This window comes from Saccopteryx bilineata, chromosome 4 (genome assembly GCF_036850765.1).
Source record: "Saccopteryx bilineata isolate mSacBil1 chromosome 4, mSacBil1_pri_phased_curated, whole genome shotgun sequence".
NCBI classification, from domain to species: Eukaryota; Metazoa; Chordata; class Mammalia; order Chiroptera; family Emballonuridae; genus Saccopteryx; species Saccopteryx bilineata.
The window spans coordinates 157,554,900-157,626,466 of record NC_089493.1 but is presented as its reverse complement, the minus strand read 5'-3'; the positions used below and the strand labels follow the sequence as shown (position 1 = coordinate 157,626,466).

Sequence of the window (71,567 nt, the reverse complement as noted above, 5' to 3'; positions counted from 1 at the left end):
AATGTAGTTCACCCACTCCTCTTAATGACTGAAATTAAAACAGATCAATATAAATGTATGTCTTCATGAAAAGAGACGGTTTGTAATGAAATTCATATTAATCAACAGAGACCAAGTTCAAAAATACAGGCAGAAAAGCACCAACACATATAAAACTAGCAGTAAAATAAATGCTGCCAATATGGCTTGCGTCCCTTCAAAATTCCCATGATAAAATTCTAACCTCCAGAGATGAGGGCATTAAGAGGGAAGCCTTTGGGAGGTGCTTAGAACATAAGGGTTGAGCCCTCATGAATGGGATGAGTGTTCTTATAAAAGAGCCCCCACAGAGATCCCTTGGTGCTTTGATCTTGGGCTTCCCAATCTCCAGAACTGTGAGAAATAAATTTCTGTTTATAAGCACCAAATCTGTGGTATTTTCTTATAGTGGCCTGAATGGACTCAGCCACTAAAACATAATGAAGAGAATGTAATAAAGTATCATTATCCTTATAAACAATACTGAAGATGCATTCTAATATGTTATTTCTGAGGCTGAGTGTTGCCCAAGGAATTTAAGATTATGATCTATATCCTGCTTTTTCCTTAGGCACTGGACCAGTCCTAGGGACTCAAAGATGGAAAGGACAAGGTCCTGCCATCAAGGAGCTTGCTGAGTAGGTGAGTCTGGCAGAAAAATAACTAACACATGATGAAAATGGCCGAGGCATACACAAGGCACACATGACGAAGGAGGTGGAAAGGACGGAACTGCTTTGAAGGGCTAGGAAGAGCTTCAGGAAGAGTATTTCCAGCAGAGGGAAGAGCTGGAGTGAAGGGAGTGTTCACCCTCAGGACATATGCGGCAGAGGGCGAGGACACAAAGGACAGATGGGCAACACAAGGGCTGTACCAGCGTCTGCCCATCACACTACGGAGTCCACACTCAATCTATGAGTAGTTTTCGGCAAAGAAGTAGCAAACTCAGATATGCACTTTGGATGATCACTTACTCCATTAAATCAGGAACTGGTAAACTTTTCTATAAAGGACTATATAGAAAATATTGTAGATTTTGTGGGCTACATTTAATTCTGTAATTTTTTAATCTGCTTTTTAGTATCCCTTTAAAAATGTAAAAACCATTCTTAGCTTGCAGACCATACAAAAGCAGACCACAGGTCCAGCAGTTTGCCAACCTGTTAGATTATATCAAGGGATAAGTTAATTTAGGAATGGTGTGAAGGCATTTTGGCTATGTTAAAAGTATCCTTTTTTTTTTTTTGAGATTGAAATATGCTAGGGTAAAATGGCATGATGTCTACAATTTTCTTTAAAATATTTCAACAAATCAGGCCCTGGCCGGTTGGCTCAGTGGTAGAGCATTGGCCTGGTGTGCAGGAGTCCAGGGTTTGATTCCCGGCCAGAGCACACAGGAGAAGAGCCCATCTGCTTCTCCACCCCTACCCCTCCTCCTTCCTCTCTGTCTCTCTCTTCCCCTCCCGCTGCTGAGGCTCCATTGGAGCAAAGTTGGCCCAGGTGCTGAGGATGGCTCCATGGCCTCTGCCTCAGGCGCTAGAATGGCTCTGGTTGCAACAGAGCAATGTCCCAGATGGGCAGAGCATTGCCCCTTGGTGGGCATGCTGGGTGGATCCCGGTCGGGCGCATGAGGCAGTCTGACTGCCTCCCCTTTTCCAACTTCAGAAAAATACAAAAAATACAAAAAAAAAAAATTCAACAAATCAAAAATAAAAAGGGAAAGATGAAACAAATGTAGTATGTAGATCCTGAAACTGTTGAAGCTGAGCTATGGGTATATGTGGTTCACTGCACTATTCTACTTTTCTGTATGTTTCAATTTTTTTCATGATAAATTTTTTTTTTAAAAGAAAGATTACTTATACTAGTTGCAGTGGGTGAATGAAGTGAGGGGACAGAGAACAGAGTCTTAGAGCCTGGGAGATTATAATCCAAACAAGACAACTGATGTGGTGGCTGTGTCATGTGTTCCCCATGACACAAGAAAAGAATCACTCCAAAAGCACAAGTCCTGCATACAAAGGGCCATACAAAGTTAATTTCTTACCAGTACTAAAGGCTAGACTGGAAATTCCTCTCTAGCCAGTTCTCAACAGGAAGCATGACCTAATAGCCTGGCTATATAAGTCAAAAGTGTCAGCTACAGAAAGCTGTCTTTACCTTCCAAACGACATATGACCCACAACCTCTGGGCACCTCTGCACTTGTTCATGTTCTTCTACCAATGCCTAGAAAAGCTTGCACAAACAGTATGAACCTGCCCTTAATTCTTGCTATCCCTGCCCCCATAGTCAGGAGCCGCTTCTTAAGAGGCTGGATAACTCACCACCTCTGGCATAAATTGCTGCCTATTAACTTTCTGCAGCAAGCAACAGGTGCAACATGCAAGCCAGCAGCTAATGGATTTCTAGAGTACCAACCATATTCCACAAAACAATCTACCCTCAAGTGTCACACATGGATTCTGTATCTTAAGTTCTTGGATATTGTATTTGACTTGGAGATAACCAAGCCATCTCTTCCTTCTTCAGAGAGAAAAGAGAGAACAAGAGGAGATGTGAGCATAAAATGCTTACCAATGCAGAATAATACTTAATAAGAGGGATCAATGAACACTGGGACTAAGGAGTGATACACGAGATAGGGAGACAGGAAGAGAGAAATATGATTTGTGCTTTAGTTATTACTGAATTTATAGTTTATGAATATCAGAATAGTAAATGGTTCACATTGCTTAAAAGTGGAAATAAGGATTCAAGGTGATTTTTCCTCAAAACATGAATGAGAACATTCTCATCATACCTAGTAGCAGAGAAATTTCTAATCATTCTTGGGAATACATTAAGCAAAGGAGACTCTGAAAGGGACGCTGAGAGATTCTCTGAAGCTAAAGGAGCAAAGACTGACTTGAAGAGAGTCAATAACAGAATTAATTAGGCTGGTGTAAGGCTAAACACCATAAACACAAGTCTCAGGAGAGAAACCTACTCGGTTTTACTTGTTTTTTTAAAACACTACATGAGTTATAGTAAAAAGTATATTTAACAATCAACCAATAACTGGCTTAACTGATGTTAAACAAAAATTTTGATTGTTTAAGCACTTCTTTAAAAACCCTTGCTCATAAATACCCTAGTATATCAATGAATAAGGTAACAAAAATTGGAAAGAACCCAAATGTTCCTGACTAGACCTAAAAAATTATGGAACTTTATCTAAAACATCGAAAGATGGCTAATCCAATACCACAGCGCTGTTATTATTTTTAAAAGCCTTCTGTGTTCTCATAATCTCTAAGTGAAAGAAGCAAGGGGCAAAACCTGGAAGAATGACTTACCACTTGTGTGGGAAAATGGGGAACTAACTACATTCACATTTGCCGGTATTTGCATAAAGAAACTCTGGAAGGATATACTAATAAAATTAAATGTGATTATCTAATGAGATTGGGCCTAAAGATAGCTGCACGGGAGGAAACTTTCGGCTGACAACTTTTTATATTTTAAATATCTAAACCGTATGAATATATTTACATCTTTTACTATAAATAAACAAACACTTGTGCTTTCAAAGAGAAACACGCTTAGTGGGCAACTAGTGCAGACGTTAGAGCAGCACATCCAGCCTGGCAGCATTCACCTTCCCACCACCTGGGCTCCCGCAGACGGTCCCGGGTCGAGCAGCCTCCTGAGCCTTCTCTCCGGTCAACTCCTACTTTCCGGAGCCCGCAGTAGGCCTCCTCCTCTGGGAGCACCCCTGTTTGCATACGGTGAGCTTCCCCAAGAAAAGGGCCTCACCGGGGTTCGACCCGCACCTGAACCAGGACTCTCAATATCATCCTTCCACCAAATTAAAAAAAAAAAAAAAAAAAAAAAAAAAAAAAAAAAAAAGGAGGTGGGAGTTAGGTGGAGGGAAACGAATCAGATCACCCCTAGGGGTCTCTCCAAGTCTCCTAATGTACTCTTGTGTCCAAGGGCCAAGCTCAGCTGGAACCGGGACGCCACAGAGGGGAGGGCGTTTTAAAGAGCTCATTTTCACGACTCTCCTCCACCCGAGACAGCATAAAAGAGTTGAGAAACACGAGAACTGGGCATTGCTCTGGACATAAGGCAGCCCCAACCTAACCCTGGCCGCTCGGCCGGCCGGAAGTGGCGCCCTCAGCGAGTCCCGGCTGCTCCAGGGGCGCCCCCACACCCATCGGCCAGCCTGTTGTCTTCCTTTCCTCCCACTCTCCCCGATGCGCCGGCCGAGGGGCATGGAGAGGGGCAGCTTCATCCCAGATCCCGCCCGCGACCCTCGGGGAATCCAGAATCAGGCCAAGTGGGAAAGGCGTGGCAGGCGAAGGCCAGGGGCGGGAGCGCGGGCAGCCGCGTACTCACGTACTGGCTGAGGCAGCGCCGCAGGAGTCCGGCCGCCGGCGGGACAAAAGAGCAGTCCTCCCGGCCGGAAGGACCCGCGCTGGCGCCGGGGCACTTCCGAGTCCTCTCTGGGAAGCTGGAGAACTAACTCGATGGTAATCTCTCTATTGGGGCACGTGACCCGTGGTGCGTTAGGAGCGGGTTATTCACTTACTATTTATTAAGTGCTGGGGTGCGTCCGGAGACATATAGGCGAAGTTTCTCGTTTTTTGTGGATTTTACATTTTACTTAGGGCTGACAATAAAGCAAATAAGTGAGTAGGTAGCCTAAACACCTAACGCCCCGTGTACCTAAACACAGAACTCTTACAAAGTAAGGCGTGGCGCTACTCGCCTTCGAGATCCCGGCGGAGGGGGGGCACTGATCTCGAGGTTGGCTCCCAAATCCTTGGCCTAAAATGACTTAGAAAACAATCCTTTCTTTTATAGTTAACATCTAAAAAAAAATTTGTTTTTGCATACTGTTAATATGGACATTTAAAAAACAACTGCTTATCACTTGTTCAAGTGCATCTAATGATCTAAGTGCACAATGGTTTATCAACCACTTTTAAAAATTAAGATCATGCTGGTTTCAGCTGTAAAACGTGTTTAATATTTGTATATATTGTGAAGTGATCACCACCATAAGTCTAGTTACCACCCATCACCACACATACACATACTTTTTCCTTGTGATGAGAGCTTTTAAGATTTATTTTCATAGCAACTTGCAAATATATAATATAGTGTTATTATTTTTTAAATGTTTATTCTATTTATTTTAGAGGGAGCGTAAAGGAGAGAGAGAGAGAGAGAGAGAGAGAGCAAGAGACACTGATCCATTCCTGCATGTGCCCTGAGTGGAGATCCAACTGGCAACCTCTGTGCTTTGGGATGATGCTCTAGCTAACAGAGCTCTGCAACCAGGGCACAGAATAGTATTATTAACTTTAGTTGGTGTGCTGTATGTTCTATCCCCAGGACTCCTGGCAACCACCAACCACAAATCTGGTCTCTGTATCTGAGGGTTTTTTTTCTTTTTTTAATTTTATTTTATGATTCTACCTATAAGTGAGATCATAGGGTATTTGTCTTTCTCTGACTTATTTCACTTAGTATTTCCTTGTTTTATATAGCTGAGTAATATTTCTATTGATATCTATCTATCATCTATTTATGTATCTATCTCACTGTGGGGAAACAGCTGTGTTAGGCTTGCTCCCTGTTTTACCGCTGTAAGCTCTTTGCTTGATTAGTGTGTGAGCATGTGGCAGTGCGATGTGTGGATAGTCTATGTAAGGCTATGGGTGCTTGCGCTCAGGGAGGGTTGTGGCAGATTGTGGATGGTCTGCCTGCCACTGTGAGGCATCTTTGCTGTTCATTCACTTGCTATCGTGAGAAGAGGTTTTCCCCTGCCTGTTGCTCCTCCATGTTATGAGAATCTGTTAAATAGTAATGGCCCAATGCTTTCTGGCTCTGCAGATTTTCTACCATCTTCCTGAATCCAATGTGGACCTGCCTGGCCTCAGCCACTGCCATGACATCTGGCATAGTGTGCAGGATTCAGAGCAGATTGGAATGGAGCCACCAACACCCTTGAAGGGTAGGTTAGAGGAGAGGTCATTGTTCTCCAATATGTTTCGTGGCTGTCATTTTGGGGGCTGGGTGCTAGGTGTTTTTAACAGCCCTGTGAGAAGAGACTGAATGCCAATGACAGTGTGAACTGGAATGAGCTCTGGAGGAAAGGCCAACCAGGTTTGAGGGCTGCAGTGTGAGATGCAGGCTGAGCACCAGTGGCGCCTGAAATGGTCTCTGGAGAAGGAATTACAGGTTTGCGAGCTGCCATATGCCCTGGAAGCTGAAGGTTAGCAGCAACAGTTGTTGGAGGAACAACTGCGGGTTCAAGAGCTCGAGTCTCAGCTTCAAGCTGAGAGGCAGTAGCCATAGGAGTTGAAATGGTTGCCGAAGAAGGAGGAGCAGCATCTGTGCTGGCGGAGTAGCTCTGAGTCATCAGGAGCAGGTATTTCTAACTCCTCCTCTTCTGAGAAGGAGGTTTAGGCTGAAGTTGCCTTCTGTGGACTCAGAACCTGACTGGTGGTTGCCCAGAAGGTAAAAACCCCACAGCCAAAAGTGCCTGAGGAGCAGGCACAATCTCCTCCACAGGTAGTGGAGCATTCTGTGGTCTGGGCCTACACCCAGGCAGAGCTGATGAAGTTGGGGGCACAATTCAGGCAGAAACCCACTGAGCCCCTGGCAGCCTGGTTGCTACAGTTGTGGGATAAAGGGGGTGGATAGCATCATGCTCTCTGGAACAGAAAATGGAGAAATTGGCTGCCATTACCATGCACTCCTCCCTGAGGCAGCATCTTCAGAACTGCCATGACAACCCAGGAAACCATACCCTATTGAATGGTTGATGGCTGCCATTCATATGGTTCAGCAGAATGCTAGGGACTTGCCAGGGGCAGTGAGTCAGTAGCAGACATATACAGAATTGCCCCAGATCCTTTGGAAACTAAGTATGAAGAATGCTGCTTTTCCCTGGCCGGTTGGCTCAGTGGTAGAGCGTCAGCCTGGCATGCAGGAGTCCCAGGTTCGATTCCTGGCCAGGGCACACAGGAGAAGCACCCATCTGCTTCTCCACCCCTACCCCTTTCCTTCCTCTCTGTCTCTCTCTTCCCCTCCCACAGCCGAGGCTCCATTGGAGCAAAGTTGGCCTGGGCACTGAGGATGGCTCCATGGCCTCTGCCTCAGGCACTAGAATGGCTCTGGTCACAACAGAGCGATGCCCCAGATGGGCAGAGCATCGCTCCCTGGTGGGCATGCCAGGTGGATCCTGGTCGGGCGCATGCGGGAGTCTGTCTGACTGCCTCCCCATTTCCAACTTCAGAATACAAAAAAAAAAAAAAAGAGAGAATGCTGCTTTTAACCTGAGGTCTTGTGGGCCAGATGAGGAAGTGTTTATGGCAGAGATGAGGAACCTTATTCCCTATAGTGCCCTGTCTACCCTTTTGGGGTCATTAGTAGCTATATTGAGCCCCTATGCTATTTTGAGCCCGGGGCAGCTCATCAACATGGTTACACAGATGGTAGCGGATTTCAGGGAGCTGGAGATAGCATGGGACCATAAGGCTGTGAGGGCTGCTGCCTGTGCTGCTACCCCACCCCATTAACAAGAGAAACGGGTCTGTAAAGGCTGTCCAAATATAGATGTGGGTAGATTTGATTGAGATAAGGCAGATAGAAATTGGATGGCAGGTCTAATGAAAATCCTGTTAGCACGTTGGCAGCAGCTTGAGCTGGAACAGAGGTTCCAGCTGCTGAAAAAGTGGGGGAAGTGGTCAGTTCCAGCAGCTGCCAAGAAAATGGCTGGTGTCCGGGTTGTACAGTTGCAAAATTCCTTGTTGGAGACAGCCGTGGAAGAGGAGGATCCCCAAACCTGTTATCCCAGTTTGAATAGGGAGAAGGCTGAGGGACCCATCCAACAATCTGAGCACTCAGTCCATGCAGTTTGGCCTGTGTGGCACCAAGGCACACTTGATCTGTGACCTGCACCCGTAACACTCATGAAATTCAGGGTGCCAGGGCACTTTTGTGCCACTGGCTCACAGCACACAACCCCTGCCCTGCCCTGCCCATGGTCCACACTTTGAGTGAGTGGTATCAGAGAGAGGACCAGGGTGCCCTTCCCAGCCTCCCAGGTCCCACATTGCTCCCTTCACTGTGTGAAGAGTGGTGGTGGCGAATCCCTCACAGCTGACTCTCCAGGGTCCTTCTCTCTTGTGAGAGGTGGAAGTGCCTGGCGTTCAATTCCCTGCTCTATTGGAACATAGGGGGAGGCAACTGGAGACCCGAGACTGCCATTGTTAAAGCCAAAAAAATTTAAAAGCCCTAACAACAAGCTACCACCACCAACACGACTGTGGACCTGCCTACATCACTACTATAGCAATGCCTATGCGGGACTCCGCCCCAGAATCTCAGATGCAAAACTTGTAGTACAGCACCACCTGTAGGAAAAAGGAAAAAGTAACCTCTCAAAGCAAAAAAATACTTGTTTTTGCTTTTTCTCAATTTTTTCTTCTTTTTCTTTCTCTTTTTCTTGTTTGAACTTCATTATCCTTACTTATTATATTTTTTATTTTTTATGAGACTTTTAGTTCTGATCCTTTCTCTTTTACTCCTTTTTTCTCCCTTCTCTTTTCTTCTTCTTCCTCTTTTTTCTTTTTCCCTCTCATATGATCATTTTTCTTCAAATTTTTATATTTTTATTAAGACTTTTTGTTTACTTTTGATTTCATTTTTCCTCTTTTTCCATTTTCACTCAGATCTTGTTCCTTGTTCTCTGTAGTTTTTGTTCTACTTATCATTATTAATAGAATTTCCTTTTTTTCACTGTATTATTTCAATTTTTATTTAGTTATCTCTTGTTAGTATTATTAACAATACCACTCTCAAATGCCATCAAGAAAGAAGAAATCAAATATGGATACACAAGACAGAGATGTACCTCAGATAAATCTCCAGAAAGAAATCTCCATTACACGAAAAACTTGAAGCTAAATGACAGAGAATTCAAAATTGAAGTTCTAAAATTACCCAATGAGATACAAGAAAACACTGACAGGCAATTTAATGAGCACAAAAAAATTATTAATGAACAAAAGGAACTGAAGAAACTGAAACTATAAAAAAAGAACCGAAGAAACTGAAACTATAAAAAAGAACTGAACAGAGAAGAAGAACTCAGTATATGAACTGAAAAATGAGATACTACAGAGAGAAGAAGAGAGAGACTCATGAATTTTAAAAAAAATGAGAAAGCCCTACAAGAATTGTCTGACTCCATCAGAAAGAGCAATATAAGCAATATAAGGATAATGGGTATATCAGAAGAAGAGAGGGAAAGGGGAATGGAGAACATGTTCAAACAAATAATTGATGAAAACTTCCCAAGCCTGTGGAAAGAGTTAGAGCTTTGAGTCCAAGAAGCAAACAGAATACTGAGTTACCTCACCCCAAACAGAACTACTCCAAGACACATCATAATGAAATGATCACAAATAAATGACAAAGAAAAAATACTCAAGGCACCTTGGGAAAAAAAGAATATAACATATAAAGGAAGGCCCATTATATTATCATCAGATTTCTCAGCAGAAACCTACAAGCCAAGAGAGTGGACCCAAACAAACATTTAAAGTACTAAAAGAGAGGACCTACCAGCCAAGGGTGCTATATCCATCAAAGCTATCCTCCAAATATGAAGAAGAAATAAAAAAAAAGAAGAAATAAAAACATTTACAGACATAGAGAAGCTGAGGGAACTTATCACCAGAAAACCCCACTGCAGGAAATACTAAAGAGAGTGATCCAACCAGATACAAAGAACAAAACAAAACAAAAGTACAAGTAAAAGCTCCAACAAGATCACAATAAAAACAAGGATAATCTGTGACAATAATAACATAAAAGGGGAGAAGACAAAGATCAGCAGTAGCAAAGTAGGATGGAGTACAGAAGCACTCATGAGATAATGGACTCTTATAAATATGAGAATTTTTCTTTCAATAACCTAAAGGTAACCACCCCTGAAAAATGCCACTACTGAAACATATAGCTTAAAAAAAGAAAAAAACAGAGGAAAAAAGTATGGAATACCACCAAACAAAAACAGATGACAGAAAAACAAAAGAGAAGAACCAACCAGGACATAGAGCTATCAGAAAGCAATATATAAAATGGCTCTAGGAAATTCTTAAGTGACAATAATTACACTAAATCTAAATGGATTGAACTCACCAATGAAAGAGAAACAGAGTAGCTGATTGGATCAAAAAGCAAAACCCAATTGTATGCTGCATTCAAGAGACACATCTAAGCTGTAAGGACAAAAGTTGATTCAAAGTGAAAGGTTGGAAAATGATTCTCCCAGCAAATAATATCCAAAGAAAAGCAGGTGTGGCCATACTCATATCTGATAATGCTGACTACAAGACAACAAAGGTAACCAGAGACAAGGATGGTCATTTCATAATGATAAAAGGGATATTGTATCAAGAAGACATAACATGCCTGACCAGGCTGTGATGCAGTGGGTAGAGTATTAGACTGGGATGCAGAGGACTCAAGTTTGAAACCTCAAGGTCATTGGCTTGAGCACAGGCTCATTCAGATTGAGTGTGGGCTCACCAAGTTGAGCACCGGGTCACTGGCTTGAGTGTGGGATCATAGACATGACCCCATGGTTGCTGGCTTGAGCCCAAAGTTGCTGGCTTGAGCAAGGGGTCACTTGCTCTGTTGTAGCTTCCTTGTCAAGGCACATATGAAAAAGCAATCAATGAACAACTAAGGAGACTAAGGAGCCACAATGAAGAACTGATGCTTCTAATCTCTCTCCCTTCCTGTTTGTCTGTCCCTATCTTCCCCTCTATCTGTCTCTGTAACAAACTAAGAAAAAAAAAGAAGACATAACACTTCTTAATATATATGCACCAAACCAAGGAGCACCAAAATATATACAATATCTACTAACATCTAAAAATAGCAGACAAAAAACACAATCATACTTGGAGATCTCAATACACCATTGATGATTCTAGGTCATTCATCCAAACAGAAAATCAATAAAGAAATATTGGCCTTAAATGAAACACTAGAACAAATGGACATAATAGACATCTACAGGTCATTTCATGCCAGAATGTTAGAGTATATATTTTTCTCCAGTGTACATGAAACATTCTCAAGAATAGACCATGTGTTAGACCACAAAACTAACATCAACAAATTCAGAAAGATTGATATTATACCAAGCATATTCTCTGACCATAAGTCTTTGAAATTAGAATTCAACTGCAAAAATGAAGTAAATGAATCCACAAAAATGTGGAAATTAAACAACATACTCCTAAAATATGACTGAGTCAGAGAAGAAATGAAAGCAGAGAGATCAAAAGATATATACAGACAAACAAAAATGACAACACAACATATCAGAATCTCTGGGATGCAGCAAAAGCAGCAATAAGAGGAAAGTTTATAACGTTACAGACATATCAAAAAACAGGACAAATCCCAAGTAAACAATTTAACATCACATTATAAGAAACTAGAAAAAGAAGAGCAAAGGCAACCCAAAACCAGCAGAAGAAAGAAAATAATAAAAATTAAAGCAAAGGCTCTGCCTGGTTGGCTCAGCAGTAGAGCGACGGCCTGATGTGTGAAAGTCCCAGGTTCAATTCCCAGTAAGGGCACACAGGAGAAGCACTCATCTGCTTCTCCACCCTTCCCCCTCTCCTTCCTCTGTATCTCTCTTCCCCTCCTGCAGCCAAGGCTCCATTGGAGCAAAGTTGGCCCAGCTGCTGAGGATGGCTCCATGGCCTCTGCCCGAGGTGCTAGAATGGCTCCAGCCTCAGTGGAGCAACACCCCAGATGGGCAAAGCATCGCCCCCTGGTGGGCATGCTGGATGGATCCCGGTTGGGCTCATGCAGGAGTCTGTCTGACTGCTTCCCTGCTTCTAACTTTGGAAAAATATAATAATAATAATAATAATAATAATAATGCAGAAATAAATGAAAAAGAAAACAGAAAAGCTATAGAAAAAATTAATACAACAAAGAGCTAGCTCTTTAAAAAGATTAATAAAATCAACAAACTCCTGGCAAGACTCACTAAGGAAAAAAAAGAAAGGATCCATATAAACAAAATCCAAAATGAAAGAGGAGAAATTACCACAAATATCATAGATATATAAAGCATCATTGTAGAATACTATGAAAAAGTATATGCCACCAAATTCAACAATCTAGAAGAAATGGATAAATTCCTAGAACTATATAATCTTCCTAGACTGAGTCACAAAGACGTAGAAAGCCTAAATAGACCCCTAAGCAGGGAGGAAATAGAAACAACTATCAAAAATCTCCCTCAAATAAAAGTCCAGGACCAGATAGCTACACTAGTGAATTCTACAAATATTCATAGAAGTATTGCTATCCTTCTCAAAGTCTTCCAAAAGATTGAAGAAGAAGCAATACTCCTTAACACATTTTAACATAACCCTCATACCAAAACCTGGCAAGGACATTACAAAAAAAGAAAACTACAGACCAATATCTCTAATGAATACAGATGTAAAAATCCTAAACAATACTAGCAATTGAATACAACACATTACAAAAATAATACATCACAATCAAGTGGGATTCATTCCAGGAGTACAAGGATAGTTCAACAAACATAAAATGATTAATGTAATATAACATATCAACAAAATAAAGAACAAAAATCATATGACCCGCCTGACCAGGTGGTGGTGCAGTGGATAGAGCTTCGGACTGGGATGCGGAGGACCGAGGTTCAAAACCCTGAGGTCGCCAGCTTGAGTGCGGGCTCATCAGGTTTGAGCAAAGCTCACCAGCTTGGACCCAAGGTTGCTGGCTTGAGCAAGGGGTTACTTGGTCTGCTGTAGCCCCATGGTCAAGGCACATATGAGAAAGCAATCAATGAACACTAAGGTGTTGCAACGAAAAACTGATGATTGATGCTTCTCATCTCTCTCCATTCCTGTCTGTCTGTCCCTTTCTATCCCTCTCTCTGACTCTCTCTCTATCTCTGGGGGGAAAAAATCATATGACCCTATCAACAGATGCAGAGAAGGCATTTGATAAGATACAACATCCCTCTATGTTTAAAACACTCAATAAATTCGGTATAGAAGGAAAGTAGCTCAACATAATAAAGACCATATATGACAAATCATCAACTAATATCATACCAAATGGTGAAAAACTGAAAGCTTTTTCTCTAAAATCAGGAAAAAGACAAGGCTGCTCACTCTCTGCATTCCTATTCAATATAGTACTGAAAGTTTTAGCCAGAGCAATCAGGCAAGAGAAAGAAATAAAAAGCATTCAGATTGGAAAAGAAGAAGTTAAGGTTTCACTTTTTGCAGATGGCATGATCCTGTATACAGAATGCCCCAAAGACTCCACAGAAAGACTAACAGAAAAAATAAACCAATACAGTAAGGTCACAGATACAAAATTAATATACAGAAATCTATTACTTTTATCTACATCAACAATGAAACTTCTGAAAATGAACTAAAAAAATCTTTTTTACAGTTGCAACAACAACAAAAATACCTAGGAATAAACATAACAAAGACTGTAAAGCAGTGGTCCCCAACCTTTTTTGGGCCACGGACCAGTTTAATGTCAGAAAATATTTTCACAGACCGGCCTTTAGGGTGGGATGGATAAATGTATCATGTGACCGAGACAAGTGTCAAGAGTGAGTCTTGGCCTGACCTGTGGTGGCGCAGTGGATAAAGCGTCGACCTGGAAATGCTGAGGTCGCCGGTTTGAAACCCTGGGCTTGCCTGGTCAAGGCACATATGGGAGTTGATGCTTCCAGCTCCTCCCCCCTTCTCTCTCTCTGTCTCTCCTCTCTCTCTCTCTCTCTCTCTCTCTGTCTCTCCCTCTCCTCTCTAAAATGAATAAATAAATTAAAAAAAAAACAAATTGCATTTATAAAAAAAAAAAAAAGAGTGAGTCTTGCCTGACCTGTGGTGGCGCAGTGGATCAAGCTTCGATCTGGAATGCTGAGGTCGCCGGTTCAAAACCATGGGCTCGCCTGGTCAAGGCACATATGGGAGTTGATGCTTCCTGCTCCTCTCCCCTTCTCTCTCTCTCTCTCTCTCTCTCTCTGTCTCCTTTAAAATGAATAAATAAATAAAAATAATTTTAAAAAAAGAGTGAGTCTTAGACGGATGTAACAGAGGGAATCTGGTCATTTTTTAAAAGTAAAACATCGTTCAGACTTAAATATAAATAAAACAGAAATAATGTAAGTTATTTATTCTTTCTCTGCGAACCAGTACCAAATGGCCCACGGACTGGTACCGGTCCGTGGCCTGGGGGTTGGGGACCACTGCTGTAAAGGACCTATATACTGAAAACTACAAAGTATTATTAAAGGAAGTTGAAAAAGACAAAATGAAATAGAAAAATATCCCATGTCCTTGGGTAGAAAGAATAAATATAGTTACAATGGTCATATTACCCAAAGCAATATACAAATTTAATGCAATTCCCTTCAAAATTCCAATATCATTTTTTAAAGAAATAGAATAAAAAATCACCAGGTTTTTATGGAACCATAAAACCCCCCAATTCAAATAGCCAAAGCAGTCCTGAAGAAAAAGAAAAAAGCAAACAAACAAACAAAAAACAAAGCTGGAAGCATTACAATGCCTGACTTCAAATTATACTACAGAGCCACAATAATCAAAACAATGCGGTATTGGCAGAAAAATAGACACACAGGCCAATGGAACAGAATTGAAAGCCCAGAAATAAAACCACATATATATGGATAAGTCATTTTTGACAAAAGAGCCAAAAACACCCAACAGAAAAAAGAAAGCCTCTTCAATAAATGGTGCTGGGAAAATTGGAAAGCCACGTGCACAAGAATGACTTGACTACAGTTTGTCCCCTGCACAAAAGTCAATTCAAAATGGGTCAAAGACCTAAATGCAAGATCTGAAACAATAAATTACATAGAAGAAAATATAAGCACTAAATTCATATACGTTGGCCATAGAGAACAATTTATGAATTTGACTCAAAGGCAAGGAAAGTAAAGGCAAAAATAAATAGATGGGACTATATCAAACTAAAAAGCTTCTGCACAGCAAAAGAAACTGACAACAAAAACAGATAGCCAACCAAACGGGAGATGATATTTGCAAAGAACAGCTCAAATAGGGGGTTAATATCCAAAATATATAAAGAACTCACAAAACTCAGCCACAAACAAGCAAATAATCCAATTAAAAATGGAGAGACGACATGAACAGACACTTCTCCCAAGAAGAAATAGAAATGGCCAGCAGATATATGAAAAAATGCTCATCTTCACTTAGCTATTCAAGAAATACAAATCAAAACTACAATCAGATACCACCTCACACCTGTTATATTGACTATAATCAACAAGACAGTTAATAACAAGTGTTGGAGAGGCTGTGGAGAAAAAGGAACACTCATTCACTGCTGGTGGGAATGTAAATTAATAGAATGATTATGGAAGAAAATGTGGTAGTTCCGAAAAAAATTAAGAATAGAACTACCATGTGACCTAGCAATCCCTCTACTGGGTATATACCCCCAAAACTCAAAAAGACTGGTATGTAAAGACACATGCAGTGAAGAATAAAAACACCCTTTTGCAGTTTTATTGAGAAAAGATTGTACGTAAGTTTAAGGCAGAGCATATTGATATGTTTTACATACATTGTGAAGTGTTTAGAACATTTATTTAAAATCCCATTTATAATGGCCATACAATCTGTGAGATAAACTCAGGGGGTGGGGCTTAAAAATTAATTACCTGAAGGAGAAAACTAAAAACAGTATTGAAGGATAAAAGTCAACTATATTCTCAAATAGGAGACTACCATAAAAACGTCAGTCACTTCAATCCAAATCCCAGGATATTTATTTTGAAAAATAGAGATGATTATGAAGTTCAGACAGAAGAGCAAATATGTAAATAAAGGCTTGCAACAACAGGTACATGTTCTGAGAAATTCATCATTAAGCAAGTTCATCATTGTGAGAACATCATACAGTACACATCATGAGTACAGTACTCAAACTCAGATAGTATATATAGCCTGTCATTCACCGAGGCTATGTGGGATAGACTGTTGCTTCTAGGGTACAAGCCTGTACAACATGTTACCATACAAAACAACACGGGATTGGGCTTGACCTGTGGTGGCGCAGTGGATAAAGCGTCGACTTGGAAATGCTGAGGTCACCGGTTCGAAACCCTGTGCTTGCCTGGTTAAGGCACATATGGGAGCTGATGCTTCCAGCTCCTCCCCACCTTCTCTCTCTGTCTCTCTCTCCTCTCTCTCTCTCTCCCTTCTCTCTCCTCTCTAAAATGAATAAATAAAATTAAAAAAACAAAACAACACGGGATTAAATAAAGCACAAGAGAACATGATGCAATCAGGAGAAATGATTAATTAGAGATACACGAGGCTGCTGCCAGTGTAACAGTGTACTGTATTACAGCAAACAGTTTTTTTTAAAATTTTTTTAAAGACTTTATTCAATTTTCAGAGAGGAGAGAGAGGGAAAGAGGGAGAGAGAGAGAGAGAGAGAAGGAAGCATCCACTCCCATATGTGCCTTGACCAGGTAAGCCTGGGGTTTCAAACCGGCGACCTCAGTGTTCCAAATCTATGCTTTATCCCACTGCGCCACCACAGGTCAGGCCCAGCAAACAGTTTTTTATAAGTAGAAAGAGTACACTCTATATCAATAAAAAGTGTAGTAAGTACATAAACCAATGTGTATTTATTATCATTATCAAGTATTATATCCTGAACATAATTGCATGTGTTATATTTTTATACAACTGGCGGAGCTGTAGGTTTCTTTATGCCAGCATCATCACAAACACATGAATAATGTGTTTTGCTACAACAATGCAGTGGGCTACTAAGTCATAGGCAATAGGAATTGTCAGCCTCATTAAAATCTTACGAGACCACCGTGGTATTTGTGGTTCCTTGTTTTTTTGTTTGTTTGCTTTTTTGGTGACAGAGACAGTCAGAGAGAGGGACAGGTGGGGACAGATAGGAAGGGAGAGAGATGAGAAGCATCAATTCTTTGTTGCTGCACCTTAGCTTTTCATTGATTGCTTTCTCATATGTGCCTTGACTGGGGGGCTACAACAGACTGAATGACCCCTTGTTCGAGCCAGTGACCTTGGGTTCAAGCTGGTGAGCCTTGCTCAAAGCAGATGAGCCTGCACTCAAGCTGGCAACCTTGGGGTCTCAAACCTGGGTCCTCTGTGTCCCAGTTCGACACTCTATCCACTGTGCCACCGTCTGGTCAGTCTGTGGTTCCTTGTTAATGAAAACATTGTTGAGTGGCACATGACTGTATAGCTAAGACACTTTAGAAAAGGAAGCATAATCAGAAGTGAGATGCCCTTCAGATATCAAAATGTTACTAGGACAGTGTGTTGCTGATGTGGGTCAATAGGGTATAATAGAGGCAGGCATTCCCATAGTTTATGGAAATGTAGTAAGTAATAAAACTGCAACTTCAAATGGGGAAAACTGGTGTTTTTTTCCAAAAAGGGATATGACATTTGCTTTCCATTGGAAACTATATTTCTCTAACACACACACACACACACACACACACACACACCTCTGATTAATATAAATAAAATAAAACCTATAGAATTATTAGAAGAAAATACTAGAAATATTTGTATAATATGCTTACCATTTAAATAATATTTTTATGCTAAACATAAAACACCCAGAAGCTATTAAATAAATTATTAACATATTTATCTACATGAAAATTTTACATCTCTCTAAGATGAAAGAGACCATTAATAAAGTTAAAACACAAACAGTGGGTTAAATATCTGCCTTAATTACTAGAGACTATAATTCTAGTCAGTATCCAAGATATTTTTAAAATGCCCACAACTTGATAAGAAAAATAAACAATCCAATATAAATATAAGCATGAGATAGAATAGGCAACTCACAGACCTGAAATACAAATAGATTATCAACATGATAAGATGCTCAAATTCACTAAGGATAGGAAAAGGCAAACTAAAATAAATTTAGGAAAATGCAGAAGATACAACATCAATATTTAATATGTGTACAGAGATGGGTACCATTAAACTCTGCTGCTAGAAACACTAATTGGCACAATATTTTTGGAGGGTAGTCATCAAAACCTCATATGCATGCCCCCTGTTATCCAGCAATCCCCATATGTTCCAAGGAAATAAATACACAAATGCACAGAACATGTTTACTGCAGCAATTTTTATAACAATGAATCTCTGCATATCAGGCATCAAGATGACAGAAATAGTACACAGGGCAACAGGAATGGAGCAGTATGGAATGACCTTTGCAGGCTTCAGAGCCAAGTCTGAACAGGGACACTGGGCAGGCCTTCCTGCCCCTCCTGGAGCAGGTTCTCAGAAATGAACCCACACATATGGTGTGCACCTTTCTAGGTGTGTGGTCACCTGGAAGCTCTGCCTCCCTATTGTGCCTGTGAACTCACACTCATTCACCTTTGGTTCTGGATTGTGCAATGAAGGGCTTGGTCTCCTTGTCTCCTACATTCTGTGGAGGAGTTCACCTCTCTTTCTAGCCTCTTCCTCCCACTTCCATTTTCCCTCCTGTGGTCTACTCAAGATTTGGTGTGTTGTTCCAGATGTGGGTGTTGAGGACAGTAGTTCATGAGCAGAGGAAAGCCCTGGCTTGCTACCTACATCTGCTGCAGGCTTCCCCACATTTCCAGTGGCCCCTCATCACCCCCCTACCCCGATAGTGGGCAAATATTTTAGTCATTCCCAGACAAAGTCAACTCTGAATCATGTTCCCCTTTTGTTTTTCTCCTGAGACAGTTACTCAAAATAGCTTGATCCTTAGTCTCAAACTTGGGAAGGGGCTACCATTTGCCCTCTTGGGCCTTGTGAAGGGAACATACCTGCTCAATTTTAGCAGAGAATTTGCATACTTACCAGGCCCCAGGCCTAGTGATTTAAGTGCAGAGTTGGGTGACCAACTCAGGCTATGAATCCTTTTAAAAAAGTTTTTATAGTGACACTGTCAATCTTACTTAGACTGTAGAAAGCTAATCCTGGAAGACAGAAGGGTCCCCTACAAAGGACCTCTAGTGAAAGAAGGTCCTTTGGGGAGAAAAATGAAGTCCATTAAAAAAATCGTTTTTTTGAAGCCCAGTTTTTCTGCCAACATTTTCCTGGTGAGCCCGTTTTATCCTGGCTCCCTTGGAGAGGATTGGAGCCAAGGCAGGAATGAGTGCGCGCTGCTGATGAGGCGTCCTGACTAGTCCTGTCAGGTCCTATAGGGCCAGGGTCAGGGCCCTGTCAAGAAAAGCTATGTCTAGGCTAATGATTTGTCAAAGTATAATTTTTAAAAGATTACAACAAGTCATTGAAATATAAAATAAAATGTGTCAAAGATTTTATTCAACCAATTAATTTATAATGGAACCAATAATATGGTAAAACTGGCTCAAAAATCACTTGAAGGATTGGATTTTAGAGGTTACAATACAGAAATGTTGAGAGGAGATACTGGCTTGAATATGGAAATGGTTAATGTTAGGGTTAAATTAGCCCCTGTAAAACTCATATTCTCCTCACCCAAACATTTTGTAAAGATAGAGTTAATTTGCTTGCTATTCTCTCTCCTAACAGCTGCCTGACCTTCACTTTGAAATATCTAAAACGTTTGCATCGGGGAAAAAACCTGACTGTTAGGGGAACTTTGAATCACAATAGTTGATTGTGAAAGCAGGCTCACAGACTCAGGCCCCCAGCTATTACTAGGAGACTGACCTCTTGGCTGTCTTCAGGATTTACCCAGGACACTAAGTCTGTGCTTCATCAAAAAACTTGTGTCTCTGCAACAGAATTCCTCTCGCTAAGTTGTTACCAAAGCCACAAAACCTCCCCAATATGCTAATCTAAGCTTTCAGGTGTGTGTCAGCAAATCCCCTATATCTAATGCACCCTCCCGCAGTTCAGTTCGGGGCTGACACTTGTTGGTCTCTGTCTGCTTGCATGCTTGCATCCAGGAGTTTTTAAAATAAATTTTCCTTTTGGAATACACCAGCCTTGTATTTTCAGTTCAGCTCTCCCTGGTGCCCAGCCATAAACCTGGGGAGGGGTTTAGCCTGTCAGCTATCTCATATGGGATAAGGCAGTCCGCTGGGGTTCTCTCCAGGTCTGACCTAGTTGGGGTTTATACTGACCTGCCAGTTGCCAAGAGAAGCTGTAAGGAGGCCTTTCCCCTTCCCCAGTGAATGTGCCACCCACAGCTTCAACCTAACATTTTGGTGCAGAAACCCAGGAGGTGATTGTGCCAGAGAAAAGTTGAGGGTCAAACCCCAACTCCAGGAGAGGTGAGGTTTTGCCACCCTGGAAGCGGTGAGAGGAGGCAGCTCGTCTCAGGCTAACCCCAGGATCCTGCCTCCCTTGCCTGTGGAGTTGCAGGACTAGTTCCCTGACCCTCTGGCTGCACCTCTTGAACCCACCAAGAAGGGAAACTCCTTTTTCCTGCGTGGAGACAAAAGAAAACCAGACATCGGGATAAACACTGCCCTCCCATTTTGCCTAGCCACATCCACACTGGGCAATCATCATACGGGTGAGTGAACCTAGCAGTTCTATAAGTGGGAGTTTCCATCCCCTCCTGCATCTCTCATTCCACCGCCTAGGACAGTTCCAAAACTTCAGCATTGGTCAGGAGGGTTTGCAGGCACTGTCAGGCACTTGCCTTGGCTGGACTCCATTTACATTGGGCCTAAGACAGTGGAGACGCCTGCTTTGTCCAAACGCTCATCCCACCATCCAAGATGGTCCGTTCCCTCCTTGTAGATGGTTAGATGCTCACCCACCACATCATGGGGAATTCTTAATCCACCATCCCCAAGACAACCACTTTCGATTCCCTCAAAAAATATTCTCCAAATGCTGAGTCTTACACAAGATCTCAGGCTGTCAGCAAAATGAGAGATGGTCCGAAATTCCTTATGTCCAGGCCTTTTTGCACTCAGATCACAACCCATTCTCTGATTCTTGCTCTCCCTCTCAGATATTCCTTCTCCACTTAAAACTGAAGGAGCCCCCTGCTCTGAAGGACTCCTCTAATGTTTCCTTCTGCTATCCCACCGACTAAGGACCTCTTTCTCCTCCTCTTCCTTCTGCTCCTTCTGCTCCTCAACTTCCTGATTCCCAGGAGTCATCCCCATCACAACCAGAGCTGCCTCCCTATTCAGTGCCGCCACCACAGACCCTTTCTTCTCCAGCACACACCCACTCTGGGATGGTCTTAGGCCCTGCTCCCTCCCTTACCTCGGCCTGTCTTAGGGTGCCCTTTACGCAAGGTAGCTGGGGTCGAGGGCCTTGTCCAAGTCCATCCCTCTTCCCTTAGCCAACCTATCGCAGAGATATACCACCAGAGACCCCTCTAGCACAGAAGGGCAACTAGTCCTTCACATGAATGTCATTTCCCAATCAGCACCTGACAGCAGGCACAAGCTACAAAAGCTGGAAAGCAGTCCTCAAGCTCCCCAATGGGACCTTTTAAATCTGGCTTTCAAGGTCTTTAACAATAGGGACAAAGAATCCCCAATGCAATAACTAGCTCACTTTCAAAGGCTAGCCTCTGCCACCAAGGGCCCGCAAAAGCTCAAAAGAGACTTTAGGCCAAGGGCCAAGATAGCAGTAATGCTGTGCCCAGTGCTTGCTTCAAGTGTGGCAATGATGGTCACTGGGCCAGCAAGTGCCCTAATCCAGGCCAGCCCCCAAAACCTTGTCCCCTTTGCTGTGGCCCTACTGAAGTCGGACTGTGACCACAGGTCTCTAGGTAAGACCCCGTCCCTGCTCCAGCTGGCTGGCTCCTCCTTTCCAGAATTGATAGGCCTGGCTGCTGAAGACTGAAGGTGCCTGAGGACTGACGCCCACCTTCTGAGCCTCAGGGGAGAAAAACTTGGTGGTGACAGGTAGGCTAATTATTTCCTTATAAACACCAAGACAGTTTATTCTGCTTACTGAAATATGAAGGTCCTCTCCAACAGCCTGTGGTCTCTGTTGTGGAGACTGGTGGCCAAATTTCCCAACGCATGCCGACCACACTCCTAGAGCGCACACTAGGGTCCCTCACTTTCACGTACATTTTTTTACTTATCTCGTTACTGGAGCTGAGATGTTCTTTTAACATTAAATACCACCCTTACTTTCTTTAACCTGTGCTCCTGTTTCGGCTCAGGCTTCCCTCCTACTTCTCCTACAAAGCTCAGAGGAAAAATTCTCACTCCCCCTTTCCAGACAGTAAAAAGTCAGTGTAAAGAAAAAAAGAAGAAGAAGCACCTTTAAAATCAAGCAGCAGCTACTGATCAGCCTCTCCCCTCTGCAGTCATCCAGGAAGGCTACGAAGGACAAATTCTAAATTTACAAGGCCATTGGGCAGGACTCATCTGAGCCTGTCGGGTGTAAGGTTTGGGTTCAGAGCAGCTTTTTAAAACCAGTGCCCCCTTTAAAACTAAAATTCCCCTCACCCAATTTCTTACCCAGGCTCAAAGCAGCACATTTTCCTCCTTCATTGTGAGGTTGTAGTTAATTGGCTTGCTATTCTCCTTCTTAGTGGCTTCCTGGCCTTCACTTTGAAATGCAGCAAAAAAATTATCTTTAGTCAGGGAAAGGGACCTGACAATTAGAGGAGTTTAAGTCACAATAAGTGTTTATAATAGTCTAGCTATAGGCCCCACATTGGGCACTGTCTTCTAATAAGGGAGCAGCCCCACCCCCCCTCCAAGGGCAGTTCAAACCAATGTGAGGAGGGGGGACTGGCTTGCCTGAAGCCTCGGCCTGCCTGGCGGCCGGGGACCTTTTGAACTAGCATGGGCTTCCTTTAGAAAGTTGAGCAGGGAGATGAATGATTTGGAGAAACTGTGATGCCCCTCTAATCCACATGTGAAAAAAATATTACTTTGTACCTATAGAGGCAATGATGTCAGCCATTTTTTCCAAGACTCCTGACTAAACTATAAATACCTACTCCAACCCTACCTGGGGCCAACGCAGCATTTGGGTCCATCTCGGCATGCTTCCACCCAAGCGTTTTACATAAATAATCCTTTTGGAATACACCAGCCTCCCTCTTTTTCCAGACTTATGTCAATAGTTTAAAAAATATTCATTCTTAACTCTCCCCCTATAAAAGACCCTATTGATTTACACACACCCCTACTAAATCAAGCCCCCATGCTTCTCCAGAACTTCAGGAAACACTTTAGTGGGCCATCTGCCAAAAACAGCATGGAACTTTACTACTCTGCAACTTCCAACCACACATTGGTCTCAATGGATAGACTATCAGGTCTCTCCTGAGGCAAACAACCACTTCCTCTAGCCAGTCTGGTTTTCCTCCTTTCCTACATTACAAACCTTTCTTTTTAATTACTTTTATCTATCCATCTCCCTTTCCCCCTGGATCACCTTTCCCCCTGGTGTCACCTCTCATTTTTACTGCACCTGACAAGGTACCACACATCACTCTGGGACAGCAGAACCCCCACCCCCCAAAAAACATACCTCCCTATCCTCTTTCTCACCTCTTCTCAATTCATATCTCTCCCTGTCTAACACAACAGGGAATATTTTTCTTTACAATGAGAATACCTACCTTTTGCCTTCCAACTAACTGGACAGGAATCTGTACTTTAACAAATCTCTCTCCCAATGGTAATATAACCAGCAACAATCTCACACTCGAATTTTCAGACTATGTCTTGTGCATCTCCTTTCTGCTTTCCTCCAGGACTGCCTAAGGGCATTTACAAACCAGTCCATCGAAGAGATTGTGCTGCTTCAAGCTGCCACCCATACCAGACTCTAAAATCTGGCTATCAACAATCAGCTGATTCCCAAGCATCCTTCTCCCCATAAATACTTCACTGGCCCTAACCAGCAGGAAGAAACTACAAAAGACAGAGACCTCCAGGCCCTTTTCCATAAACAACAAAAGGCTGGAATGTTAGGGTTAAATTAGCCCCTGTAAAACTCATATTCCCCTCACCCAAACATTTTGTAAAGATAGAGTTAATTTGCTTGCTATTCTCTCTCCTAACAGCTGCCTGGTCTTCACTTTGAAATGTCTGAAAAGTCTGCATTGGGGAGGAACCTGACAGTTAGGGGAGCTTTGAATCACAATAGTTGATTGTGAAAGCAGGCTCACAGACTCAGGCCCCCGGCTATTACCGAGAGACTGACCTCTTGGCTGTCTTCAGGAGTTACCCAGGACACTAAGTCTGTACTATATAAAAAAAAACTTGTGTCTGCAGCAGAATTCCCCTCTTTAAGTCAGTAACCAGGACACAAAACCCCCGAGATATTAATTTAAGCTTGCCCAGGTGCAAAGACCCCATGCCACAAATTCCCTATATCTAATGCACCCTCCCGCAGTTCATTTCAGGGCTGACACTTGTTGGTTTCAGCCCGCTTGCATGCTTGCATCCAGGCGTTTTTTAAATAAATTTTTCTTTTGGAATACACCAGCCTTATGTTTCAGTTCAGCTCTCCCTGGTGCCCACCCATAAACCTGGGAAGGGGTTTAGCCTGTCAGCTATCTCATATGGGATAAGGCAGTCCGCTAGGGTTCTCTCCAGGTCTGACCTAGTTGGGGGTTTATACTGACCTGCCAGTCGCCCAGAGAAGCTGTAAGGAGGCCTTTCTCTTCCCCTGTGAACTTGCCACCCGCAGCTTCAACCTAACAGTTGATGTCCCACAGGACAATACGTTTGGGGAATTCTTTCCTATTAGACAGAAATTATTTGAAATTCTACTGGACAAAAATCTACAAGTTAGGTATGCAAGTACACTAAACCTGGGATCTTCAGTAATAGTAAACAATGGTCAAAAAGTCCATTCCAATAAGTACATAAGCCTTGGCTGTGCCAGTGCCCCCACAGTACATTGAAAGCACACAGCACATTGAAAGCACACATTGCCCACCTTTTTGCCTCATTTGGAAATTTTAAGTAATTTTTCTTACAATGCTTTTCTCCTAACAGAACAAACAGGTGCTTGTGTTTGTTGAAGGCGCCAGGAGAGGGTGCTGCTGATACAGTGCTGCCCTCCCCTGGCTGGGGAAGGGTTGTTGCCCTTGGATGTGAAGCGCCCACGTTAAGAAATGATCTAATCATTTTTTCCTATTACAACTTTTTTATGTAACTCAGTCTCTGGCAAACTTTGAGTTTGGGCTGGCTCTTTGAAAAAGCATCATCAAGCCAGTCCACTGTCCCCTCCAAATGGACAGGACTTTTGTGAGCACTGTTCTCAAAGGGCCTGCATTCAGCTGATGGTGCCTTATTCTACGTGCTGTCAGGTGTGGAGCCCAAGGTCCCTGTTCCAGCCTCTTGGGCAAGTTCAGAGAGGATGCTGGTTCTTTAATTCATAGCAATTCCTCTGAGGTGTGGAATGCCTGTTGACCTTGGAGAGTTCATGCTGGTTGGGCAGTGGAAGGGTGTGTGCAGCTTTTCCCACCCCTCACATCCCTCAGGACCCAGCTGGCGATGAGCGCCTACAGCTCAGGGAAGTGTCAGTGGGCTTCTCCCTCTCTCTCCACGCATGTGTGCACTTTACCACTTGCGTGACAAAAGCACAAGGGTGGGTGCCATGCCAACTGATAGGCACAGGACTTTCCGTCTGACTTCCTTGGAGAACAACACAAGAATGTATGTAACGATGAAGGTTCAGCAGTCCATGCTTTGGGCTGGTGAGAGGAGAAATTGAGAAATTAGTAAATCCATTCTTTCTGCCCATGAACAGTGCAGAAAACACCCATCTTCTTTAACAATGGTCTCCTCTTTTATGTGTCAACCCACATAGCTGGCTAGCATTCTTATAAGGAAGAATCTCTGTTGGTACCCATGAAAGTGCACCAAGGGCCAAGCAGGCTTGGTCCCTGAATGCCAGGAGCCAGAATTGTAGATGAAAAACAACAACAATACAGTCACATAAAGACATTTGCAGATGTGTCCCATGAGACATTTATGTAAGTTATAACTTTATCAGGCACTTGAAGAGAAGGAAGAGGTGTCTACACAGAGGGGTGGAGTTCACCCATGAAGACACTGGAAGAAGGAGTTTTGAGTAGGCTCTTGGAGAAAGAGAGCATGGATTGGAAGAGAGAAGAAGTGGGCAGGATGCATGTGCAAAAACATGGGGGTGAAAGCTGCATGTGTGTGGCTGGTGAAGGTTAGGAGCCAAGAATAAAAAGTGAGAAGGCAGGAAACCTAGGATGAGCACTGAGAGGTGGAGATAGAGCTGACACAAATTCCTGGATGGGTCTGAAGATGAGGGAAGACATTTTATTTTCAAACTCAGGACAGTAGATTACTCTCCACTGTTCCAAGCCCACCTCTGCTCACAAATTTCTCTTAAACTGCTCTAACATTCCATTTCTTTTCCCATCATTTCCTTGCAGAAGAGAAAGATTAAGTCATCTTCTTGTGAGTTTGCTGTTACTTTTTCCCATCTCCTCTAGTGTCCCACGCTATGTGTGAAAATGGCCTTCGTGCTACCCCCGCCCCCATCCCTCAAACAACCTCATGATAAGGCTGATGGACACCAAGGAGAATCTACTTAAATGGCCCAATGAAGATGTAATGGCTGTGTTCTTCACTGTCCAAGGGCAGATGAGGGTCCTTCCCTTCCCACTTAGAGCCCTCTGGGAGTCCAGCCTTTGTTCTTGTTGGATGCTGGGCCTTTATGCATTTCCTGGGGCTTTGGGATGGAGTACCTTAATGTGCACACACTGGCAGATGGGTCTTTCCCACATCCCAGCAGGACTGTGTCCTGGGCCACAGAAGCGGACTCTGCCTGCTGCCTTTGGGTTCCTGCTGTGATGGTCTCACCTCTCCCCAGGTGGCATGGAGGACCCCAGAGGAAGGGCAATGAAAAGGATTAACATTTCCAAATAGCTCCTCCACACAGTTGCCATATTTTTTCTTTAGCCTGACTTACTTCAGGTCCTTCAAACTTCCAAAGGGCTCTTGGTTGCTGGTAGAACAATGCTCCTCCTTGTGTGGCATGAAGAGACCTTTGCAGTTTGGTTCCACCTATTCTTATTCAGCCTTCCCTTCCACTGGTGATTTTCATACCTTCTCCTACAAGCCCAGAGCCTTGTCCTACCCCACACATGCTAACCACTCCCTTCCCTCAGAATGGCTGTCCTCCTCCCTGCACCTTATCACTTCTCTGATTCTCCTCTTTGGTCCATTGTAAGTTTAATCTGTCTCTGAGCCCACCTGGGCCTCCCAGTCTGGAAATCTGCACCCACCACTTGAGCTCACCACTCAGTCCCTTGTGTTGTCTCAGAACATTTTTAATTTTTCTGAAGTGAGAAGCAGGGAGGCAGAGAGACAGACTCCCGCATGGGCCCTACCAGGATCCACTTGGCATGCCCACCAGGGGGCGATGCTCTGCCCATCTGGGGCATTACTCCTTTGCAACCAGAGCCATTCTAGTGCCTGAAGCAGAGGCCATGGAGCCATCCTCAGTGCCTGGGCCAACTTTGCTCCAATGGAGCCTTGGCTGCGGGACAGGAAGAGACAGAGAGAAAGGAGACGGGGAGGGGTGGAGAAGCAGATGGGCGCTTCTCCTGTGTGCCCTGGGCCGGAAATCGAACCTGGGACTTCCACACACCGGGCCGACACTCTACCACTGAGCCAACTGGCCAGGGCATCCCAGGATATCTTTATGCATGCATAAACCTAGGATGCATGCACAGCTGCCTGGACATGAAGGGCCACCTACTCTACCTGCTCACCCAAAGTCTAGCACCTGCACAGGCCCCTCCCCAAATAGTGAGCATTTCTGGGAATCTCTAGGACTGTGTCCTACAGGTGCTAGACTACCATATGCCACTGCTCTGACCCACCCCTTAGGGAGGATGTCAGTGTGGGGTGCAGCCAGGTGGCTGGCACTGTGACACATTGTGCCTCTCTCATTAATTCCAAAGTTGTACAGTACAGTGGCTTACGGCGCAATGGGATAGAGTGGGGTATTGACTACTGCTTCTTTTTTGAGCTCCACTCCATTAGAGAAATCCCAAAACAGTGCCCCACTTAATTTCCAAGTTGTATGTGCCCAGCAATTGCAGTTTTACTTATGGCAATAACCGCAGTCTATCATATGCCCTTGCCCGGTGAAGAAGGGTAGAGCTGGCTAAGTGCTGGACTCCAGATCTTTCCTAACCTGTAGTAGTGATATTTCAGTCCAGTTGGTATCTTCTGCTGTGATAGTGAAGAACGAGGGGCTACCTAGGGATGGCTATCATGCCTTCCTGGAGCCCCAAACCTTAGGCAGCCAGCTGAGCATCCTCTCAACCCTTGCCACTCTTGAGTAGCTGCAGTTTGTAATCTCTACAAAACTCAGATACCTTTCCCCTCTTTTTAAGACCTTGGAGGGACACTTTCCATAGAAATTTAATTCATGATTTGCCTCACAGAGACAGGATGTGACAGGGACTTCCTCCTTTTGTCTATCTTTCTTGTTTTTTTTATAGCAAAGGGTAGAGCAAGCAGCGTGTGTTTTAAGGTGGAAGGTAGGTGAGTAATCCTGTCACACATGAGCTGGCCCCCTAACTGGGACCAAGACTTCTCACAACAATCCTCTCCCTTGCAGCAGAGTTCAGATCGCCAGGACTCATCTGCCATTTTGGACCCTTTGGTGCAACCTGCCAGGTTTGTGGCTCATTCTCAGTGTCTGTCTAAACCTTCACTTTTCAGAAATGGGAAGCAGAAAATAATGACTTTTGGAGAGAGCACAGTTGGGCTGGCCCCATCTTATCAGTGGAGCCTGGCTTCAGGATGGGGTGTTCGGGATGTGGTCACAGGGAGATGCCCAGAATCTGACAGCGAGGCAGGAATCTGACATTTTCCTTCCAGCCTCACTGAGGGTTCCTTCTTGGAGAGGTTCATGTCCCTTAGAGACTAGGAACTCTCTTGTGGGCTCACTGAAATCAAACCAGAGCAAGCCAGTGGGCATCACTAGATAGCCTACAGAAGGCCCAGGTGCAAGAGTGCAAAAGCCCTACCCCTGGGGCTTACTGCTTGGGACCCTGGGGTGAGAGAAGGGCGAGACACACTGCTGAGACACAGCCACACCCATGAAACTAGCTAAAGCAAAATGTAGCCTCTGAAGAGATACTCCAGAACTGACTGACTGGCGCTCAAGAGACCATCTAATGTTTTTCAGGAACTGGAGGTGCAGGAGGAGAAAATTGGAATGGGGTCGAGTAAAGCCAGGGGGAAAATGAGAAGGAAAGGAATAAGGGGGGACATGGCTTCCCCTGGGTGTAAGGTAGTAGCATTTCTTTGGCACCAGTGTGCACAACCCTTACTCCTCCCTGTGTCTTTGTGAGGGAACATGCAGAGGCTCCCTGGAGAATGGAGAGAATGTACCCATCAGCAAAGCTTAGCTCAAGCCTGAGACCCCTTTAATGGCTGCCGACTCCCTCACTGGCTCCTCCATCTTCCCCAAATATTCAACACATCCAGACTGTTGGTCAAATAAGTTTGTAAATATGATATATATGTTTGCTCGCTTATAGTTTGCATTGGGTATGGGGACAGGCTGTAAGCAGGCAGGGTGGTTATAGCCTAAAGCTTAGTTTGTTTGTTTTTTCTTTTGTATTCTAAAACAGAGACACACAGAGAGAGTCAGAAAGGGATAGATAGCAATGAAGAGAGATGAGAAGCATCAATCATTAGTTTTTTGTTGTGACACGTTAGTTATTCATTGATTGCTTTCTCATATGTGCCTTGACCGCAACCTTCAGCAGACCAAGTAACCCCTTGCTCAAGCCAGCAACATTGGGTCCAAGCTGGTGAGCTTTGCTCAAACCAGATGAGCCTGCGCTCAAGCTGGCAAACTTGGGGTCTCGAACCTGGGTCCAGTTCGATGCTCTATCCACTGCACCACCGCCTGGTCAGGCCTAAGGCTTAGTTTTTAAGACTAAGCTTTTCCCCACACCCTTGACTGATTGCATGATGTGGGGTGGTGCACTCTCATGAGGAATCCCATTATGCCTCAGATAAGTGACTTTGTATCAGAGACTTTCTTGCTTGTATATTGTATTAAAAGTTTTGATTTCTACACTATAAAGTGGGGCAGACCAGGAGCTTGCTCTCTCGGTTCCTGAGATTAGCATTAGAGAGGAGAGCAGAAAAAGGCCGTGTGGAGGAGAAAAGAAGCAGCCAAGATGGCGGAGTGCTGAAGGAGAAGCCAGTTTGTGCAGAGTTTGTGTAGAGAGAAGGAGATGGGGAACAGTGGTGAATAAGGCTAGTGAGGTAGAAACCTATGATTCTAGGAAACTCAGATAAGTCAGTGGCTTTGGGAGCCCTAAATGGAAAGGGAAGTGTTTTCCCACTGTGTGTATTTCTTGTCTGCCAGGTACAAGCTAGGATTAAAGCTAATGGCCCACCAGTTCTTGGCTTCGTTGTTTCATTACCGTCTGTCCGAATCTAATGTGAACCTGCATGGGCCAGGTGGCTGTGACGGTGGTTGTGGCTACTGGCCTTACCCTGACCCTCACCTTTTCCCCAGCAAAACCTCCTCACTGGAACCAGGATCTGAAATCCATTTACACTGTGGTGTGAATAGCTGAGGTGACAAAGTGTTTCCCCTCACAGTGTTGCAGGAGTGACTCTGACAGAGGATAAGACACTTTGACAACTTAATTAATGGAGGGAGAAGAATTTATTAGTAACTGGCAGAGCATGTGGGATTAGTAGCTCCACAATACGAGCTCCCTGAATTAGATTTTCTCACAGGTTATACACCTTTACAGTATCTAAGCAATGGGCGCGTGATTTCTTCGTTAAGGTTTCCCAGGACTCAAGGAGAAAGGAGGAGGAGTTTCAGCGGGGTCAGCAATGGGGAGGAGTTTCCAGCTCGCTGGTCATAGCTACATACAGATCCTGCTTTTTTTGCTTTGTGTTGCAAGTGGTTCTAAGCAAATGCAGAGAACTATGGGATGTAGTTAATTTATAACTGGCTGAGTCAGTTATCCCTGCTAACTCCTTTCCATGTATTCTCTGGTTTCTCCCCTCACAAAGTAGAAGGGAACCTTTGATCCTTCCTCAGCAGGGTACTTGCTCTCCAGGGAAAACCAGAGCCTTTAAACCACAGAGGTTGGAAAGGGTAACTTTCAGACAGCTGGTGGAGAGACGGGTGCTTTTGGGAGCACCATGCGTTGTTCAGCCCCTCTGAAGTCCCTTCGGGAAATCGCCAGATTCTCTCTCTCTGATTAAAGTCTTTAAAGGCATATCCATGAGTGTTGGAACCAAAGGACTCACAAGACATGTGTCTTCTGTTTGAGAAGATGGTTGCTCACAAGCTCTAAGGCAAACTTTGGTTTTAAGTGGGGTTTTAAAATTTTTATTCATTTGTTGGTTAATTGGTTGGTTGGTTCGTCATTGGTATTGGGGCTGGCATCTGGGGACTCAATCTTCTTCAGTGCAAGAGAGATGCTCCCAGGGCAAGTGTGATCTGTGGTCAAGTGGTCTCTAACAGGGATTGTGATGGTCCAGGGGACAGGAGACTGAGGGTCACCCAGTCCTGACACACGCCACAGCTGATAAGGAATCTGTATTCAGAGAAACACAAAGTTTGGAGTGAAGCCCCATTCTACCACCACCTCCTTGTGCCTCATTTCCTTATCTGTGATTTGGACCTATGGCAATAATAATCTTTTTTTTTTTCAAGTAAGAGAAGGAGAGATAGAGAAATAGACTCCTGCATATGCCCCTACCAGGATGTACCCAGCAACCCCCGTCTGGGGCCGATGCCCAAATTAAGTGAGCTATCTTCAGCACCCAAGGCTGATTCTCTGACCAACCAAGCTATAGCCTCAGCGCCCAGGACCGAGAGCAACTGGCTGTGAAAGGGGAAGAGAGAGAGAAGGGGGAAAGGGAGGAGGAGAGAAGCAGATGGTTGGTTCTCATGTGTTCCCTGACCAAGGATCGAACCTAGGACATCTGCACACTGGGCCGATGCTTTATCTACTGAGCAAAATGGCCAGGGCCATAATATTAATACTTCTGGTACAGACAAGGATTGAGAGATACTAAGCTCTTGATTTATGCTAATGCTAATTTTTTTATTACTCTGTGTGTGTGTACAACTGCCTCTTCTTGCAGCCTCAGTGACAGAAGTCACATGGGTGTATAACAACAGACAATTTTAGAGTCTGGAATACAAGTTGACACCTCTGAGGGTTGGGGCTCAGGGATACAGGCCGGTACTCCTCTTGTAAAGTGCACCTGCCCAGCTGTGGACCTAATGAGCCATGGCCATGGCAAGGACTCAAGTTAACAACTAACAAGTTTAATTCCTAAGAACCCAGCCAATCCAAATGGATCTGTGAGGTGTCCTGAGCCCTCTTGTTTGGAAGGCATTGGCTGGTGCTGATAGACACTCACGGCTTTGCCCTCCTGAGGCTCTATTTTGAGAGTCCATAGGAAAAGACTAGGCCCAAAAGAGAAGAGAAGGGAAAAGGGAGAGGGAGAATAAATTGCAAAGACAGTGTGTAGGCCTGCTCTGGGGTTCTTCGCTCTGGTTTCCAAGCCTGACACATGCACATTCCTGCCATCAGCCAAAAGGATGAGAGGCTAGAGTCAACTGTCTGGCCAGAGCCTGGCCTCTGGCCCAAGGCTTCTGTTCTGCTGGTTGTTGTGTGAATAGTAATTCCAACAGCTGTTGGCTGTTAAAACAACCAGGACCGCTCAAAAAGGGACTCTGGCCTTACAGAGGCCCCTACTGAAGTACAGATCAAGCTGGTCCAACTTGCTGCCCACTTCCACTTTCCCACATGCATGAGAGCTCCTCACAGGCTATCACTCCCCACCCCCATTGTATTTTCATCCACCCAGGACCTTCCAGCTCAGGGGTCACCTGGGAAGTCTCTCTCTCCTATTAAGTCACCCGCACACCTCCTCTGGCCACTCTTCTGCTGAATGACCCAGCAGTTTTCGAGTCCTTCTTCTAAACCCTGCCAACCGCACTTCTGACAGTGTAGCTGGGGCTTTGCAGCCACAGCACCCAGGAGCACGTGCAGTCACAGGGTCTGTGTGAAAATGAAAACCAAACAGTGGCGTGAGCCAGCAGGAGGAGGGGGAGGGATGCTGAGGACACTGAGAGTAGAAACTTAATCCAACCTGGGGTGCTATAATGAAGTGAAGGGAGAGAGTGTGGGTTCTGGGAGAAAAATGCAGAGCAGTGTGTGGTTGTTTGGAAAGTGGAGGCATGTAAAGCCAGTAGGCATGGCCAGGGCCAGGGCCGCCATCACAGCTGCCCGGCCCATGCAGGTTCTCATTGGATTCAGACAGTCAGTAAAGAAACAATGGAGCCAAAAACTGGTGGGCCACCATCTTTAATTCTAGCTTGCACCCCGCAGGCAAGTAAAAAACACACACTAGGCTCCAAAACCCACTCACATTCAGTGCTCACAAAGCTACTGACTTATCCGAGTTTCCTAGAATCAAAGGTTTCTAGCTCATCAGACTTTATTCACCTCTGTTTCCCATCTCCTTCCTTCTCCCTGCACAAACTCTGCACTAACTGGCCTTTCACTCAACACTCCGCCATCTTGGCTGCTTCTCCTGGCCTCCTCCACGTGGCCTTTCTCTGCTCTCTGCTCTCTAATGCTAATCTCAGGAACCAAGAGAGCAAGCTCTCGTTCTGCCCCCATTTTATAGTGTAGATTCAAAACCTTTAATCCAATATACAAAATAGGGAAGTCTCTAATACAAAGTCATTTCTCTGAGGCATGATGGGATTGTACCACCCCACATCAAAATGGGTGGGAAAGGCTTAATCCCAAAACCAAGCCCCAGGCTACAGGGATTCTGCCTGCCCACAGCCAGCCCCCAACACACATTAATATCACCTGGGTAACAGCCTCCACGTGGGCAGCACCATCTTTAACAAAGTGAGCATAATACATTTTATCTGCCCAACAAGGCAGAAGGAGGGGGTGCTGACTTTTATTTAGAGTACTCATCAAAGCCAGGGGAGGCTTAGTGACCTTCTGAGTTAGCATTGTTTTTTTTCCATTGTTCAAGCTTTGACAGAAGAAATATCCAAACCTGTAAGATTTCTTAATGAGTTTATTTGAACTGAACTGACAACAATTGCCAGGAAACAAAATCTCAGTGGATTGAGAAAATGTTCCGGAAAATGACAGTTTTACCCCTTATTTTATACATCAGAATCAAAGGAGCAGACTTAAGCAGGGTTACATGAAATCCATTAGTGATAGATTAGGGAGGTGGGAGAAAACAAAACAGGGAAATCCCTGGGATTGGATAAAAAGACTAAACTTCTTGCTTAAAATAGTTAACAGTTAACATGATAATAATAACAATGGGGGAATTAGCGGTTCCTGCTCTGAGTGGTTGTGCCCTGAGGGGGCAGGAAAAGATTATTTTACATTTCAATGGCATGTTATCAGGATGCAAAACAACAACAGACAGGCTCAGTTAAGATAAGCATTGACCTTTGTTAGAGAAATACTGCCCTAGAACCTGGCTACCTACCATGCACTGCTTTCACTTAAAAAGTTTTAATTTTTCAGGCCATCCTATGTAGTTACTGTGTTTCCTCATGTATAAGACGCACATTTTTAACAAAAAATTTGGGGTCTAAAAACTGGGTGCGTCTTATACAGCGGTTGTAGATTTTTTTTTTTTACTTGCATTTCCTGCTTTTTCATGCTTGTTGTCTTTGTGCTCATTGTTTAATGATGAATAAAGCTTGAGTTCAATTGTTGTTAAAGTACCATACCCTCAAATGTTGTAATGTACCGTACCTCACTTTCACGGGTTTACGTACAGACACTAAGTCTATATGAATTTTGAAGGGTTTTATTAAAAGAAGGAGATTTATTAATATGCCAGCTGCATATGACTGACACGGGGCACAGCAGACTCAAATCATGCAGCCCCAAATGTATCTCAGAGGCTGGTTATATATATACCAGTGTTTCCCAACATGGGGCCCATACCCCACAGGGGGGCAATTCGATAGTTAAGGGGGGCAATTTGAAAATGAACTCGACACGACTTTAACTCTTTCGCCCCGGGCCATTTAAATGCAATGCTAGATATCGGTGCCAAATTTAACAAAAAATGCAATTCTTAAATAATTGCGGTAAATAATTATTAAGTATAATTTCGTTTGACGAGACCAAAATATCAACTGGGTGATTGGCGTCGTCAAGTAAACTTCGTCCTAGGTTCACCGCGGAGCGTGCCGTCTGCCCCGGGGAATCCCGGGATGTTTTAAAAACTCGCTAAATTAGGTGAGCAGTTATTCTCACCTAATTGGCCCATCGCAACTTCTGTAGTGTTTCACATCATTCAGTTGGTGTTAATTAGAAATAAGTGTCAGTCAAAACTGTTGTAAAAGCTCGTTGATTTAATAAATATACATATATATTGCATAGATATAATTGGTAAGTATTTGATTTTATTTTTATCAATATTAAACTCTTTATTAAGTACTTCTTGCATCGGGGCTATTAAAGCTAGTGCCAAATGTGAGCGTCTTTTCAAGCTATTTTGTGAAGAACAAAATGAAGACCATGTGAGACGTTTACTTCATACTAAAGTAAGATGGCTATCTAAAGGAAACTGTTTGAAAAGATTTATGGAACTGTTTGATACTCTTAGTGATTTTTTAAGTGACAAACATGAAATGAAGTATCTGTTAACAATAGATGGTAAAGCATTTGTGAGTTATTTAGCCGATATCTTTGAAAACTAAATATATTAAATAAGCAACTTCAAGGAACAAATAAAACTCTTGTCGATGCAAAAGCAAAGATATTTGGTTTCATTACCAATATTGAGTTATGTCAGAAACATATTAACAACAAAAACTTTAAACAGTTTCATTGGCTCCAAAAATGTGAAGTAACTGATACCGCTTTACTTGTTATTGTCAATCATTTGAATATTCTATCGGCTGATTTAAAAGAAAGATTTTCTGATTTAAAACAAATTGATTTCCCAACATGGATGATGCAGCCAATGTTAGTGGATTTGTCTGATATATCAAATAAGCAGTATCAAGAAGAACTCGCAGAATTGCAAAATGATGAGTCAGTTAAAGCTTTATTTAATATCAAAGGAGCGATGGCATGGCTTGGTGAGGAAACAGAAATCAAATACCCAAATTCAACCAAATGTGCAAGAAAACTATTGCTACTGTTTCCATCTTCATTTTTAGCTGAATGTGGATTTAGTGCTGTAAATGATTTCCTGGTAAAAAAAAGAAATCGGCTAGATATAACACAATGTGGAGACTTGAGACTAAAGCTAACCAAATTGGAACCTAATATAAAATCTCTGTGCAGCAAGCATCAAGCGCAAGGATCACACTAAATTAAAATAATAAATTAATATAGAAAAATCTGTATTAAAATTATTTGGAATTTAAATTTCTGTTTTTCATTATATGTTTTGAAATTTTACTTACTGTGTTTTGTTAACAATTTCATAGTGATTTCTTCCTAGAACCTATCATTTATGTTTATTAAGTGAACAAATCAAAATTTTTTTATATATATTTAATTTTTTTTATTTTTTATTTTTTATTTATTTTAGAGAGAAGAGGGAGAGAGAGAGAGAGAGAGAGAGAGAGAGAGAGAGAAGGGGGGAGGAGCTGGAAGCATCAACTCCCATATGTGCCTTGACCAGGCAAGCCCAGGGTTTCAAACTGGCGACCTCAGCATTTCCAGGTTGACGCTTTATCCACTGCGCCACCACAGGTCAGGCACAAATCAATTTTTTAATGTTAAAAATTATGTATGTTACATGGGGGGGACATAAAAATTTTAGAAAGGTTAAGGTAGGGCATGGCACAAAAAAGGTTGGGAAACACTGTATATACTCTTTGACCACATACATGTTGGGGGGATGTAAAGCCAGTAGCCATGGCCAGGGCAGGTTCTCATTAGATTCGGACAGACAGTGTTGGGCAGATAAAATATATTGTGCTCACTTTGTTAAAGATGGCGCTGCCAATGTGAAAGCTCGTCGCCCAGGTATATTGTGTTGGGGGCGGGCTATGGGCAGGCAGGATCCGTGTAGCCTGGGACTTGGTTTTAGGACTAAGCCTTTCCCACTCTTTTTGATGTGGGGTGGTGCAATCCCATCATGCCTCAGATAAGTGACTTTGTATTAGAGATTTCCCTATTTTGTTCTTTTTTTTTTATTTATTTTTTTTTTTTTTATTTTTCTGAAGCTGGAAACGGGGAGAGACAGTCAGACAGACTCCCGCATGCGCCCGACCGGGATCCATCTGGCATGCCCACCAGGGGCGACGCTCTGCCGCTCCGGGGTGTTGCTCTGCCAGGACCAGAGCCACTCTAGCGCCTGGGGCAGAGGCCAAGGAGCCGTCCCCAGCGCCCGGGCCATCTTTGCTCCAATGGAGCCTTGGCTGCGGGAGGGGAAGAGAGAGACAGAGAGGAAGGAGGGGGGGGGTGGAGAAGCAAATGGGCGCTTCTCCTATGTGCCCTGGCCGGGAATCGAACCCGGGTCCCCCGCATGCCAGGCCGACGCTCTACCACTGAGACAACCGGCCAGGGCCAATTTTCCTATTTTGTATATTGGATTAAAGGTTTTGATTTCTACACTATAAAATGGGGGCAAAACAGGAGCTTGCTCTTTTGGTTCCTGAGATTAACATTAGAGGACAGAGCAGAGAAACACCACGTGGATGAAGCCAGGAGAAGCAGCCAAGATGGTAGAGTGTTGAGTGAGAAGCCGGTTTGTGCAGAGTTTGTGCAGGGAGAAGGAAGGAGATGAGAAACAGAGGTGAATAAGTCTGGTGAGCTAGAAACCTTTGTTTCTAGGAAACTCGGATAAAGTCAGTAGCTTTGTGAGCACTGAATAAGTGGGTTTTGGAGCCCAGTGTGTGTTTTTACTTGCCTGCTGGGTGCAAGCTAGGATTAAAGATAATGGCCCACCAGTTTTTGGCTCTGTTGTTTCTTTATCGACTGTCCGAATCCAATGTGAACCTGCATGGGCCAGGCTGCTGTAATGGTGGCCATGAATACTGGCTTTACAGATGGCAATGAAACAACGGAGCCAAAAACTGGTGGTCCATCACCTTTAATCCTAACTTGCACCTGACGGGTAAGAAATACATACAGTGGGAAAACACTTCCCTTTCCATTCAGGGCTCCCAAAGCCACTGACTTATCTGAGTTTCCTAGAATCAAAGATATCTACCTCAACAGCCTTATTCACCTCTGTTCCCCATCTCCTTCTCCTGCACAAACTCAACACAAACTAGCTTCTCCTTCAGCACTCTGCCACCTTGGCTACTTCTCCTGGCCTCCTCCACGTGGCCTTTTTCTGCTCTCCTCTCCTCTCCTCTCCTCTCCTCCATGTGGCCTTTCTCTGTTCTCTCCTCTAATACTAATCTCAGGAACCCAGAGAGAGCAAGCTCCTGGTCTGCCCCACTTTATAGTGTAGAAATCAAAACCTTTAATTCTATATACAAACAAGGAAGTCTTTGATACAAAGTCACTTATCTGAGGCATGATGGATTCCTCATGAGAGTGCACCACCCCACATCATGCAATCAGTCAAGGGTGTGGGGAAAAGTTTAGTCTTAAAACTAAGCCGTAGGCTATAATCACTGTGGCTGCTAACAGCCTGTTCTCCACACCCAATGCAAACTATAAACGAGCAAACATATATCATATTTAAAAACTTATTTGACCAAAAGGGGAGCATGACAGCATGACACAACCATTAACAAGCTTATAACATTTGTCTAGGGGATTTATAAAAAACATTTAAAACTTTCAAGGTAATAAGATCAAAGATATTCACAAATCTTTTAGTGTCTATCTCTCCTTTTTTGCCTAGAGGTGTGTTACTCTCAGGATTCCAGGAAGGGAAGGAGAGCCAAAATCAGTGTAGGTTGGTATGTAAATTCTGTCTCTTATTTAAAGGGAAAGGAAGTTCTTCAGACAGCCTTAATCCTTTTAGAGAACTAAAACTAAATTACCCAGTTGTCCTTGTAAGTCAGGAAACTTTCATATTCTTTTCCCTCCATTTTCCAAAGAAAGGACAGGACAGAAAGCCTGACTTTTCCTCTTTAAAATGGCATTGCCAATACTAAGTTTTACAGTTCTCTGGCACCTTACCACACAATAACATTACGTAATATATTTTTTTTCAAATTTCAGGCCCAAAATTAAGGTGCGTCTTATACATTAGAGCATCTTATACATGGGTGTTGGGCAGATAAAATATATTATGCTCACTTTGTTAAAGATGGCGCTGCCCATGTAGAGACTCATCACCTAGGTGATATTAATGTATGTTGGGGGCGGGCTGTGGGCAGGCCGGATCCTTGTAGCCTGGGGCTTGGTTTTAGGACTAAGCCTTTCCCACTCTTTTTGATGTGGGGTGGTACAATTCCATCATGACTCAGATATGTGACTTTGTATTAGAGACTTCCCTATTTTGTATATTGGATTAAAGGTTTTGATTTCTACACTATAAAATGGGGGCAGAACAGGAGCTTGCGCTCTTGGTTTCTGAGATTATCATTAGAGGAGAGAGCAAAGAGGAGAGCAGAGAAAGGCCACGTGGAGGAGGCCAGGAGAAGCAGCCAAGATGGTGGAGTCAACACTTGGTTGAGTGAGAAACCAGTTTGTGCAGAGTTTGTGCAGGGAGAAGGAAGGAGATGGGGAACAGAGGTGAATAAGTCTGGTGAGCTAGAAACCTTTGATTCTAGGAAACTCGGATAAGTCAGTAGCTTTGTGAGCACTGAATGTGAGTGGGTTTTGGAGCCCAGTGTGTGTTTTTACTTGCCCGCCAGGTGCAAGCTAGGATTAAATATGATGGCCCACCAGTTCTTGGCTCCATTGTTTCTTTGCCGACTGTCCGAATCCAGTGCGAACCTGCATGAGCCAGGCGGCTGTGATGGTGGCCCTGGCTACTGGCCATACAATGGGGGAAATATGGTACTTTTGGTCTCTGAGTTTGTAAGGCCACCAAGCAGGCCTCATCTGAGCCTGTCAAGTTTAGCATATAGCCCTCCTTTTTTTCTTTGTTCACAAAGCAAAGAAATTGAGGTTCTGCCAGTTACAAAATCTGCCTGAAGTCCCACAACTAAACAGAACAAATATGGAAAGATTATATATCTCCCAAGATATATCAGCTGCTCACACTCACTGATTATCAGGTAGTGAGACAAACAAGTGTCAGGAGTAAGAGAGGACAGTCCTCTCCTGTATTGTGGCTGGATTTCCTGGACCACAGATGGGAAGGGAGGAGAGCTAGATGGGACCATATCGCCACTGTGTGGTCTCAAAAATGCTATATGTTATACTAATATAATTTTATAGTAATTAAATGTATAGAAATATAGAAAATATATGGAAATAAGTTAGAATATAATATTAAAAGCCATTAGGGCAAGTGAATAGGGCTACATCCTCTGGGTAAGAGCTAATCTAGTGTGTAGAGATATGATACGTAAGACCATGCCCTCTGTGCAGGGCCCAGTTAGTGTGTGTGTGAAATTATAAATAGATAAAAAAGGACAACCGAGAGGAACACGCCAACGGGCCCCCTTAAGTTGTACCCAGGCATGCCATAGAATCTATGAGTAATAAATTGCCTGTGTAATTCTTGCAACTAACTTGTATGTCAGTCATGTCTTTCCTCTGGTGGTGATTGGTCTCAGCACCAATAAGTAGAATCCTCACAGCCACCTCAAGAGTAGTCTCAAAGAGGCTGCCAGTCCTGCCGTTAAGCAGGAGTGTCCCACTGCACAGGCAAGTCAAATCAGGGACACCTGATCAACATAGAGCTCAGGCTCTACTGGGACACTATAGACTCAGGGACAAACACCAGCTAAACCCCTGTAGGCTACCCCTGAGGTTCTAGGACTAGAGAAAGGTGTCTGAAGCTGACCAGCAACTGTCAGGCATGTGTTCCATTTCTGAAAGATTAGCACTCTGTTTGTTCCTCTGTTTTGTGGACCTGATGTTCCAGGCCAAGGGAAGTGGGAGCAAGGTTGGGCAGGGAGAGTAAAACGCACGTGAGAATTTTTTTTTTTTATAGATTTCCCTTTGTTTGTAGAAAGTCACTAATTCCTAGCTGAGCCCCAATACACTGTGTAGTTCTATTTCTGGCTCTGAAACAATGTGAACCTCAGAAGCTGCTTCCTCTGGGACCCTTTGGCTCTGTCCCCATCTGGCTTTGTGAGTCAGAGCCAGTAATCCCATTAGCAGTGTTCCCTGGTAAATTTAGAATCAGCTCTCACATCCGGCTATGGTTTAAAAGAAGTCAAGCACTGTGTGTGATAAGAACCAGACAAAAGATAATTGAGGCACTGATGGACCTCTGGCCTGATGGGACAGGTTCCACCTCTCCTGTGTCACCCCAGCATCTGCTTGTTTCCCGGCAGGTGGCCCTACTGCTGAGGACATGATAGAGTTCCCAGTTTCCCTGGACTCCTTTCAGTGGGTACCTCCACCCAGCAGTCTCGTCTTTCTTATCCATCTCCTCCTCCTCCTCCGGCCTGGGGAGCTGAACTCAGGTAATGTATCCAATCTGCAGCCCAGCCAGCCAGAACGCGAGCACATCATCTTCTGTCCACCCCTCCTGCAGGTGCTCCCAGTGCTGAGATCTGTAGCCATGCCAGGTGTTAGAATATACACCTTTCCCAATGATTAAAGAACCACTGGCCCCAAGCACCATCCAGCCCCACAGTGCTCTTCTACAATCTCTCCAGCCACCCTGTGTTCCTACACACTCCCAACGACCCTGCAGCTGCTCACAAGCATGGCAGGGGCAGAGTAAGAGGGTGCCAGGAAACTTTTATTAGCCTGTGCTTGGGCTGAACCAGTTGGAAAATACTTTTAAATCCACCTGTCCAACTGTGTGTGATCAGGCTGCAAAAGAAATGTACCCAGGGATTTAGGAGCACAGCTAAAACACGTGGTTTTCCCCAGAAAGCCAAGAAGAGCCCTAGATAGGAGTAAATGTGGGAGCAGAGCCTTGCAGGATACATATTCTCCAGAAAGATGGCAGATGAAGGGTAAACTGAGGCAGGGTACACCCAGGAAGAGGGCCAGGCATCAGGTGTGGGGGGAGAAGAGGTGAAGAGGGAAGCTGGTTGGAAGGGTGTTGAACAAAGAAAGACACCACCATGCTCCATTTGCAAGGTCAAGGGTAGGAAGGATCCACGAAGGGAGAGCTTGTGTGTGGGGGGGAAGCTAAGCTTGGGATGACATAGTTTTTAGCTGATCTTCCAAGGAAAGCAAGGAGGTACACAGAGGGCAGAGGCAAGAGCAAGGCATGTGGGATGGCAGGAAACAGCAGGTGCAGAGGGGATAGCAGACAACTACAGAAAACAGGCTAGCTGGGGGGGGGGCTGGAGGAACCAGATGTAGACACCATCAGAGAGGACAATCAAATGAAAGAGCCTGGTGAACAGTCAGCTCCAAGGCAATATTTGACCTTTAGATTAAAAAAAAAAACAGACAAGGAACCCCCCCATCGATTATTTTAATACCCCCTGTTGTTACAGGAGCAGTGTATGTGTATGGTATAAAAAATAAAAAATCAGACAAAGCAAAAAAAACCCCCACAAAAAACAACCTATTCTAAAATCTATTCTATTCCCATTATGCAGAAATTACCAATCCAATTCACTTCTTTCATGACGATCACTTGTTTGAGAAACCTGGCAGGCTGTCCTGTGAAATGTCTCACCTTCCTCCTTTGAATACTTTACTATAGATTTCTGAGCTGCAAAGGGACATGATAAAAACTCATATTTGAGCCTGACCAGGCAGTGGCACAGTGGCTAGAGCGTCGGATTGGGATGCGGAAGACCCAGGTTCGAGACCCCGAGGTCGCCAGCTTGAGCGCGAGCTCATCTGGCTTGAGCAAAAAAAGCTCACCAGCTTGGACCCAAGGTCACTGGCTTGAGCAAGGGGTAACTTGTTCTGCTGAAGGCCCGCGGTCAAGGCACGTATAGAAAGCCATCAATGAACAACTAAGGTGTGGCAACGAGAAACTGATGATTGATGCTTCTCATTTCTCTCAGTTTCTGTCTGTCTGTCCCTATCTATCCCTCTCTCTGACTCTCTCTCTGTCCCTGTAAAAAACCCACAAAACTTATATTTGAGGAGAGCTATTTTTGTCCATTGTTCTGGCTTCTCATCCTAGAAGAGGTCAAGGTGATTGGCCCTGGGGAATACATCCTGGCGAACGTCGGGGACGAGGTAGAGTTCCCGTGCCACCTGTCTTCGTACCAGGACGCAGAGCACATGGAGATCCGCTGGTTCCGAAGCCAGGCTTCGGAGGTGGTGTACCTGTACCAGGCGGGGCAGGAGCCCCGCCAGCGGCAGATGGCGCAGTTCCAGAACAGGACCAAACTCATCAAGGACGAGATCGCTGATGGCACCGTGATCCTGCAGCTCTCCAATGTAGTTCCCACCGATGAGGGCCCCTATGGGTGTCACTTTCTCTCCAGAAACTTCTCTGCGGAAGCTCTCTGGGAGCTGGAGGTAGCAGGTGCGTGACCTGGCACAGCAGGAGCAGGGTGAGAGGCGAAGGTCTATTTGGACAAAGCTGCTTTGCTCAAGAGTAGATAGGCAGCACCAAGAACAGTGGAAGAGCTCCATTAAAACACACACACACACACACACACACACACACACACAGCCTGACTGGGTGGTGGCACAGTGGATAGAGCATGGGACTGGGATGCGGAGGACCCAGGTTCAAGACCCTAAGGTCGCCAGTTTGAGCACAGGCTCATCTGGTTTGAGCAAAGCTCACCAGCTTGGACCGAAGGTCACTGGCTTGAGCAAGGGGTTACTCCGTCTGCTGTGGCCCCACGGTCAAGGCACATATGAGAAAGCAATCAATGAACAACTAAGGTGTCACAACGAAAAACTAATAATTGATGCTTCTCATCTCTCTCTGTTCCTGTCTGTCTGTCCCTGTCTGTCCCTCTCTCTGATTCTCTCTCTGTCTCTGTAAAAAACACACACACAAAAAACCACAAAAAAACCCACAAAAAGACCACACACACACACACACACACACAGTAAAAAGAAAGATCCATTAGAAAATGAACAAAAAAATTTGTTCATGAAAAAAGATAAACAAATGTTCCTTAAACATATGAAAAGGCAATCACTTTTGCTTATAATGAAAGAAAGGCAAATTAAATTCACACTGATGTGCGATTTATTTTTACCTCTCAGGCTAGCAAAAACTTTTAAAAATTTGACCACACACTCTTGGTGGAGCTGTGCAGGGAAGCAGGCCCTCTGCTCTGCACCAAGTTGATAAAGTTCAAAGTTACAAAGCTCCAGGGTCTGGGAATTTGTCAATAACAGGATTGTCTGTGCACCTACCTTTGAACATCAATCCCACCTATAGGAGTTTACCCCGAAGCGCTACCTCCCACAGCTAAATATGAAAAAGGCATATGTATAAATTTAATCTTTGTAGTATTATTTGTAATTGCAAGTCAGCAGAAACAACCTAGGTGAGCAAGATGCAGTGTTCTATAGTACACAAACTTTTGTGTAAGAAAGAGAGAGAAACACTACACAAAAGGAAACACAGGGAAGATAAACTAGAAACAAATAAAATTAGTTACGTAAAGTAGGGAGTGCAACGGGACAGAAAGGATAGAGTAAGGGGGTGAGGCTGTCCTGACATACAGTTTTTACAGTATTGGCATTTAAACCATATAAATGTTTTGCATATTTAAAACAAAAAGCTAGCACACGAGGATGGGACAATAAAGGAGTGCATCATAGGTACTTGAGCTCTGGTGGGGTTCAGGAGAAAAAGAGAAGACAATCTGTTGAAATCTGGAGAGATTATTGTTCATTCTCAGGGACTGTCGTTTGCATAATATGATTAAATGTCCACAGCCCTCTCTAATCAAATGCCCCTCTCCATATTTATTTTTTTTATTTTTATTTATTTTTTTTATTATTTTTTAAATTCATTTTAGAGAGGAGAGAGAAAGGGGGAGAGAGAGAGAGAGGGAAAGACAGAGAGAGAAGGTGGGGAGGAGCTGGAAGCATCAACTCCCATATGTGCCTTGACCAGGCAAGCCCAGGTTTTCGAACCGGCGACCTCAGCATTTCCAGGTCGATGCTTTATCCACTGCACCACCACAGGTCAGGCGCCCCTCTCCATATTTAGGAATGTTCCTCAGGAGTAGTACCTGCCCCACATGCCAACACTGATTCAGACTGTTATTTACAGTTCATGGGTGGGGGCTATGAGCCCACAGGTTTGTTAAGAGCAGTCACAGTTTGTGATGCCTTCTGGTGACTGCAAATGATGAGCTTCACCCACAACTTCTGGAAGAAGCCTGATTCTCCCCCCTCCCCACCTCTCCCAGCAATGGGGTCAGACCCTCACATCTCCCTTGTGGGCTTCAAGGAAGGAGGCATTCAGCTGAGGTGCAGCTCCAGTGGCTGGTACCCCAAGCCCCAGGCTCAATGGACAGACCATCGGGGACAGTGCCTGCCTTCAGAGTTCAAGACCATCATCTGGGATGCCCAGGGCCTGTTCAGTCTGGAAACATCTGTGGTCGTCCAAAGAGGGGTACACAGCAACGTGTCCTGCTCCATTCAGAACCCCCTTCTGTTCCAGAAGAAAGAGTTTGTGCTCCAAATAGCAGGTCAGTGAGTGCTGCTCACCCTTATCTTCCTCATCATCACACCCTCCAGGTCCTTGTCCCAAACAAAGGCCATCTATAAGGACACATAATGGGGTAGGGACTGGCTGTGTATGAGGTGAGCTGACCTTGACATCTGGAACGTTGGCAGCTCAGATATCAGAAGCCTACTAAGAAGACAACTGACAACCCAAACAATAAGCAGGGAAGGCCCCAGAGATCCAACATTATTACAAAGGCATTACCTGAAACCCAAAAACTACTCACTGGAGGCAAGTGTTCCTATTGTCATTCTTCAAACAATATTTATTAAGCTCTCAATGTGCCCCAAATACCTGTCCTCAAGTTCACATTCCAGTGCGGAAAACAGACAAACAAAAAGGTGAATTACATTGTACATTAGAAGGTGTTAGGTGCTGTAGAAAATAATGAAGCAAGGAAGAGTGATAGGACATGGTGACATGGTGGGGTGTGTGTGTGTATTTAAAAGTGGTAGATAAGGGAAGAAGTTAGTTAGGCAATGGGCTGAAGGTGAGGCCACTATCTAACATCAGTCTTTTTATAAGGCACCCACTGAAAGGTTTAATGTTCATGGCTCTAATTATTTCAAGTCTTGAGGACAAATCCAACCTATGAGCCATTTTCCACATAGTTCAAATCAATAGTTATAATAACAGAAAGAAATCTCAGCCTTATAAATGATAACTTGTCCTCAGGTAAGAGGACTTGACAGCACAATATGGCTGGTTCATCGCAGAGGTGGCCATCCGTGTTAGCTGTCTTTATCCAAAGACAAGATAAAAAATCTCGGATGTGAGGGCGATCTGGCTGTGACATCTGTCACCCCATTGATCGCCAGGGTTGATTCGGCTGATCTGGCTGGCTAGGCAGGTGTCCTCTTCCTCCCTCACCGCTCCATGTGCGTCCCTCCCGAAGCTGCATGCTCGGTGGAAAAGGACGACCTTCCCCACTAGAGGAGAGGACTGTTCTTCGGTCAGGGGTATACGAGTAGCTGTGCTCCCCTGCTAGAACCTCCAAACAAGTCTCAAGATAAAACATTTCTTATCTTTATGATAAGAATGTAATTAAAATTTGCAGCTAGTAGCCTCAGTTAAAACCCAGGACACAGAGATAGAAGTACTTTCTCCTTGATGTTTACATTTCAAAGAAATGGCTCCAGGCTCCTGAAGAGAAACATTTCCTGAGTTATAAAGCCAGCAAGAGGCTTATTTAACTTTCAAAAGGATTTGCATACATCTCAATAGGATAGAGAAAAATTTACAAGTTTTCCAAAGGAAATGGTCTAAGAATGGGGAATAGGTATATCTCTTTCCCTTCTTGCACCAGAGAAATTCCAATTCTTCTCTTTTAGATTTGTGTTCCTCCTTTATAAAGGGTGTGAGTCACATGGCTATTTATCTGTTAGTGGGGCATTTAGGTAGGGGGAACAGCAAGCTCAAAGCTTCTGAGATGTAAATGTGTGTGGCTATTGGAGGAGCAGAAGGAAGTGGGATAGGAGGGAACAGAGACAAGATCAAGGGTAGCTGGTCAGGGTGGTATTAGACCCTGAACCTTCGCTCTCAACCCCTATGTCAGTGCTTAGCAAACCATCTGGTGAAAGACCAATTCATTGTGGCCCAATAGTTTTGTACCAGACAATAAAAATGCATGGCAAGAAAGTTTTTAAAAAACAAAAGAGGGCCCTGGCCGGTTGACTCAGTGGTAGAGCGTCGGCCTGCCAGGGCACACAGGAGAGACACCCATCTGATTCTCCACCCCTCCCCCTCTCCTTCCTCTCTGTCTCTCTCTTCCCCTCCCGCAGCCAAGGCTCCATTGGAGCAAAGTTGGCCTGGGCGCTGAGGATGGCTCTGTGGCCTCTGCCTCAGGTGCTAGAATGGCTCTGGTTGCAACAGAGCGACACCCCAGATGGGCAGAGCATCGCCCCCTGGTAGGCGTGCCAGGTGGATCCTGGTCGGGTGCATGCGGGAGTCTGTCTGACTGCTTCCCCGTTTCCAACTTCAGAAAAATACAAAAAAAAAAAAAAAAAAGAACAAAAGAGCACATTGTGCTAAGTGAAATAAGCCAGACACAAAAGAACAAAACTGTATGATTCCACATTTATAAGGTACTCAGAGTAGTCAATTCATAGAAACAGAAAGTAGAATAGAGGTTACCAGGAGCTAGGAGGAGGAGGAAATGGGGAGTTAGTTGTTTAATGCGGACAGGTTTCTGTTGGGGAAGATGAAAAAAGTTCTGGTGGCGGTAGGTTGCAGACTATGCAAATGCACTTAATGCCACTGAACTGTAAGCTTAAAAAATGCTTAAGATGGTACATTCTATGTTATGTATATTTAACCACAATAAAAATTATAAATACTTTAAAAGGTCACTGAGATAAAACTACCATTTTAAAATAGTCATCTTTAACAGACACAAAATTACTCTATGAAATTGCCACAAGAGTTTCTAAAGTGTTAGTCTCCATTTTGCACCTATCAGTTTACTGTCTGCAGAGGCCTCCCTAGGGAACCTGAGGAGGTAAGAGGGGTCAGTCAGTCAGCCCCACGCTCCTTTGCTATCAATTCTTTCAATGGTGTGATGAGAAGTAGAAACCAAGGGGGTTTGTGATTTCAACAGTTTGGGCAGACAGCAACACCCTTGGATTCAGACCCAGGACAAGAGTGGGAAGAAGCAGAGAGATGTCAGGGCCTGGTCACAGCAGGTGGAAGCTGGGGAGTGGGTAGGGCATCCAGCGCCTCTCTTTTTCCCTCCTTCACTTGCAGCACCTCCCCTTTCCAAGGAGCAGGTCCATGTTCCGCGGTTTCTCGGGGCCCTGCTTTCCCCACTGTCACGCCCATTTTACAGATGACTATGCAGGGCCCAGGAGGCCTAACTCGCCAGCTCTTCACATGAGGTTTCCCAGCACACTGTCCAGAAGCGTCTGTAACTGTTTAGTGGCACCTATATCAAGACAACTCCTGTGGGTGTTTTCCAGACGTATTTTTACCTCGATCTTCCCCATGGAAGACAGCTTTCCTTGGGACTCTGCTGGGTGGCCTGCCGCTGCTCCTGGGCCTCGTCGCGATGCTGGCGCTGTACGTCGTCCACAAGCAGCAGCGGTCCCAAGGTACCCGCAGACTGGGCCCCGTGGCGGCTCCGCGGGGAGGAGAGGGGCGGGGCGCAACCGTGGAACAGCCGGCAGCGCGCTTCCACGCCCGCCCCCTTTACTTTTCTTTTCAGAGAAGCTGAAGAAGCAGGCGGAGAAGGACAAAGGTAAGCAAGGGTGAGGTGCGCTCTCCGCCCCCATCTTTGCCTGGCAGAAAGGGACCCTGGGGCAAATCCGGGAGAGGGAGCAGTCAGACCTGGATGCTTGGGAACCGGTGGGGTACGCGGCGGGTTTGCGCTTCCTCCTCCCTCCCCTCGGAGCCCGCTCCTCCTGCTCGTTCTGCCCAGCCTGGTCCCCAGAACGCACGGGGATTGAGTCTTTGCATTTTGGGGAAGCGAGTCGTCCGTGTTCTTTGATCGAGATTTCCTCTTTTTTTTCGTTTTTCTCCAGGGAAACTCACAGCAGAGCTGGGTATGTTCTGGGTGCTGTGCACACAGCGCTGCTGCAGGGTAGTGGGGTAACGCGCGCAGAGGAAGGAGGGTTTCAGTGACTTTAGGCTCCCTTTGAAAAGCGGTAGATGACAAGGACCTAATTCTTAATCCATTTCTCTGCGCCTTCCACCTCTTCTCTTCCAAATGAACCCCCTTCCATGCCAAATATGCGATTTACTTACAATTACACCATGAAACGTTTACTCGCATTGCTTCATCTTCCTAGGATATCCTTCCTTTTTAATTCAAATGCCACTGGGAAGGGTAGCATCTCGAATTTGCACTAAAGTGAGTATAGCATAAATATAGATTAGCCCAAATTAGTGTCTAGTGCTGCCTTTCTCAGGAGCATTTACCTTTAAAAGACATAGGGTGGAGAAATCAAAGGAATGCATTTCTCGTGGCAAATTATCACTCTTGGCCTCCAGCCAGGAAAAATAATTGTGATGTCCACCCAGTCCTTTAAATAATGCACTCCATAAGTGACGCTGAGGCTCAGACAGGCTGTGCTCAGTGTCTGGACTCACCTGGGAGAGCTGGTGCTTTCAGGTCAGGTGAGCAGTAGCCCCTTCAAACCAGCCCTGAGCCCTGAGAAGAGGCTTCTTGTGCCAAGACTTGCACTCCCCACCCCCACCACACTTCTGTAGGGATTTCTGCCCTAGAGCAAAGAATAGGATGAGGTGGTAGAATCCTGCTAATGATGACTCAGATGGGATTGTGGTAACTGAAGGTGGTTCTAGCCAACACAAGGCTGATGTTTTTTCTGTGTTCTACTTATAGAGGAGCTGCAGATGGAGCTTGGTAAGTGACCCCTCTTAGAACTATCTCTTCTTGTCCAGCTTTTAGCACCTGTTATTCGTGTAAGTTCTTCTCATCTTCCAGTTGGGTACATGGCCAGGCTGGAATCCTTCTTGCTCTGTGGGTGGCAGGAGAAGAGGAAGGAGGGGCAGAGTTGGGTGCAAACTGGATATGTAAGCAGGGAAGCTACAGGAGCCTAGTGTTCTAATTCAGTTTTCTTTAACTGCTTCAGACTGGAGAAGGGCTGAAGGCCAGGCTGGTGAGTGAAGCTTGTCTCTTTTTGACCTCTCATCACCTCACTCTCCCTGATAAACCACATTTCATCCAGTTTATTCCACAGCCTCACTCAGCATGAATTACTTTTGTGTCACTGATAGAGGTTATATTCGAGTTTTGCTTTCATACTTTTTTTTATATTTTCCTGAGGTGTAAGCATACTGTAAACCATTGGTGCCAATCCTGGTTGTACATAAGAATCTTCTAGGCTCCTGGTGCCCACTCTCAGACTGACTTCTGGGGTGGGCATGTTACCCTACATGTAGACATTTCTCCCGGTATCTCTGTCCATTCTCCCATAAAGGAACTAGTCAATCATATTTATATTATATGTATTCTGGAAAAAATGTGAATTTCTGTTTTGTACACATGAATTTTAGTTTATGTAGATTACTTTTTTTGTGTGTGACAGAGACAGAAAGAGGGAGAGAGAGGGACAGAAAGACAGGAGGGGAGAGACATGAGAAGCATCAATTCTTTGTTGCGGCTCCTTAGTTGTTCATTGATTGCTTTCTCATATGTGCCTTGACCTGGGGTATACAGCAGAGTGAGTGACCCCTTGCTCAAGCCAGTGACCTTGGGTGTAAGCCAGCAACTTTGGGCTTTAAGCCAGTGACCCCGCACTCAAGTCAGATGAGCTCATGCTCAAGCCAGCGATCTCAGGATTTAGAACCTAGGTCCTCCGTGTTTCAGTCCAATGCTCTATCCACTGTGCCACTACCTAGTCTATGTAAATTAGTTTTACAGTCTCGTGCTCTTCCTGGCTTTTCTCACTTATCACAGTGTATTAATATCCAGCCTGCCCCCACATGTGCATCTGCTCTGTTTTTCCTTCTTGTTGCCAAGGCCTCCCTTTTAGCCAGCTACCCTCCCGGAGTAGGCACCCAGCCTGCCTCTAACTCCACCTCACCACAGACAATAACACAAGCATGTCACCTTCTGGCCTTGTTTGGAGATTTCTCTGGGATGTATATCCAGGAAGGGAATTGCTGGCCCACAGAGGTATGTCACTAAGTGGGACAGAGGGATCCCTGAAGGCAGTGCCATCGTGCTGCTATAGGCACTGCATGGAGGCTCCACGGGCCACATTCCATGTGAGCTCTCAAAGTTTGCCAGTCAGTGGGGAGGAGTGATTCTCACTCTTCTTTTAGTCTATAGCCCTCTGAACACCAAGGAGTCTGGGCATCTCTTACATGCTAGTTGGCTGTTGGAGATCCCTCTCCTGAACATTGCCTGTTCATGTCCTTTTGCCCATTTTTCACATAGGGCTACTATTTTCATATTGAGTCACAGAACACACACACACACACACACAATTTTAATCTTTCATTGGTATTAAATATTGTGAATTCCTTCTTCTGTTCTGTCATCTTCTATTAGCATTGTCCATGCTTCTTATTGAAAAGAAGTCATTACTTTTTTTTTTTTTTTTTTTTCATTTTTCCAAAGCTGGAAACGGGGAGGTAGTCAGACAGACTACCGCATGCGCCTGACCGGGATCCACCCGGCACGCCCACCAGGGGGCTATGCTCTGCCCATCCGGGGTGTCGCTCTGTTGCATCCAGAGCCATTCTAGCGCCTGAGGCAGAGGCCACAGAGCCATCCCCAGCGCCCGGGCCATCTTTGCTCCAATGGAGCCTCGGCTGTGGGAGGGGAAGAGAGAGACAGAGAGGAAGGAGAGGGGGAGGGATGGAGAAGCAGATGGGCGCTTCTCCTGTGTGCCCCGGCCGGGAATCGAACCCGGGACTCCTGCACGCCAGAACGACGCTCTACTGCTGAGCCAAGCGGCCAGGGCGAAGTCATTACTTTTGATAAAATATAATTCATGACATTTTAATCTATGGCTTGTTCTTCTGAAGTTTTGTTGAAGTAAAACTTCCTCAACTTAAGTCACAAAGATTCTGTTCACTTTATACGTGTAGGTCTTTAACTCATCTGAAGTTTGCCATTATATGTGGTGTTCAGTAATAATCCAGTGATTTCTTTCCATATAGAGAGCTGATTTTCCCAGTGCCATCTAATACACCATCTGTGATTTCCCCATTATGTGGGTGTCACCTTTAGTGCATATTCGTTTCCCATGTTTAGATGGGTCTGTCTGTTGGTCACGTGTTATGTCATTGTTTCTACTACTATTGCTTTTGTGTGTGTGTGTGTGTGTGTGTGTGTGGCAGAGACAGGGAGAGTCAGAGAGAGGGACAGATAGGGACAGACAGACAGGAAGGGAGAGAGATGAGAAACATCAATTCTTTGTTGCGGTTCCTTAGTTGTTCATTGATTGATTTCTCATATGTGCCTTGACCAGGGGGCTACAGCAGACTGAGTGACCCCTTGCTCAAGCCAGCAACCTTGGGCTCAAGCTGGTGAGCCTTGCTCAAACCAGATGAGCCCGCGCTCAAGCTGGTGACCTCAGGGTCTCGAACCCGGGTCTTCCACATCCCAGTCCAACGCTCTATCCACTGTGCCATGGCCTGATCAGGCTGCTATTGCTTTTATAGTACTTGAAAGTACTATAAAAAGTTCTCCATTTCCACTTTCTTTTTAAACTTAATGAATCTTTTTAAAATGTAAATTTAAGGATAAATTCATGAATTTCCTTTAAAAAAAAATCCAAAAGTATGTCTGACCAGTGGTGGCACAGTGGATTGAGCATCAGCCTGGGACACTAAAGGCCCTGGTTTGAAACCCCAAGGTCACTGGCTAAAGAATGGGCTCACTGGCTTAAGTGCAGGCTTGCCAACTCAAGCCCTGGGTCACTGGTTTGAGCGTAGGATCATATCAGTGACCTTAAGGTTGCTGGCTTGAGCCCTCAGTCAAGGCACATATGAGAAGCAGTCAATAAACAACTAAAGTGAAGCAACTACGAGTTGATGCCTTTCATCTCTCTCTTCCTTTCTTTTTCTTTCTATCTCTCTCCATAAATAAATAAACAAATAAATAATTCAAAAGTAGCTTTGCATAGGATTGCATTGAATTTATAGCTAAATTTAGGGAGAATCAACATATTTCTAGAATTGAGATATTCTATGCAAGAGCTATGTGTATATAAAGTTCTACTGGTTATTTCCATGTAAAACCAGGGTTGAAAAGGTCTGCTATAAATTTATGGAGCACTGAAATGTCTTCTATTGCTTGTGCTATTTTATGACTTGGTGATTTCTCTGTTATAAAACAGAACAAGATGTAATTAGGCAGAAATCCACCCAGAATGGCTCACTTTAGGAAAGTAGGCAAGATAGGGTATCCTCCATGAGGATGTGTATAGGACAGGAGCCAGCCGCAGCTTGCTTGGCTCAGTCTTGGGGACTGAGGTTGCCAGTCAGAGATTGAGGCTTTATTTTCATGCTTTAGGGAACCCATGCTGCCTGTATTAGTTCTTTTTGCTCACATACTCTATTCTCTGCCGTTTCCAGTACAACTTCAGTCTGCATGCAGCTTTGGTATAACCCAGCATGAACACTTGCCTCTTACTCAATCTTGAGTCCCGGGGAAAATGCTATTGTGGACCCAGGCCAATCTGGACTTAAACCAGCTGTCATGGTGGGAATGGAGTCACTCAGTGTTATGGTGTCTTTCATGCATCTTGAGCCTCTTTCAAGGTTCCAGGGTTACTGATAGCTCTCTGAGCTTCTTTTTCCTCTCTGTTCGGTTTCAGAGTGGAGAGCAGCCCAACAATACGCAGGTAACTGAAGTCAAAGAACTGTGACATGACTTGGGTTGGCTGGATCTTAAACAGAGGGAGGTGGAGAGATCTGAAATTAGAGGAAGTATCTGTCCAGAAGCCAACTATGAGCCTGCATACACAAACACACAAGTTCACTTACACACACATGACAGGACCCACACACATGCATGTGCACATGTACACATACATGCTTGTGTGTGTACATATGATTGACTTACCCATCCATATATTGGTGTATACACACATGCTCCTGCAAGCATATAGCTTTCTGGGTTTTAATGGGTCTTTCCATCTAGCAGGAAGGCTGTTTGCAGGAGGGAACACCATCTGTATGGAATTTTTCACATGGTTGAACAGGAAGGGAACCTTTGGGTTTCCATCTATCAAATGAGTAAATGAGTGTGTTTTAGCAGCTGTGGTTTGGAGTACAGGGCACTAGCCTAGATGATCTCAGAAGTCCCCTTCAGTTTCAAAATCCTAAGCTTTCTGTAAAACCGAGGTTCAGAGCTCACGTGATAGTCTCTAGGTCACACTGGTGGAGACTAGCACCAACCATGGGTTCCTTCCCCTTAACCAGGACTTGAGGGCAGTGAGCCCTCATCCATCACCAGGAGACTTCTTTGTTTGTTATCTCTCCTCTCCATGGCACCCGATAGAGAATTCAGGAAGCTTCCAGTTCAGGAAGGAAATAGGATTCCTCTTATCACTTTCAATGCTCCAGGGTGACTGTATACCACTTCAATCCCAGGGTGTTTCCCGTTGAGGGTGGGAGTGAATTTTCCACCAATTGCTTCACTGACAGAACTAGAGGTTAGTCTGTCCAGGGAAGAGACAGGACCTAGAACCATCCTTGTGTGACTAACCCAGTGCCTTTGCAGTGGACATAACCCTGAATCCGGCCTCAGCACATCCCAGCCTGGAGATCTCCCAGGATGGCAGGAGTGTGTCTTCCTGCGGATCAGTGCCGGTTCCGGCGGTTCTCGGAGACCCACAGCGATTCCTGGAGCAGACATGCGTGCTGAGCCGGGAACACTTCCAGGTCGGCCGCCACTACTGGGAGGTGGACGTGGGCCGGCGCAGCCGCTGGTTCCTGGGTGCTTGCCTGGAGGGAGTGGCGCGTGCAGGGCAGGTGTGCCTGAGCCCAGCCACCGGCTACTGGGTGATGGGGCTGTGGAACAGCTGTGAGTACTTTGTCCTGGAGCCGCAGCGTGTGGCGCTGTCCCTGCGTGTGCCACCCCGGAGGTTGGGCATCTTCCTGGATTGTGAGGCCGGAAAGTTGTCCTTCTTCAACGTGTCTGACGGCTCCCACATCTTTACCTTCACTGACACCTTCTCGGGGCCGCTCTGTGCATACTTCAGACCCAGAGCCCCTGACGGCAGTGAACACTCGAATCCGCTCACCATCTGCCCATTGCCAGTTCAAAGGGCATGTGTCCCTAAAGAGGATGATAATGACACCTGGGCACAGCCCTATGAGCCCTTGGACCCTGCCCTGGACCTGTGGTGAGGTCTCAGGGCCTGGGCCTGAGGGACTTTGTCTGAGTTGGTGGAAGCACTACCAAATTGCCAGCAAAGGTGACAGACCCAGTGCAGGAGAAGGGGAACAGAAAGAGGGACTTGACCAATATAGATGTGTATGTGTGTGTTTATAATTTTCTTTAAGAAAAAGAGGCAATCTCAAAGCTCATCTATGTGTATCAAAGGATTGAGCAAATGAGTAAAAATATGTTGAAGTTGCTGGGGCCCAGGGTGTTTGTCCACTGTGGAAAAGGGGAGAAAGTTAGGAGGGGGGAAAGAAGGGAGAAACATGATTGAGTTAAAGGGAACAGTTAATTTGAAAATTTTATCTGTTTCTGTACATTTTTAGTTCATTAGAAATGAATTCAACTAGGGCTCATATCCCAGTTTTAAATGTCAATTCCCACTAACATGAATTTGGGAAATGGCTGATCCCTGGGCTAGGACTGAGAAAGCACAAAGTGAATCTGGACCATATTGTGCCTTAAAATACAAATGTCCTCAAAAGCTGATGGGAATCCCACAATCCCACAATCAAAGAGGCTCCACTGACCAATTGTGGGACAATTTGAACATTAATGACAGATTGTCCCCATAATGACAAGAATGAATAAGGACAAGACTTGCTCAATAAGGGGTTGAGCAAATAAATTTCACTAAGTGTGCTGAGAGTCATCTTTCTCAGAGAAAGAAAATACAAAAGATATAGAAAGGGGAAAGGAGAGAGTGAAAGAATGACTCTGTGAACTCACAGTTTTTGCTATGTATAAATAGATGGAACACACACATGTGATAGATGGATAGATGTGTGTGTCTATGCATATATATTGTTCTTGGCTCTTGCTTTGAAGGCTTAAAAACAGTAATACCCCAGTACCAATGAGCACATATAGCAATCAGAACTTACTATTTTTTTTTACTATTTTCCACTAAAAGAAGTTATGGGATATACTTGGATGACATCAGAGTAATGGCAGCATGAGAGATACCCTTAATCTCTCCCCATGAAATTTCAACAACTTGAACAGCTATAACTCAGTGAAGGAACCCCAGCTGGGCTCACAGTCATGCCTGAGAGATCTGTACACTGAATGGACTAGAGGTAGGAAAGGTTGAGAAGGGGAACTGAAAACTTGCAGTTGGCTCCAGAGAGGAGAGAAGCCCAGACTGTCTGGGTTTTTGTCTGCTGGGGCTCTGGAGAGGAGAAACCTGGAATGACTGGGTCTCCTTCTGCTGGAAGGAACTTGGGGAGATTGGAAGGAACTTGGGGAGATACTGAACCAAAGTGGCAGAGCATGGGTCATTGTGACTGTTCCCACAGTCGGCTGACAACCCACACTTGGGCAGAGACAGAAATACAAAGTGCAGCCCCTGAGCCACCCAGATCCTACTTCCCTCTCCTCATGGGTAGGAAGAGTGGCAGAGACATACCCTGCAGCTGGTTCTACAGAGCCGCTCTTTCCCTTGAGGAGCAGAAGTGTTCTGTGTCTAGTTCCCTGGCCTGTAGTGATGCAGAGGAGAGCATCCAGAGGCCTGAGACTGCCCTTGCTAAAGCCATAAATCTCACAGCATGGCCCATCCATTATCACAACTGCAGCTTCTCAGCAGAAACCAGCCTGGAAATTTCACAGAGCTAAAAGTTATAATCCAGTGCCACCTACTGGTAAAAATAGAAAAATAGAAAACCTCTTTTTACTTGAGTTTTTGGAAGGATTTTTCTTCTAATTGTTTTCTCTTTCTTTAGTGTTTCTTTGCTGTTGTTTTGTTTTTTATTATTGTATTTTTGGTTTATATTCTTTGCTTTTTGTGGGTTTTCTTTTTTTTTGTTCTTAGCTTGGTATCCAAAAAATACCACTCTCAAATGACCTCAAGGCAGAAAAAATGAATACCATGGCTACCCAAGAAAGAGAGACAGTTTAGGAAAAAAAATGAAAATTCCCAGAAATCAATCTCAATCACAGAAAAAAGTTGGAGTTAAATGGTAGAGAATTCAAAATTGAATTTCTGAAGATACTTAGCGAGATGTGAGAAAACAGTGATAGGCAAGAGATTGAAACTTTAAAAAGAGATAAAGAACTCAATACATGAATTGAAAAATCAGCTAGCAAGTTTAGCTAACAGAACAGACCAGGTAGAGGAGAGAATCAATGACATTGAAGACAGGCAAATAGAGATAATATAAAGGAAAGAAGAGAGAGACTAAAGAATTTAAAAAAAATGAGAGAGCTCTATGAGAATTGACTCCATCAGAAAGAACAATATAAAATAATGGGTATTTCAGAAGAGAGAGAGAAGGGAATGGAGAGCTTATTCAAACAAATAATAGAGAACTTCCCAAGCCTATAGAAAGAGAATCTCAAATCCAAGAAGCACACAAAACACATAGTTACCTCAACCAAACAGGCCATCTCCAAGGTACATTGTAATAAAACTGTCAAAAGTCAATGACAAAGATATAATTCTCAAGAATTCCAGACATATAGAAGCAGAGGGAATTTTTTACCAGAAAACTCCCACAGTAAGAAATATGCAAGGGGATTATTCTATCAGAACAAAACTACAAGTAAAAGCTCCAACAAGGATATAATAACAATATTAACAAAGATAATCTGTGACAATAAATAAATAAAAGGGGGGAGGACTAAGGTCTGAAGTAGCAAAGGAGGATGGAGTGCAGAAGTACTCGTAAGACGAACTCTTGTATGTATGAAACTTTTTTCTCAAAAACCTAATAGTAGCCCTGGCTGGTTGGCTCAGTGGTAGAGCATTGGCCTGACATGCAGGAGTCCCGGGTTCGATTCCCAGCCAGGGCACACGAGAAGCACTCATCTGCTTCTCCACCCCTCCACCTCTCCTTCCTCTCTGTCTCTCTCTTCCCCTCCCACAGCCAAGGCTCCATTGGAGCAAAGTTGGCCTGGGCGCTGAGGATGGCTCTATGGTCTCTGCCTCAGGCACTAGAATGGCCCTGGTCGCAACAGAGAAATGCCCCAGATGGGCAGAGCATCGCCCCCTGGTGAACATGCTGGGTGGATCCCGGTCGGGTGCATGCGGGAGTCTGTCTGACTGCCTCCTTGTTTCCAACTTCAGAAAAATACAAAAAAAACAAAACCCTAATAGTAACAATTCATGAAAAAAATGAAATACAAAGCATAAAAAAAGAAGAAATAGAGGAAAGAAGCATGGAATATCACCAAACAAAAACAACTGACAGAAACACAAAAGAAAAGAACCAAATGAGACACACACACACAGATCTACCAGAAAACAAAACATAAAATGGCTATAGGAAGTCCTCAAGTATCAATTATTATGCTAAATGTAAATGGACTGAACTCACCAATAAAGAAGCATGGAATAGAATATTGGATCAAAAAGCAAACCCCAACAATATGCTGGCTTCAGGAGACACATCTAAGCTGCAGGGACAAAAGTAGACTAAAAGTGAAAGGTTGGAAAATGATTCTCCAAGAAAATAATATACAAAGAAAAGCAGGTGTAGCCATACTTATATCTGACAATAATGACTTCAAGATAACAAAAGTAATGAGACATAGATGGACATTTCATAATGGTAAAGGGATTACTATAGCAAGAAGACATCACACTTCTTAATGTATGTATATGCACAAAATCAAGGAGCACCAAAATATATCTACTAACAGATCTAAAAATAGAAATAGACAAAAACACAGTCATATATGGAAATCTCAGCACACCATTGACAGCTTTAGATAGATCATCTTAACAGAAAATCAATAAAGAAATATTGGCCTTAAATGACACAATAAATGAAAGGGACATAATAGACACAGAACATTTTTCCCCAGAACATCAAATTATACATTTATTTCCAGTGTATACGAAACATTCTCAAGGATAAACCATATGTTGGGTCATAAAACTAACCTCAAAAATTCAAGAAGATTGAAATTATACCAAGCATATTCTCTGACCATAAGACTTAAAAATTAGAATTTAATTTAAAAAGAAAGTAAAGAAACCTACAAATATGAATATTAAACAACAAACATACTTCTAAAAAATGGGTCACAAAAGAAATAAAGAAAGGTCAAAAGATTACAGACAAATGAGAATGACAACATGACACATCAAAATTTCTGGGATGCAGTGAAAGCAGTAATAAGAGAGAAGTTTATATCATTACAAGCTTATTTCAAGGAACAAGAGAGATCCTAGGTAAACAAACTGACATCACATTTAAAGAATTAGAAAAAGGAGAACTACAGCAATGGAAAGTCAGCTGAAGAAAGGAAATATTAAAAATTGGAGCAGAACTAAATGACAGCACAAAAACACTATAAAAATAATACAGCAAACCTGGTTCTTTGAAAAGATAAATAAAATTGGCAAAGCTCTGGCTAGAATAACCAAAGAAAAAAGAGAAATGACTCATCTAAACAAAATCTGAAATGAAAGAGGAGAAATTACCACAGACATCATAGATATACAAAGGATCATAGTATAATACTATGAAAGATTAGATGCCATCAGATTTAACAATCTAGAAGAAATGGATAAATTCCTTGAACTATTAACAATCTAGAAGAAATGGATAAATTCCTTGAACTATGCAATTTTTCTAGCCAGAGTCACAATGAAGTGAAAAACCTAAATAGACATATAAGCAGGGTGAAAATAGAAACAACTATCAAAAACATCCCCTAAAATAAAAGTCCAGGACCAGATGGCTACACTAGTGAATTCTACCAAACATTCAAAGAAGATTTGGTACCTATCCTTCTCAAAGTCTTTGAAAAAATAGAAGAAACAATACTCCCATTTTATGAGAGTATTTTATGAGGCCAACATAACCCTGATACCAAAACCTGGCAAGGACAACATAAAAAAAAAGAAAACTACAGACCAATATCTCTAATAAATACAGATGCAAAAATTCTAAAATACTAGCAAATCAAATACAACAGTACATTTTAAAAAACAGTACATCGCCTGACCTGCGGTGGTGCAGTGGGTAAAAGCGTCAACCTGGAAGACTGAGAGTCACTGGTTCGAAACCCTGGCTTCCCTGGTCAAGGCACATATGGGAGTTGATGCTTTCTGCTCCTCCCTCCCTCCTCTCTCTAAAATGAATAAATAAAATCTAAAAATAAATAAATAAAAAATAATTAAAAAATAGTACATCATGATCAAGCGGGATTCATTCCAGGAGCACAAGGATGATTCAACATGTGCTAATGGATCAATGTAATATACCATATCAACAAAACAAAGAACAAAAGTCATATGATCATATTAATAGATGCTGAAAAGGCATTCAATAAAATACAACACCCATTTATGTTAAAACACTCAGTAAAATGGGTACAGAAGAAGAGTGCCTCAACATAATAAAGGCCATACGGCCTAGCGTGCGGAGGACCCGGGTTCGATTCCGGCCAGGGCACACAGGAGAAGCGCCCATTTGCTTCTCCACCCCTCCGCCACGCTTTCCTCTCTGTCTCTCTCCTCCCCTCCCGCAGCCGAGGCTCCATTGGAGCAAAGATGGCCCGGGCGCTGGAGATGACTCTGTGGCCTCTGCCTCAGGCGCTAGAGTGGCTCTGGTCGCAACATGGTGACGCCCAGGATGGGCAGAGCATCGCCCCCTGGTGGGCAGAGCGTCGCCCCTGGTGGGCGTGCCGGGTGGATCCTGGTCGGGCGCATGCGGGAGTCTGTCTGACTGTCTCTCCCTGTTTCCAGCTTCAGAAAAATGAAAAAAAAAAAAAAAAAAAGAAAGAAAAAAACATAAATAAAGGCCATAAATAACAAACATCAGCCAATATCTACTTAATGGTGAAACACTGAGCTTTTTTTCTAAAATCAGGAACAAGAGAGGGATGCCCACTCTCTCTACCCTTATTCAACATAGTCCTAGAAGTCCTAGCCAGAGCAATCAGGCAAGAGAAAGAAATAAAAAAGATCTATATTGGGAAAGAAATAATGGTATTACTTTTTGCAGATGATATGATCCTGTATATAGAAAAGCCCAAAAACTCCACCAAAAACCTATTAGAAACAATAAACAAATATAGTAAAGTTTCAGTATGCAAAACCAATATACAAAAGTCTACTGCTTTTCTATACACCAGCAATGAAACTGCAGAAAATGAATTGAAAAAAAAATTGTTTTCCAATTTCAACAAAAAATAAATTAATTAATTAAATAGCTAGGGAGAAATTTTTTTTTTGTATTTTTCCGAAGTTGGAAACGGGAAGGCAGTCAGACAGACTACTGCATGTGCCCGACCGGGATCCACCGGGCATGCCCACCAGGGGGTGATGCTCTGCCCATCTTGGGGCGTCACTCTGCCGCAATCAGAGCCATTTTAGCGCCTGAGGCAGAGGCCATGGAGCTATCCTCACTGCCCAGGCCAACTTTGCTCCAATGGAGCCTTGGCTGCAGGAGGGGAAGAGAGAGACAGAGAGGAAGGAGAGGTGGAGGGGTGGAGAAGCAGATGGGCGCTTCTCCTGTGTGCCCTGGCCAGGAATTGAACCCGGTACTCCTGCACGCCAGGCTGGCGCTCTACCACTGAGCCAACCGGCCAGGGTAGGAAGAAATTTAATAAAGGATGTGAGGGACCTATATGCTGAAAACTACAAAGCATCATTAAAAGATATTTAAGCCTGACCAGGTGGTGGCGCAGTGGATAGAGCATCGGACGGGGATGCGGAAGACCCAGGTTTGAGACCCCGAGGTCACCAGCTTGAGCGAGGGCTCATCTGGTTTGAGCAAAAGCTCACCAGTTTGAGCCCAATGTCGCTGGCTCAAGCAAGGGGTTACTTGGTCTGCTGAAGGCCGGCAGTCAAGGCACATTAAAAAATAAAATAAAATAAAAGATATTTAAAAAGACACAATGAGGCCCTGGCCGGTTGGCTCAGCAGTAGAGCGTCAGCCTGGCATGCGGGGGACCCGGGTTTGATTCCCGGCCAGGGCACATAGGAGAAGCGCCCATTTGCTTCTCCACCCCCCCTCCTTCCTCTGTCTCTCTCTTCCCCTCCCGCAGCCAAGGCTCCATTGGAGCAAAGATGGCCCGGGCGCTGGAGATGGCTCCTTGGCCTCTGCCCCAGGTGCTAGAGTGGCTCTGGTTGCGGCAGAGTGATGCCCCGGAGGGGCAGAGCATTGCCCCCTGGTGGGCAGAGCGTCGCCCCTGGTGGGCGTGCCAGGTGGATCCCGGTTGGGTGCATGCGGGAGTCTGTCTGACTGTCTCTCCCCGTTTCCAGCTTCGGAAAAATACAAAAAAAAAAAAAAAGACACAATGAAATGGAAAAATACTTTATGTTCATGAGTTGGAAGAATCAACATTGTTAAAATGGCCATATTACCCAAATCAATATACAAATTTAATGCAATTCCCATTAAAATCCCAAAGTAATTTTTTAAAGAAATAGGACAGAAAACCAGCAGATTTGTATGAAACCATAAAAGACCTTGAATAGCCAAAGCAACATCAAATGAAAAAAGCATGGTATTGGCAGAAAAACAGACATACAAATAGAACAGAATCAGCAGCTTAGAAATAAAACCACATATATATCAACATGTAATCTTTACAAAGGAGCCAAAAACACACAATGGAGAAAAGAAAACCTCTTCAATAAATGGTACTGGGAAAATTGGAAAGCCACACGCAAAAGAATGAAATCTGACTACATTTTGTCCCTATGCACATAAATTAATTTAAAAAAAATCAAAGACTTAAATATACATATGAAACAATAAATTATAGAAGAAAACATAGGTACTAAACTTATGGACTTTGGCCATAGAGAACATTTTATGAGTTTGACCCCCAAAACAAGGGAAGTAAAAACAACAATAAATGAATAGGACTGTACCAAACTCAAGCTTCTGCACAGCAAATGCAACCAACAACAAAACAAAAAGGCAGCCAACCAAATGAGAGATGATATTCACAAACAGCTTAGATAAGGGGTTAATATCCAAAATATATATATAAAAAAACTCACCAAGCTTAGCAACAAACACAAAGAATCCAGTTAAAAGTGGAGAGAGAACCTGAACACTTCTCCCCCCCAAAATACAAATGACCAACAGACATATAAAATGATGCTCATCTTTAATAGCTATTAGAGAAATGCAAATCAAAACTGCAATGAGAGCCTGACCAGGTGGTGGCACAGTGGATAGAGTGTCAGACTGGGATGTGGAGGACCCAGGTTTGAGAACCTGAGGTCGCCAGCTTGAGCACGAGTTCATCTGGCTTGAGCAAAAAGCTCACCAGCTTGACCCAAGGTCACTGGCTGGAGCAAGGGGTTACTCTGTCTGCTGAGGGTCCATGGTCAAGGCACATATGAGAAAGCAATCAATGAGCAACTAAGGTATCCTAACAAAAAACTGATGATTGATGCTTCTCATCTCTCTTCATTCCTGTCTGTCTGTCCCTATCTATCACTCTCTCTCTCTGGAAAACAAAACAAAACAAAACAAAAACAAAGCAAAAACAAAACAAAACAAAAAAAAACTGCAATGAGATACCACCTCACACCTGTTCGACTACTATCAACAAGACAGGTAAAAAGTGTTGGAGAGGTTGTGGAGAAAAGGAACCCTCATTCACTGCTGGTTTGACTAAACTGGTACAGCCACTATGGAAGAAAGTATGGTGATGCCTGAAATAGTTAAGAATAGAATTACCATATGACCCATTAATGCCTTTACTAGAAAACATTGCTATGTAAAGACACATGCATTCCCATGTTCATCATAGGATTATTCATGGTGGCCAAGACATGGAAACAACCAAAGTGTCCTTCTACAGAGGATTAGATAAGGAAGATTTGGTACATATATACAATGGAATACTACTCAGCCATAAGAAATGACATATTGCCATTTATGACAATATAAATGCACCTTGAGGACATTATACTAAGTGAAATAAGTACCATATTTCCCCATGTATAAGATGCACCTTTTTTGAACAATTTGGGGTTTAAAAACCGGGTACCTCTTTTTTTTTAATTTAGGCAATTAAATTTAACAGGACGACATTGATCAACCAGAGTACATAGATTTAGAGCAGCAGTTCTCAACCTGTGGGTCGCGACCCCGGTGGGGGTCGAATGACCAAAACACAGGGGTCGCCTAAAGCCATCGGAAATACAATGAACAACTAAGGTGTTGCAATGCACAATGAAAAACTAATGATTGATGCTTCTCATCTCTCTGTTCCTGTCTGTCTGTCCCTGTCTATCCCTCTCTCTGACTCTCTCTCTCTGTCTTTGTTAAAAAAAAAAAAAAAAGGAGAACACCGCTACACCCTAAAGGCTTTTTTTTTTTTAACATCAAAAAATTTTTTAATAATCAAATAAATCTGTTGGTTGTTTTTTAGATTTTATTTATTCATTTTTAGAAAGAAAGGAGAGAGAGAGAGAAAGAGGGGAGGAGCAGGAAGCATTAACTCCCATATGTACCTTGCTTGACCAGGCAAGCCCAAGGTTTTGAACCAGCAACCTCAGCATTCCAGGTTGATGCTTTATCCACTGCGCCACCACAGGTCAGGCCCTAAAGGCTTTTAAGAAAAGAGAAGTGAAGGGATTCTCAGGCAAGTTCCATCTTTCCTGCTCTGTAGTTAAGTTATGACTTATCTGACCCAGTTGCCCTTGCAAGCCAGGAAGCTCCTACATTCTTCTCTTTCCTTTCTCTTCAGAAAGGAGAGGGTAAGAGGCCTGACTTTTCCTCTTTAAAATGGTGTTGCTAATGCTAAGTTTTATAGTTCCTTATCACCTTATCACATTCCCCACTGGTTTTACATCATGAGTCAGATCCTTGACTCATTCTCCTCTATGGGAGGAGGGAGTGTAAGTACCTTAGAGGATCATTAATCTGTAGTTTATTGCTCTTTATGCTGTTCATTAGCAGTGGCAACAGACATGGGCCTATCAGGCAAGTTCCTAGGAGCAGTAAAATGGTTCCTATTAGGGTTTTGAACCCGCCAAAGGTTGAGAACCGTCCCCCAAAAAGGCTATTGGGGTTCCATCCATGCCAGATTTACACAGGCACAGGTGCCAGTTTTGTCATTTTCTTGACAAGGTTCTCAACTGCCTGGCCCTGGTCATCTATCTGCAGGCAACAATTAGTGAGATTGAATTTCCCACACATTTCTCCTTCTGCTGCTAACAGATAGTCTAGTGCCACTTTGTTTTGGTAGATGGTGTTTCTCATCTGAGTTTGCTGATGTGAAAAATTGTTGTAAGGTACCAAAAAGCTGCAAAATTAATATTGATATTCTAGGAGGAAAAGGTCAGGCTTTCCTGTCCTTTCTTTGGAAAATGGAGGAAAAAGAATATAGAAGTCTCCTGATTTACAAGGATGACTAGGGTCATTTGGTTTTAAATTCTCTGAAAGGATTAAGTTTATCTGAAAGACTCCCTTTCTCCTTCAATAAGAGACAAAATTTACATACCACCCTACACTGATCTTGGCTCTTCCTCCCTTCCTGGAATCCTGAGATTAACTTGTACTTCTAGGCAAAGGAGGAGAGATAGACACTAAAAGGATTTGTGAATGTCTTTGATTGCATTACCTTGAAAGTTTTCCCTAGACAAATGTTAATCTTATTAATGATTGTGTCATGCCCCTCCAACCTGTATGTAGTCAAAGGGAATATAACCAGCCTCTGAAACATACTCAGAGCACATGATTTGGGTCTGTTATGCCCTGGCATATTTAATAAATCTCCTCCTTTAATAAAACTCTTCAAATTCACCTGGACTTGGTGTCTCTACATAAACCCAATGAACTAAGGTACAGTGCCTTTCAGAATCTGGGGTACAGTACTTTATAACATAAGAAGGTTTAGGGCTCTCCCAGTCTCATTGGTAATGATTTCCAAAACTACTTGTAATTGGATAATCCAGTTTAACATGTAAATGGGGGTAGATCCATCCTCTGCCCAGGTAGCAGGTCCATAGTATTGGATTATCCACTCTGGGGGCCACTCATTATCTTTCCAGTCTCCTATCTGGAGTTCCCTTTTTACCCATTGTAAGGGTTGTGGAGCTGGATAGCCAAGCAATTCCCCTGTTTCCAAAGGCAAAAGGAAAAAAGGAGGGCTTTACCATACCTATTTTACAGCTTCCTTCCCAATTCTTGGGGAGACAGATTTCCTGTTCCCACAGATCCAGTAAAGTCCACGTGGTGCTATCTAGTCTCTGGCCCTGCCTGGGTCCTGCAGGCTCCAGTTAGTTCAGAGAACCTGGCCAATGGATTTCTCTCCATCTGGTTTCCCCAACACACACTTTGGAGGTGGCATTATAATACCATTGCCCAAGGAAAGTCAGTTCCCCCACTGATTCAGTCAGATCTCCTCCTCCTCTGGCTAAGCAGTACTGCCCTATGATAGCATGTTTCAAAATCCACTGGCTATCATCAGAGGTGTGGGGGGTTGTTACATTTGGCCTAGCCCTAATGGGAACTAGTCCCTTGGCTTCCCATGGCCATTTACCCTCCATTAGAGTTCCCCACATACATAGCAAGAGGTGACATTTAGGGAATGGGCTATTTCCTCAATCATCCTAAGGAATAAGTTCTTAGTTGACTGTAGGGGTGGAGGTAGGGGTTCAGTTGCTTCCTTATAAAAGGACTTAAATACTTGGAAAGTGTTGGTCAAATAAGTTTGTAAATATATATGTTTGCTCACTTTGGGTGTGGGAGACAGGCTGTAAGCTGGCAAAGTCATTATAGATTAAGGCTTAGTTTTAAGACTAAGCCTTTCCCTCCCTTCTGATACTAAGGTCTTCTCAAAACTAAGCTTTCTCCCACACTCTTGACTTTTGCATGATGTGGGGTGGTGCACTTTTATGAGTGTAAGGCCAGTATACACAGCCACCTGGCTCATGCATGTTCTTATTGGATTCGGACAGTTGGTTTTGAAACAACAGAGCCACAAACTGGTGGACCATTATCTTTAATCCTAGCTTGCACCCAGAAGGCAAATAAAACACACACTGGGCTCCAAAACCCAACCATTTAGTGCTCACAAAGCTACTGACTTACCTGAGTTTCCTAGAATCAAAGGGTTTTAGCTCACCAGACTTATTCACCTCTGTTCCCCATCTCCTTCCTTCTCCCTGCACAAACTGTGCACAAACTGGCTTTTCCTTCAGCATTCTGACATCTTGGCTGCTTCTCCTGGCCTCCTCCACATGACCTTTCTCTGCTCTCCTCTCTAATGTTAATCTCAGGAACTGAGAGAGTAAGCTCCTGGTCTGTCCCACTTTATAGTGCAGAAATCATAACCTTTAATCCAATATCTCTTTATTATATGCGGCTTAAGTGTCTGTCGCCGATAGCTTATTTGGTTGCTTGCGTAACTATACTAGCCAATGGGGTGAAGTTGCCATGGCTGAATGCAAATTGAGTGGGTCAGGGGGAAGGTGAACATTTGTTTGCATTGGCAATCATCTGTTTTACATAAAAACTACGTCTTAACGTAATTTCTTTTAAGAATGCCTCCTAGAAAATACAGCACTGAAGAGGAGAGAAAAGGAGCTAAAGATGCACAAAAACGGCTTTCTCGACAAAAAGAAACCACTGAGCAGAGAAAGACAAGGCTTGCTTCAGTCGCAGAGCAAATGCGTCTTTCTCGGCAAAATGAGACTGATGAGCATAGAGAAACAAGGCTTGCCTCAGATGCAAGACAAAAAAGCCTGTCTCGACAAAATGAGTCCCTTGAACAAAGGCAGGAGATAAATGCAAAAAAAGGACAGAGTAAGGCCCTGGCCGGTTGGCTCAGTGGTAGAGCATTGGCCTGGTGTGCGGAAGTCCCGGGTTTGATTCCCAGCCAGGGAGAAGCACCCATCTGCTTCTCCACCCCTCCCCCTCTCCTTCCTCTCTGTCTCTCTCTTCCCCTCCCACAGCTGAGGCTCCATTGGAGCAAAGATGGCCCGGGTGCTGGGGATGGCTCTTTGGCCTCTGCCCCAGGCTCTAGAGTGGCTCTGGTTGCAACAGAGCAATGCCCCGGAGGGGCAGAGCATCGCCCCCTGGTGGGCAGAGCGTCGCCCCCTGGTGGGCATGCCGGGTGGATCCCGGTCGGGCACATGCAGGAGTCTGTCTGACTGTCTCTCCCCGTTTCTAGCTTCAGAAAAATACAAACAAAACAAAACAAAACAAATAAAAAACGACAGAGTAATGCTGACCAAAATGCAAAAAGGATTAAAACAGTTTCAAACGGAGAAACTTTAATTTTTGAGCATTCCTCTGGTGATATGAATATTAAATGTGAACACTGTCAGTCCTTAAACTTCAAGTTAGAAACTAATCGATTTGACTGTGGCAAGAAAGGATTTTCTCAATGTTGCAAGTATGGAAACATTGTAGTTCCACTAATTGAGAATTATCCACCACTCTTGAATAAATTATTGACTAATCAGCATCCAAATAGCAAACAGTACATGGTACAAGACTAGAGGTTCTCCAATTGAAAAATAATGTCATAATAGCTAAGTCTTTGACTGGCTCCTCTAAAGGAGAAATACATGTCATTCCAAGAATTGATTTGGCTCCATCTCAAACAGGGTTGCCATTTCAATTGAGACATAGACAATTTCCTGTAAAACTTGCCTTTGCTATGACCATCAATAAGTCTCAGGGCCAAACACTTAAGCGTTTTGGCATTTTTTTACCTGAGCCTGCATTTGGACACGGTCAACTTTATGTTGCCTGTTCAAGAGTTCGTGAAAGAACGGACATAAAATTAAAAATAATTGATGGTCCTCTGTGTTACATCCTAGGAGAGATAGGCCACAACAGACACAAAGTAAATTTTATAAGTTTTATTGCAGACCTGTACAGGGACTGCAGGCAACCCATGCAAGGGAGCACTGCAGTCCCCCAAACCTGCACAGGGACTGCAGGTAACCCATACAGGGGAACACTGCAGCCCCCCAAACCTGCGCAGGGACTGCAGGCAACCCACGCCTCTGAAGAGACTGGAGCACTGCAGCCACGAACTTCTAAAATGGCTCCTTTTTATAGGGTGGCTATCTAGGATGAGCAAGCATCATACAGAAGCTGATGTGGCTGTTAGTCATTGGCTAGGGAGGTCGTGCGCAGTTACGGGGGGGTATTACTCAGTGGAGAATTTCAAACATAAACTTCTGATAAGGGTCTCTGACTCAATGCAGGATGTTGCTGAACTCTTTGTTCTCAGCATCACAGGGACCTTGTACACTCTTGGCAGCCCCAGCATGTCAGTACTCCCTGAATCTAACACTCTGTAAGGTGAGCTTAAAAATGATGGAAAGATCTACACAAGAAATGTTGTGTACAAAGAGATCTTTGACATGTGAATTAACATTTTATTATTTAAATCACCTTTATTTATTGAGCTAGCAGTGGCTCTTAAGAAATGTACCGCCAGTGGTTTCCTTCATTGCACTCTACTTTAAGCAATTAAGCAAGTAGAAGGGGGAAACCCCGTGGGGCACTAAGCAAAGGGGCGTCCTCGCCGCCTGCCCTAAGTAATTCAGTTTGAATTAGCAGACATCTTTGCACAAATCATTTTAATTACAATTTATAATATCTAGAACAGCGGTCATTTCGTATGACTGCCGGGCTTTCTAGTACAAAATAAGGAAGTCTCTAATACAAAGTCACTTATCTGAGGCATGATGGGATTGTACCACCCCACATCAAAAAGGGTGGAAAAGGCTTAGTCCTAAAACCAAGCCCCAAGCTACAAGAATCCTGCCTGCCCACAGCCTGCCCCCAACACACATTAATATCACCTGGGCAACAGGCTTCCATGTGGGCAGTGCCATCTTTAACAAAGTGAGCACAATATATTTTATCTGCCCAACAATGAGGAATCCCATTTATGCCTCAGATAAGTGGCTTTGTATCAGAGACTTCCTTATTTGTATAATGGCTTAAAGGCTTTAATTTTCTACACTATGAAATGAGACAGACCAGGGGTATTTTCTCTCAGTTCCTGCTATCAGCATTGCAGGGGCCTTCCTGATCCCTTGTCCTCCATGGGAAAAGCAGACAACCTGCTTTTCTTATAGCTTGCCTGTCTTGGTGAGACACCAATAAACAGAATGGCCCACCATCCTCCGACTCCACCATTTCCTTACCATCTGCCTGAATTCAATGAGAACTTGCATGTAAATGGCCATGATGGCAGCCCCTGGCCATACAACTGGCATAGTCAGCAGGATTTGGAGATGGTATGGAGCTGCCTCCCTTGAGGAGTGGAGTAGAGGACTGGTTGCTGTTATGACTCCACATGGCTGTCCTTTTAGGGGCCATGGGCTGGGTGTTTTTTACTCAAGAGGAAACCAGGAGTTTTGTGTGAGAAGCTGTGTAAAGCCAGCAGCCATGGCCAGGGCCACCATCAGAGCAGCCCAGGCCTTGCAGGTCCGCATTGGATTTGGACAGTCGGTAAAGAAACAACAGAGCCACAAACTGGTGGGCCATAGTCTTTAATCCTAGCTTGCACCCGGCAGGCAAGTAAAAACACACACTGGGCTCCAAAACCCAATCACATTCAGTGCTCACAAAGCCACTGACTTATCCGAGTTTCCTAGAATCAAAGGTTTCTAGCTCACCAGCCTTATTCTCCTCAGTTCCCCATCTCCTTCCTTATCCCAGATACATACTCTACACAAACTGGTATCTCACTCAGCACTCCGCCATCTTGGCTGCTTTTCCTGGCCTCCTCCACGTGGCCTCCTCCCGCTGCTGGCTGTACTCTCTCTGCTCTCTCATGCTAACCTCAGGAACCAAGAGCACACACTCCCATTTTGCCCCCACTTTATACTGTAGCTTCACAACCTCTAATCCAATATACAAAGTAGGGAAGTCTCTAATACAAAGTCACCTCTGAGGCATGATTGGATTGTACCACCCTACATCAAAAAGGGTAGGAAAGGCTT

General features: G+C 44.0%; 2 protein-coding genes and 1 pseudogene across 11 annotated transcripts in view; 2 read left to right on the top strand and 1 right to left on the bottom strand.

The window, feature by feature from the left end:
• The window catches only part of LOC136334005 (ribosomal L1 domain-containing protein 1-like), a 6,224-nt pseudogene extending 5,617 nt beyond the window's left edge, over positions 1-607 (top strand).
• Positions 1-4,449, bottom strand: part of ZFP62 (ZFP62 zinc finger protein) — a 21,545-nt gene extending 17,096 nt beyond the window's left edge. The window contains exon 1 of one of the 3 annotated variants that reach the window (XM_066272414.1): positions 4,402-4,449. Coding sequence is in view for 1 of the 3 variants with exons in the window: in XM_066272417.1 (XP_066128514.1) it covers position 4,402 (1 nt within the window). In the remaining 2 variants the exon portion in view is untranslated. Of the gene's footprint in view, positions 1-4,397 lie in introns of all 3 variants that reach the window. The other 2 variants (XM_066272417.1, XM_066272416.1) reach the window with 2 other exon arrangements.
• Positions 4,450-28,606: 24,157 nt separating this feature from the next.
• On the top strand, positions 28,607-55,874 carry BTNL9 (butyrophilin like 9). Of its 8 annotated transcripts, none has more exons than XM_066272407.1 (12): positions 28,607-28,625; positions 28,706-28,764; positions 41,522-41,653; positions 43,291-43,638; positions 45,497-45,778; positions 48,771-48,902; positions 49,016-49,048; positions 49,332-49,352; positions 50,153-50,173; positions 50,403-50,429; positions 54,102-54,128; positions 55,010-55,874. In XM_066272407.1, exons 3-12 carry the CDS (start codon positions 41,542-41,544, stop codon positions 55,636-55,638), a joined length of 1,632 nt encoding a protein of 543 aa, XP_066128504.1. In that variant the 5' UTR covers positions 28,607-28,625; positions 28,706-28,764; positions 41,522-41,541; the 3' UTR covers positions 55,639-55,874. The 8 variants fall into 8 exon arrangements, with proteins under 8 accessions (XP_066128504.1, XP_066128505.1, XP_066128506.1 ...); XM_066272408.1 differs by having other exon boundaries at positions 28,611-28,629; XM_066272409.1 differs by lacking the exon at positions 28,607-28,625 and adding an exon at positions 36,691-36,854 and having other exon boundaries at positions 28,632-28,764.
• Positions 55,875-71,567: the final 15,693 nt, after the last annotated feature.

Excerpts from the sequence above, each read along its gene's own strand:
- BTNL9 (XM_066272407.1), top strand. The coding sequence starts at position 41,542 with ATGATAGAGTTCCCAGTTTCCCTGGACTCCTTTCAGTGGGTACCTCCA. Across the intron at positions 41,654-43,290 it reads GCCTGGGGAGCTGAACTCAG|AAGAGGTCAAGGTGATTGGC; the intron begins GTAATGTATCCA and ends TTCTCATCCTAG. Across the intron at positions 49,353-50,152 it reads GAAACTCACAGCAGAGCTGG|AGGAGCTGCAGATGGAGCTT; the intron begins GTATGTTCTGGG and ends TTCTACTTATAG.